Source organism: Ambystoma mexicanum, chromosome 5q, assembly GCF_040938575.1.
Source record: "Ambystoma mexicanum isolate Mex_15411 chromosome 5q, UKY_AmexF1_1, whole genome shotgun sequence".
Classification (NCBI taxonomy): domain Eukaryota; kingdom Metazoa; phylum Chordata; class Amphibia; order Caudata; family Ambystomatidae; genus Ambystoma; species Ambystoma mexicanum.
Genome location: NC_090933.1, coordinates 536421932 through 536494020, shown reverse-complemented (window position 1 = coordinate 536494020; position 72089 = coordinate 536421932). Strand labels below are relative to the sequence as shown.

The 72089-nt window shown below is 47.7% G+C and overlaps 1 protein-coding gene across 1 annotated transcript; it reads left to right on the top strand.

Moving 5' to 3' along the window:
- Positions 1–31543: 31543 nt before the first annotated feature.
- On the top strand, positions 31544–39278 carry SNAI2 (snail family transcriptional repressor 2). Its single transcript, XM_069621030.1, has 3 exons — positions 31544–31895; positions 32407–32940; positions 35802–39278. The coding sequence occupies exons 1-3, from the start codon at positions 31811–31813 to the stop codon at positions 36017–36019; spliced, it is 837 nt and encodes a 278-aa protein (XP_069477131.1). The 5' UTR covers positions 31544–31810; the 3' UTR covers positions 36020–39278.
- Positions 39279–72089: the final 32811 nt, after the last annotated feature.

Genomic DNA, 72089 nt, shown 5'->3' with positions numbered 1-72089 from the left:
GACCCCCGAGGCAGGCGTGGGTGGGCAACTGGGTCCTGGGGCTGGGCTGTGGAGCGATGGTATCCCAGTCGGGAGTCTTCTGTTCCAGCAGGGGTGGACACAGCAACTGGACCCCTGCAGATGGCTGATGTGCAGGCACCAAATGGCAGGGCACGGTGGCAGCAGGCAGGCAGGCAGACAGCAGCAGATGGTTCCTGGGAGGCTGCTCGGGGCTCTGGGGGGCAGTAATTCGGCCTTTTGGGCAGGAGCATGGTCTTCCGTGTGCTTACGCGTGGCCAGCTTGATACGGAGTGATTTGGCACGTGAAAATTCTGCACGTCAGCGTGTAATTCGAGGAAAGGCCCTTAGCGCGTAAGCGCGTCAGCACGCATACGCGATTCCATTGGACCAAAGGCCCTTAGCGCGTAAGTGCATCTGTGACGTATCGCGCACGGGCGTTGCCCTGGCAGGGCTTGGAGATCCCACGTGGATTTCCATTGCTCTGTACGTGCTTTTCGTGGGGTGCGGTGCGTGTGTTTTGCAGGCGTTGGGGTTCACACGCTATTACTTCACAGCGGGTGGGTGTTGGCTACACGATCTTCTACATGCAAGGAAGACGGTGAGTGGTACCCTGCTCCCCCAGGCCCGATCGCGTGTAAAACCACCTGCGAGCCCCTGAAATACACGTACCCCGCTCCCCCAGGCACGATCGCGTGTGAAAACACCTGCGCACCCCTGAAATACACATACCCCGCTCCCCCAGGCCCGATTGCGTGTAAAACCACCCACGAGCCCCTGAAATACACGTACCCGCTCCCCCAGGCCAATCGTGGGTAAAACTTCTTGCGCACACCTGAAATACACATACCCAGGACAATCGCGTGTAAAACTTCTCGCGCACCACTGAAATACACGTACCCAGGACAATCGCGTGTGAAACTTCTCACGCACCCCTGAAATACACGTACCCAGGACAATCACGTGTAAACTTCTCGCGCACCCCTGAAATACACGTACCCAGGACAATCGCGTGTGAGACTTCTCGCACACCCCTGAAATACACGTACCCAGGCCAATCGCGTGTAAACTTCTCGTGCACCCCTGAAATACACGTACCCAGGACAATTGCGTGTAAAACTTTTCGCGCACCCCTGAAATACATGTACCCAGGACAATCGTGTGTAAAACTTCTTGCGCACACCTGAAATACATGTACCCAGGCCAATCGCGTGTGAAACTTCTTGCGCACCCCTGAAATACACGTACCACGCTCCCCCAGGCCCGATCGCGTGTTATACTTCCCGCAAGCCCCTGAAATACACGCACCCCGCTCCCCCAGGCCCGATCGCGTGTAAAACTTCCCGGGCACCCACGAAATACATGCACACGCTATTATTCACACAGCGTATGTCCGTGTTTGTCGCGTACCCCTTTGCACGTCATTTGTCCTAGAGGGCCACAGTATGGGACTTTCATCAAAGCTGTGTATATGTGCTTTTTGTTAGTGCACATTTTGGCGTACATTTTTTTCATGCGCAGGGACGCTACCGCCTGCTTTCGTGTGGCGGACGTGTATGGGCCTGTGCGCGTCTTTGCTCGTGCGCTGGTTTGCCCTATTCGATTCCATGAATACGTGTTGTAGGCGAGCGTGTGGGCGTTCCGCGCACTTGCCTCCTGTACTTCCCCCGTGACGCCCATATTTTCACGAGTTGTTCCCCATTCCGCGTGTCACGCCCCGTGTTCCGCCTACTTTTGTTATGTGCGCCGCGCTATGTGCGATTTCGCTGTGGCTGTGGCGCACGCCGTTAGATGACCTGTGTGCCGCACACTTTTTCAGCGCACATCCAATATTTTTCTCGCGCACGGACTTCCATGAATCGAAGTGCGCTGGTTTCCCTGCGATTTTCGCACTTGCACTGCGATTTTCGCTCTTTCACTGCGAATCACACGTTTTCGCACGCTTTCGCATTAATTCCATGAATCGGCCTGAAAGTGTTTTGTTTGTTTGTTCTTTTCCTTGTAAATCTAACCACCTTTGACTTGGCGGGATTAAAAACAAAATGACCCAAATGCTTCAATCAATTTCTGTAAACCCCTAGGAGTCTGATTGAATAGTACAAAAAAATGTGCGTAAGAGATCCACTATAATCATTGATGATTTAGCTTAGGAGATGTGAAAGCACGTTCTTCCAATGCATCACCCACATCTGAAGTATACAAATTAAAAAGGCAGGTTGCTAAAATACATCCTTGTCTGACTCCGGGAAAGGTTGGGATGGAGCTTGATACATCTCCCTTCATATTTAATCTAACCCTTATGTTCGATTTATCATGTAAAGCAATTAAAGGTTTTAAAAGCCCCCCAGGAATATTCCAACTAGCAAGCTTCCGCCATAAACTATTTCAATTCACTGTGTTGAAGGCCGCCATTAAGTCAATGCTTGCCACATATATGGCACTACTTTTACCTGTTAGGGCTTTCTAAGTTTTGAACATATTTTAAGAGGGGTACATTCAGATTAGTGCTAAGATTCTTCCGGAAGCTAGTATGCCATTTTCGGATAAGACCCACTTATAATGACCATGCCTCCAGATGTTTTAATAGCAAGGTTGCAAGTACCTTGCTAACGGCATCAAGAATAGAAATTGGCCTGTAATTTAGGGGGTTGTTCCGGTAACCTCTCTTAAAAATTGGGATCACATAGGCTGTTTGCTAACACACTGAGCTTTAATAATTTGCTGAAAATACATTGTTACACTATGTCGCAGGGTTGTCCTTAAATAAGATATTAGCCAACCTATCAGGCCCAGGGGGGGAGATTTACTAACAGCCTTTAAAATATTAAACACTGCTTCAAGTACAATTGGGAGATTCCAAGCATCTCCTGTACTGTCCCACATTATCGGATATGAATCCTCCAATACAGATTTATGACCGAATGTTGCTTCATTGAAGATGACACACTATTGTTCTCCATTTGGATTAAGTTGAAGGTCCACTTGGTTTCTCCCTATGTTATTTATAAAACGCCATAAAAATGTGGTGTCGGTTTTATACAAAGCGTCTATCAATAACTCAGCATCATTTTGTCATGACTGTTGTTTATACAATCTAGTCCAATTTCGATAAGTATGTTTTACCCGCTTGATTTCCTTCAGCAAAGTCGGAGGATCATCATGATATATATGTTTCATTACCTTGGAATTATTTCCCTTATGATATATGAGAACTTCTATCCACGCATTTCCATCTTGATTGCATGGAGGCCCTATTCAGTGTCATTGGCCAGCTGAATCATCTCCCACCGCACAATTTGCAGCCACTTGGCATTTGCGGCGGACTGCACTTCTGGTAACAGTAATGAGGCAAAAAAAGGTTTCTTCTTTGCTTTAGAGTTGATATTGATCTGGTATTTCTTTAAGAAATTTCAAAGTTTCTTGTGATAGATAGTTTGACTTTTTCCTTCTCTGCAATGTATCTTTTATCTCCTTTTCTGGCAGGAATACAGAATATGGGCTTCTGCCGTGGCACTGTGGTGGGGAGGCTGAACACTAGTGCAGATTTTGGGGCTGACGAGGCACCTGGTCCCTCTATCAAATGTTCTTCAGGGACCACCAAGAGTGCTGAGTGTAGCTAGGCCAGCAAGCAAGTGCCCCTCCATGATGGCGGGAGGTGCTGGCCACATACCCAGCAGTTGTCCATCATGGCTGCTGTCCCTATCTTGAGATCTGGGATGTATAATGTTTTGTTGCACCTACTGTTGGTCCCCACAAAGATGCTTCTTTCATTGTAAAAACACAGTTTGTATTCTTTCTGCTTTTGTACCTTCACTGGTATTTCCACTGTTGTGATCCAAATAAGTTTTTCTACTTACTCATTTCAGTACCCGCTGCATTCAGTGTTCACTTTTTCAATCACTGTCTCCAAATTTTACCAGTCCACCTGCTATACAGCTTATTCTATTTTCTTGCCATCTGCTTGCCATTAGCCTCACTCCTTCCAATTTTAGATAGGGTCTTTGCATGCACTGTATACTTTGGGATATTGGGCACATTGCTGTTGAACAGGGTTCATTACTTCGAGTTGCACGCTTTGTGCCTGGAAAGTGCTTTGCAGCATGCACAAGGTCGGATGGAGTAAACATTGAGCCTCCAAAATTGGAATTTCCCATGGCAGTAATATCTTGGGGGCCCCTAACGCATGTGAGAGCTAACATAGCAACTTCCATTTACTTTTGTTTTCCCCACTGAGCTCATGTCTGCATACCAGCTATTACTTAACTCTCGATGGTGCACATCCTCTTTTGTATCAAACCCAAGTTCTTGGTACTGGTCATGGTTCAGACCTCTAGAATGTGAAACACTAGAAAAGAAAGAATAATTTTCTATTGTGTTAGAAAACACATTAGCAAATAAGGATAACATGAGTAAATTTGCGAAATTCCCCATAGGTTTCTGGGTGGCACATGAATCATTAGCAGATGCATTAGGTTGTATATCATGGACCGTGGCCGCATTATTATTCGCTTCAACCATATTTGCAACATACTCTTGTGTTTAAGAATATAAAGAGCCATTGGTAAAAGATCCATTAGTAATAGTTGCATTTCTTATCCTCCCTTTTTATATGAACACCCCTGTAAAACTACACCCTAAATAAGTAGCAAATATACCAGCTACCCAATACATTACAGATATGTACGCGGGGGAAAACACAATTATAAGAGAACCTTTCTGAAAACGAGAACGTTGCTTTTATAGATGGAGTTGTTGAACCGATGTACATCCATTGCAAGGTAAATAGATGAGAGAGAGACAATAGAAAGGGAAACAATGAAGAGAGAGAGAGAGAGAGAGAGAGAGAGAGAAAGCTCTCTCTGTGCAAACAATGCATAGCAGCATTTTTATTTATCCCAGAGGTAGCCTTGTTGTCGAACTTTGAACAAATAAAGTCAAAAACACATTAGGAAGACAACAACAATTGCTATGCAGCTACCCGTGTTTCTTTAGAATTTTTACTAGTAGAAGTGTTTTTACTGGAAGGCACTTAACATGTACTGTTTAGTACTTTATTGATTTTTGGCAGGGGGTGTGGCCTGGGGTGCCTAGGGAATATCATATAAATGAACCCAGTACTGTAATTCACGTACCTTTACCGCAAGAGGAGTAGCATAGAGGACCTCAAAGGGGCCGTCATAACTAGGATCACTCCACCGGCGGACAAAGTTCTTTACAAAGATATGGTTGCCAGGGAAAAGCTGCAGAGGAGGTGACGTGGGTGGAGTATCAATGAGGTGCTGGCCGTCTCTTCAGTCCTTGACGGTGCGATCTGTTGAGAGATAAATTATATGGCTTTGGTTAGGGCATGCAAGTAGCTATGAAATTGGTCCCCTAAAACAGATGCAGCCCTGGGAGCATCAGATGCTCTCTTGATTGGGCTTAGGGACGTGTGCATAGGTTGCCCCGTTAGCACCTTGTGGGGTGATAAGTGATGATCCTTACAGGGCTGCGTTTGCATGCTAAATGGAGCGAGAGGTAAGCAGTGAACCCAATTTTTATTTAAGGTGGTGACAACTTGCTCTTCCGAAGGCCATTTATCCTCTCCACAATCCTGTTGGCTTGGGTGTGGTACATTGTACACATCCGATGTTTAATGCCCAATAATGCGAGGATCTCTTTGAAGGGCTCATTGAAAAGGTACGTGCAGTCATCTGACTTTAACACTTTGCACATGCCTCATCGAGGAAAGACCTCTCTGGCCAAAGGTTTGGCTGCAAATTCTGCATCAAGGTGTGCACAAGGACCAGCCTCTACCCACCGTGAGAAAGGACACACAACTGTTAGGTAGTGGGATCCGTTACACCTTTCGCCCGTGTGCAGGATGTCAATATGTAACTTACTGAATGGCCCAGCAGAGCGGGGCAGTTTACTTCGGATTGTTCTTAGGGTATGCCCAGTACTGTGAGTCCGACCCATAATACAGTTATCATTTTAGTTACTGCCTCCTGCAGATTCAGGAAAAAGCAGTTCTTCTGTACATTTACAACAATATGTTGTTTGGACACATGGAATGAATGATGCAACTGGTCAACTGGTGGCATAACTGCTTTGCCCGATGTTTATTGTTCCCACAATAAATCTGTAGGGGACTGCATGCATCCCCTTTTCAACCACAAGTATTTCTCCTCCTGTGGGGCTTGTCCCTACAATTAAATTAGTTGTGCAATCGGTAAGGAATTGTAGGAGGCTGGCAGTTGTTCCCTCTTCTACGCTACCACTGTGTATTCAGAAACACTTAGCACCAGTAAATATGCTGCTTGCTTGGCCGCAGCTTCCGTAGCAGTGTTACCGAGTGAGACCTTGTCTGTATCGTTAGTATGGGCAGTGCATTTCACCACTTCTGTCAAGGATGGTTGGGATAGTGCATCAATTAGTTTATCTAACAGTGTTGCTTGTTGTAGCAGACACCAGTAAGCCCTCCTAAATCCCCTCCTCTTCTACTGTGTGTGGCCTGTGTGCACCATGGTGGGGACATAAGCCAAATCAAAATAGATGGTGACACAGCACTCTTGAGAAGCTAGAAGCGTTTCAATGATCGCTATAAATTCAGATGTTTGGGCTGAATAGTGCATGGGTAATCTCTTTTGCACCAATACCTCGCAGACCCCACCCACTAGGCGAACTACCCCTCCCCCCCCCAGTATGCCTCAAATCTGTGCCCTGGTAGATAGTTGCTGACCCGTCAATTCAAAGCACCTCACCCTCTCGAATGAGCTATCTTTTGCCTTCGGGAGGTCATCCTCCTCCCACCTCAATAGTTACACAATCATGTGCTGCAAGGTCTTCCTCAGTACACTGTTCTGTCAAAATGGTGGTGGGATTTACAGTTTTCACCTCATGATATGAATGTTCAGGCTGGACAGAACTCATATGCAGACGCCCGCTACGTGGTCAATGTTGATTTGGAATGCTCCAAAATGCCGAACACTGCGTGCTCCACGTACAGTGTTACAGAGCACCCCATGAAAATTGGGGAGCTTTTCTCAATCGCAAATGCAGCTGCAGCAAGTACTTGTTTGCATGGGAACTGGCCATGCATCACAGAATCTAGCACTCCGCTGTAGTCGGCCAACGGCTCGTGGCCCATCATGCTATTTTGTGTCAGTACTGCAGTCATCGGTTGGCCATTTGTATGGGAAAAGAGATATCATTCATGTGTGTAATCAGGGGTAGCTAGCACTGGGGCAGTGGAGATCACTTCTTTTAGAGCAATACAGTTGGTAAGCATGTCCTCCATCCATGCAATCTTATGGTGATTTGTTTTTAGCTTCAATAAGGCCCTGTAAAAGGGCCCTGGTGTATGCTGCATAGTCTAGAATCCATGCCCTACAGTAATTGCACAACCCTAGACATTTCTGCATCTTTTTGACAGTTTTGGGCTGGGGAGTGTTGCACACTAGAGCAGCACGATCAGGTATAATTTTCTTCCTGTGAATAGACTAACCTAAATAGAGCACTTCTTAGAGGCGTTACTGCAGCTTCGCCTTATCTACCTTATACCCCTTGTACACCAGCAGTTGCAGGATGGTGAAAGAGTACTTTCAGCACTGCTGATTACTGTCATTACACACCAGCAAATTGTCAACGTACTGAATAGTACTACTGGGCACTTGAATGTTTCCTAGGTCTGCATGCAATATTCGGTTGAATATACTGGGTTATTCACAGTACCCTTGGGACAATCTGGTGTGATTGAAATGCATTCCTGTATGTGTGAATGCGGTTAGGTATGGCGATTCATGGTAAAAAGTCTTAAGATCTACTGCAGCGAAGTGGGTCACATCCTTGGGGATACTGCGTCGTATTGTTGCAGGATTTGGGCCTACAGGAAATTCTGCCTGGACAATGTAATTTAGAGGGCGAAGTTTCTGTATCATACTCCAACTCCCCCGCTTTAGTTTTTTTAATCGGACAGATAGCTGTGTTACATGGGGAGGTGGATTGCACTATTATTCCCTGATTGGGAAGTGCCACAATGGTGTCCTGCATGCCCTCTTCTGCCTTTTGGACAATGGGTACTGTTTAGCCCAGGGTAACAATGCGACTGGCTTAAGTGTTATTCAGACCAGCACCACCCCCTGTAAGAGCCCTTCATCATGAGCATTAGTTGCCCATAATCCGTCTGGGACCTGCTCCAAGTCACTGTCAGTCAAGGGGGGTTGGGGTGACAAGGGCTATCATAGAACACGTTTTGATATTGCACGATAATGTCACAAGGCATGCAAATTGCTAAGACAATCTCCCCATCGTCAACTCAATCTTCAAACAATTCTGCATCTGTCACTTCTTTGAGAGGCACTGTTGGGTCAATGCACATCACAGTACGGCAGACACACCCATCAGGGTCTGTGCCCACCACAACAGTCCTTTTGGCCAACACAACCAGACCCTGTAAATCTAGGGAAAGTATTTTACCTGCCACAAGTTGTGAGGTTACCACGGTTCAGAAGATGAAATCTGATATTACCCGCCAACACGCCTTGCCAATGTGGGGCACTGCATCAAGCAATACTGTAATCCCATACACAAATATGTCCAGGTCCACAGGGATGCCACAAACCACCATCTCCCCTCCTCTGGCCTGCATCATGACCATGGCACTTAATACACACATGCCTGGGGTGGCACATACCACCCCATGGTCTGAAGTAAATGGTCATGTTCAGTTTGCTCAACAATTCCCATCCCAACAAATTTACCACAGGGGACTCGGAATACAGTAAGGGTGCACGCACCACTTGTCCTACTATTTTGATAGCTACCTCTTCTGTGTAGGGAACTGTTGCGACAGCCCCAGAGAATCCCTGCATGTCAGGAATTTCACCTGATAATGGAAATTCTCCATCACTGATGCATGATTTTCTGGCATCTGTGTCGACCATAAAGATGAATTGCTTATTACCTATTTCAGGGCCCAACAACGGTTCCTCGTCAGGGTGGGTAGCTTTCTGTAGGCTGTCCTGATCAGGATAAGTAATAGTACCTGGGAACGTGAAGGGGTTTCCTCCCATGACACTTACCCCTCGGTAAGGTGCTACCGTTCCATTCGGCACTGCATTGCGTGTAGACATTTGGTCTACGTACAAGATGTTCTGCTGGGCCACTTGCAGTTGCACATTAAGCGGCGCTTGGGTCTGTAGGTTTGGGGGGTTTGGTGCAGCTGGGTGTAGGCATGATGTATTTCATAAGGTATGGAGATGAACTTGGGTGGCTGTGGTAGTGCTGGGACAGGTTCATTGTATGCATTATGCCCTGCTGCCCAGCCTGCTTTGACATTCTCGTGAAAAATGTCCCCACTTCCCGCAGCTCCAACACGGAGATGGTGCCATATCACCTGTGGATCTCATTCCACCAAACCCCCCTCTACCCCACCTGTTCCCTTGAAACCCTCCTCTTCCACGCTGCTAATATCCTTGGTGTCACTCAGGATACTGATGCAGGTGTCGGCCACCCCACTGCCCCTGTCCTCCACATGGCCAAAATCCTGCGATCCTACATTTGCATGAGCTGCAGCCTGCTCTGCTGAATTTGTCTCAGTGTTTGCCACCCCTGACCCTTCTGCTGCTATTTTAGCTAACTTCTTCTGCACTGGTTTTTCTTCCTCTACCTGCAGCCTTTGAGATGTTTATTTTTCTTGTCCTTTAATCCATTTGCAATTGTGTATTATTATAGTCTGAATCTTGGCCCACCCATTTGCCTCTATGTCCATTATCTTGTCAAGCACGTTCTGAACTCCCTTGGGCAATCCCCTCAATAACAAAATAGAAAAGAGGAACTGATCGGTCCCACTGGTCACCCATCTCTGCTCGCTACATCTCCTGCACCTTTAAAATGTACTGAGCGGCATCTTCATTGTTCCCCATGGTGTACTGCATTATGGACTGCAAGTCTGGTGTGTCGGGGTACGCCCGTCACAGTGCATCCCACACTTGTGCCCTAATATTGTTGAAAGGCGCCCCATTGTGTGCTTCATCTAACTTCACCCTTGGGTACCCAGACTTACCCAAATGTCAGCTGCCTGATCTCCCACAATTGTGACAAGTAAACGTTGCATGTTGCCCACCACCAAGGGAATTCCTTCTGTCGGCTTTTCAAGAGCATAGGTCCACTTCCCGGCACCAGCAGTAGAGAGTGGGAGCATTTTAATCAAATGATTCTTATCCATTTGCACCCTTGGCATGTAATGCGCCCTCCCAGGTACCTTGTGCAATAATGGCAGTTGGGTGCCCATGCCTCGCTTCGTTTTTCATCCATCACTTCCCTTTTTCCTTGCCACTGCTACCCGCCCATATCTGTTCCTCAATCGCGGTCCCCACAAGCTCTCTACCCTGGATGATATGCCTGGCGCTTCCTCGGCATCCCCCTTGTCATATTCAAATTAATCCACAGTACCCCATTCTCCATCACGCAGTTCTCTGTTCACATCCCTGTCTAACCTCACCATCCCATAGCCTACGCTTTTTGCTCTGCAGTAGTCACCCTTCCCTTTCTCCACATGCACATATTTTATTGTGGTGCTATCCAGTCCACTAGCCCAGACCACACCCCTGATCTCTCTCCCCTTCCTTCACTACCCTCAGAAGGGCCAGCTCAGCTTGCGTTGCCTCTAAGGTCTCCTCTAACTCCTTCTGTGATGTACTCTCCCGTGGTGGAATGCTGTTCGCGTCGGTCGATATTGGGGTGGGGCGGTGGCAGTTGTTGGCACATATGTTGGGTTATTGTGTCCTGTGGCTGGGCGGGCGGCAAGTGGATAAAGCCCCTTTATGGGCATGGGCTGCGACGCCTCCGCTGGTGCTGGCGCAGTCGCATTCCATATACTCGAGGTGGTGCTATCTTCACACCGGGGTGTACACCCAAAAGTATCCTCTATGTCCTCTACCATTTTCCACAAGTCTAAAATCTCGTTTTGTTTCTGTAGGTGTTTACCTTTATACTTAGCATTTAGAAACATGTTCATATATTTTAATATCTCTCTGCTCTGGCCAAGGACGGGGCATCCTCCCTTGGGTCTCCAGCACCCACTGGTTGTAGTACTTCTCTATCTTGTCCTTGTACAATAGCAATGCACTATACATATATTCCAGTGAAGTACTTAACCTCATATTAACAGTGGCATATTCAAAAGAAGCTTCTAGTTGTATGTCACACACAGTGTTGTTATAACCGTCACTACCATGCCTCCTTTCCCACCTCCCTGGTACCCCTATTCATGCCCCAGTCCCCCCTGCCCTTTTGCACTCCCTCCCACACTTCTCAAACCTCAAACTATTTTCACAGGCCCTCCCTCAAACTCACAATAATAGCTCAATACACAAACAATAAACTAAAATAAGCCAAAACAACAACCACTACTCTGCCCCTTTCCCCCACCCGGAATATATTGGGCACAAGAATCCGAGCTCTCCAATTATATGGAGCTCCTAATTTATTATTCCTTAATCACAATAAAAATGGTGCCATCAATTCTCCTTACTCAGAAAAGATCCCATATTAATCGTTATCTCATTAATAAGAATATAAAAATACAAAAACCGCTATGTGGCCTTTCAGGCTCTCCTGTCATCCACACACACACTTTGCTTCCCCCTCACTTTCACCCCCTTTGTTGTCGCTCGCAAGAGGTGTACTAACATTTGTGTGTCCACCCGAGTTCCTCCGTTACGGGGTTCCAACAATGCCCTGCAACCTCCTAGGAGCCATGCCCCGCTTCAAATAGCAGACAGGAATTCAGTGAAAACGTCTCCTGTACACCACTGCGGGTTGCACGCTTGGGCCCCTCCAGAGATGCAACCTGGAAGCCTCAGTCTACGCGGGGGTCGCATCGGGGTCACCAAAAATGTAGAGAAACCCCTCAATGCTCACACCAGAAAAATGACAACCCACTGGGGGAAATGGGCCAGCACATCTCTTGCAAGAAGAACAACATTTTATTTCCACAAAAGTAGAAATGCGCCAGCAAAGTACTCTGCTGCCACAAACGTTCTGGCAAAATCAGCATGAGCAACACTTTATGAAGGCACACAGCATCATCAGTGACTTAAATTACATAATGTACAAATCCAGATTGCTGGTTGGTGTGACCCTACATAGGCTACTTGCTCCATATGCCATTGGTCCCAGCCCCTTCTGTTGTGGGATGTTTTTACCCATGCATCCAAGCCCTACCTCAAAAACTGTGCAGTACTGGCATTGAAAACATCATGATGGCCAGAGCTTCCCAGAAAATGCTCAGGGAAGTGCATGAAGAATAGGCTGCCACTCATTTTTGCCGATGTTATGGGCACAGAAGGGCACTGCCTAAAACCACCATTGGACTACCCATACAGTAGTCTGAAACCATTTGGAATGGCAATGCTGATTGCCAAAAGCAACCTAGAATTGTGGGGAATTCATTTTCTTAAATCCCAAAAAGGGGTGCAGTACCAGTACTCACCACTATCAGAAAGCCGGCGTTTTAAAACCACCAGATTTTGTTTAAAACTGAATAAATGAACCCAAGGCAAGCCAAAGAAAGACTTACTGAGAGGTGGATACAATCTAAAGTTATATTCTGAAGTGACTTGAAGGTTTATAACAAGACTGGCCGAGCTGTGGATTTCAGCAGTTTAAGTAAATTTGGACTGAAAGACACTAAAAATCTAAATGTTTAAAAGAAATGAGTGACCTACTTTTGAGTGTCACATAGGTTGCAATTGTTTAAATGTCATAGTTTTAAACTTAGAATCAGCATTCTAGCTGCATATGTAAACATTGTCTTGACTTAAACTGGGGAACAAAAGTGACATTAGCTGGGGCCTGGCTTAGGGAACTGAATTCTGCCCACCAGCTACCCCCGACAGGAGTTGAGACTTGCACAACAGCTGTGTTCCCAGGCCTATCTGCCTTTTGCTGCTCCCACCAAAAGGGATAAAACACTTCCCTGATTGAATTACCTGGGCTCTGCAGGAAATTGAACAAAGCCCTGTCCTGACTCAGGCAAATGTTTTATTATGGGGGCCGTAAAAAATGGCTTCCTCCTGGAAGTAAAGGGGAGGAGCACTGCCTGTGAGAGCAAGCTGGCTTGGCAGAACTGGAAAAACCAGAAATTCAACCTTGTGCTGGGGGGAAACCACACCCCTGTAGCCAAAATATGGTTTTAGAAAAAGATGAATAACTCATAGAGCGGACTTGTGAAAATTATTTAAATGATACCATAATTCTTGTGATTTTTCTGCCCACATTTTAAGAGGTTTTTAGAACCGGTGGCATGATCTGGGGGCAAACTAGCAGTTAAGAGGGTATTACTTAAAATGTATGCATGTTAAAAATCTGACACTTCATCAATTAATGTCCATACTCCTTGCGCACATGTGTGTAAATTTGGGTTAATGTCCGATATTGCGAAACCAGTTAAAAAGTGCAAATGTCGCCATTTCTGAATGCAAGCTCCCAGGAAGAGCAGATTTGGACAGGGTATACCTCCTGTGATGCATGATGGGTGCATGTAATTTCAAACCACTGTGTAGCTATGAAATATGTCTTTTGGGTCAAAATATAGATTGTGTGTAATTTGACAGGGGTGGGTTCTCTGTATCATAAACAGACCTCATCATGATGACACTTCATTTCATTCCCCCAATCAAGGGGAAGAGGATGAAGTGGCCAATGACAAGTGGAGAGGGGTAGAGCCTAGTGATGCTGCACACACACCCATTTTCAAAACACATAAAACCGGACAGTCAGGACAGATAGGGACTTTCAATTCCATTTGCTGCAACGCGCTCTGCCGGACCATACAACATCCAGAGATCCAGACTTCAAATCCATCAATCTCCAGAATCCAGAAGCAGTGCTGTACCCAGAGAGAGAGCAGAGCTGACCCAGACCACTGTTAGCAGAACCAGAGAGCGGACCCAGATCACTGTGAAGTGCAGAGACCAGACCAGAGTCCAGTCTAAAACCTGACCAGATCCGTGGCGAGGCCCATTCTAATTCAAGAATATAGTGTGAGTACCTAGCAAGACTGTGCAGAACCAATCTCTTAGTTAAAATAATCTAATGCAAGCTATTTTAACTGGAGTAAAGCTGTCACCTGTCATTTGTAAAGCTGTCACCTGTCATTTTCTAGTTGCAAGCTGCACTTGTCACTTTGAATTTTAACATTCCAAATCCGAAAAACTACCTTTATTTAATCGCTCATATCTCCGTGACCGTTTGTCTTAGAGTATCCTACCCCCGATACTTTTGCCGCAATCACGAAAAACGCACTCGCGAATTTGCCGCGATTTGCAAATTTCTCAACGTGTGAAAACAGCAGTTTTCTTGCTTTCAGTTGCCAAAAATTCGTTTAACCTGCTAGTTACTCCTAGATCCTTGCTAAAGTGAGTCTGGACTAATATTAACTTGATACCACTCACCCTGAACCTCTAGAGGGAATTAAAAGCATTTTAGCATATTTTTCACTTCATTGCCAGCACATATAAAAGCATTTTGGGCCTGTGTTTCCAACTTCTGTAGTCTAAGCTTGCTGGGGTGAACTGAATTACAGTTGATTGCATTTCTGAGAACTGTGTGCTTTCCTTCCATTTCCTTGCATTGCATAAAGGGGGGAGGGGATTGCCAGAGAAAAGTGATTACATTGTTTTGTTGAACGCATATTGAGTATTTTCTGTACTGCATTTTCATTCCACCTTGCATCCATTTGAAACCATAAAGTATTGTTGCTATCTTATCCATCCTATAACCACTCATCATTGATTATGAAGAAGTGTGCTAGTGCCAGACTATCCATTATTGATTACTGCTCAGATTAGGTGTGATATTCAATTATTAAATTATTATAAAGTGTGATATATATATCTATTGTTTAAATTATCAAATAAACCTTTTAACTTGCAAAACAGAACTACTTCTTGGCTCAGTGGGGTCAGGGTTATTCAAAGTGAGGGGTGTTATATAGGGGTAGTCATCCAGAACGCATGAACTGGACATAAAGATATATCAATAAGGGTTTCCATTCAGTATCCCAGACTAGGCATTGACTTAGCTGTAGTGTTGAATTGAATCCTCTTACAAATTGGGGGCTCGAGCGGGACGTTTGGGTTAGATCTACCATTTGTGCAGATTAAATACAGCGTGCCAGCTGACCAGATACACATATCCGGTCGGATCACCACGCTGTGTTACGCTGTAAAGCACTCCTCAAAGGAACGCTCTAAGGAAAAGGTCTGTTTCGCAAAAATAAAATACAAACTTCTGTGAGTCAGGAAGGAACTCAAATTAGTAGACATGAAAATAGCCAGAGAGCACTTCTTACATAAGTTATTTGTGAGAGGTGAGTGGACTCACCAGGACCGCATGGTCTGGTTGCAGGCCATCACGCAACAGGTCACGGAAACAGGGTCAGATATATGGAGAGATCAGGGTCCCTTACATGTGGCCCTGAGTGAACTATACATGGCTCCTAAAGCTAAGGATGAACAAGACAAGATGGTTAGGATAGCGGCATACCTGTACCTATATATGGGCGACATGCAGGATAAATGTACTGAAAGCCAAGATCTGGCGAATAAGCGACAGATGGCGTTAGAGAAGGTCCAATCTGACCTGGTCTCTTCTGAGCAGAGGCTGCAGGGGAGCCAGGAGTCAGAAAATGAGAGTAGACAGCACATCATTAAAATAAAGAGGGATATGGACATCCTGCAACAGGAAAAGGCTGACCAGGATACCAGATTTCTGGCCTTGCAGAAGGAGTACCAAGAAGGTTTGGACTCCCTACTGCAGAGCCAGAAAAAGCTGGAGCAACAGTTAGACTTCAATAGGGCATGTGCTGAGCAGGTAGTCACCCTGCAAAGCCACCTAGATAGGGAGAAGGCAGAGAGCAATAAACTGATGTTGAAAGACCTGGATACCCAGGCAGAGTTTGACCAGGAGCGCCAGAAAGCTGGTGCCTTCCAAAGGCAAAGGGACGACCTGGCGGCACAGATGCAGGCTCTTAGTCAGGAAAGGGATACCTTAGGCCAGGAAGTCTGCCACTTAAGGAGAAAAATGGAAGAAAACCACCTGGCCCTCCAGGGACTGGGTGACCTCCAAAAAGAACACCATAACTTGTTAGAGCACACCAGGAAGGTGGAGGATGCTCTGGCAAGAAAGGAGCAGGCCAATAGCGACACAGCTCAGGAGGTAACCCTCCTGCAGCAAAGTCTGGCCCAGTGCTCCAGGACCAATCAGGAAACGCAGAGAGAGAATGAGGCTCTCTGCCAGCACAATGATAGGCTCCAACAACAGGTAGCGATGCAAGGGAGACTGATAGAGTCTAGTAAGGCCTTAACTGAGGAACTGAAGGCACAGGCTCTTGCATTGCAACAGGGAGCAGGGGCGGATAGAGATGAGGCTTGCTGGGAAAGAGAAACTCCTGAGCATAACCCCAGGAGCCCTAGTACCAGAGGCCTTTATTTCTCTCAGTCCCTGGACTCTGCCACCCCCATGTCCCCTGGCGCACATGAGCACAGGGCCACAGGGATGGCAGATTACTATCCAGCCAGAAGCATGGGGCTCATAGGCCAGTACCTCCCAGGAATGGATGGGCGGGCATCCGGGTATGGGCACCCAAGCACAGTGCAATTTAGTGGGGAACCCCAGGAGAGTAGGCCCATTAAGGGCATCCTGAAAACCTCTGCCCAGTTAGGTCAGTGGGGGGGGGGGGTACCCATCAAATCCTGGCAGCAAGGAGGGATCTGAAGACTCCTCTGAGCGGTACAGGACACAGGAGACCAGGTCCCCACATTCTGCCAGCCATTCCCAGGCTCGCAGAATCCGGGAAAACCTGGAAGATCAGACAGGAACCTCTGGGAGCAGTGCCTCTGAGTCAGAGGACGAATGGACAAGGGTTACCCGAACCAAAAAGGCCAATAAGGCAAAAAGGGCCTTGATTAAGGACCCATTGAAACAGATTAAGGCAATCAGGAGTGTCATCACGCCTTATCATAAGAACGCCAAGTACTCTGTTTGGGAACACTTGGAGCTCTATGAGCAAATGATGGAGACTTTTCATTTGAAGGACAGCCAAAGCTGTATCCAATATGTAAAGTGGACATTCTCCCCAGAGTACTCCAGTTTCTTTGCAGGGCTGGAGGACCAAAATCATTCCAGGTGGTCCACCGATAGGGCGGCCATATTAAAACATTTTTCTGTTCACAGAAATCCCCAAGAGGCTCGCAAGGCAGCCTACAATTTGCAGTGTGGGGAGGATCAGGCCCCACAAGAGTTTGTGCAAGAACTGAAACGTGCCTTTGCGCAGACCACCAGAAGGGTGCGCACGGATAGCAGAGAATTTATTAATACGTTTTTCCATGCCTTGCCCAAATACATAATGACCCAGCTCGTGAGGGATTTTCACGAGAAAAGATCTTTAGACTGGGTCATTGAACAGGCGACCCGGATCTATGAGGTGCAGAAGCCAACAGAAAATAAAAATAATGCGCCCAAAAACCCCAAAGCCAACAACACCCCTGCTGCTGCCAAGGTGGCAGAGGTAAAGGTCACCCCTGTTTTAGAGTTGGAGATGGGGGGGCCTAAAAACCTACCTGCACCTAATAATGCTAGGCCCAGAAGGTCCTCGGGCCAGTCACAGACAGGGAGCCAGGGAGGCAGCCCCACAAATGGGGTCCCTCGCTCTACTGATTATGTAAGCCCCCGTTACAAGGGAAACAGACCCATCCTGGGTTATGTGTGGACTCCTCCAGCCCAAGGGGGGGGATCCAGCCAAGCACCTAACCCAGGGAACTTCCCTCCTAACTTCCCATTGGAGGGCAGAAATTCTCCAAACCCTGGGCAGACCTTCTTCCCCAGGTATCCACCCAACTTCCAGCCCCAAAATCCTCCACCCTTCTTTCCCCAATTCCCTGAGCCCAGACAACCGAATCCAGGAGAGGGGAGGCCAAGGGTGGAGGGGTATCCAAATCTTCCCAACCAGGGGTACTACCAAAGAAGGGATAGCTACCCTTCCCGGGATCAGCCCAGGGGAGAAAACAGGGCCCCGTATCAGCCTGAGCGGGTTTCCCAGTTAGAGCGCCAGGTTCAAAACATGGCGCGGGATCTGGGTCACATACTGAGGGCTCAGCAGAACCCTCAGATCGGCATGCCGGCGCAGAACGCACCCAACTCTGGACCTGGTGCTCCAGAACAATGACGGGGGCAGCACCCCGATAACTCACCGGTTCCCAGGGAGGAGGCACAAAGGGAAGGGGGGTGTAAAGCCTTGGAGGAAGCTTCCTTCCTCACTTGTAAACAGCCCCTGGAAACCCAGGAACCGGAAACAAAATCTCTTGCCCCTGAAAGTCTGCCTCCTAAGGAGCAGAGGGGGGGTAGGAGAAACAAAAGACCCAAACAGACTCAGTTTGAGGAGGAGGTACAGATCTTCCAATTTGAGGGAGAGGGATCCTCAGAGGATCCTGGGAAAAGGATCTTCTCCTTCAGAGAGGGGGGGAACTCCTCCCAAAGAAAAATAGGTCCCTAGGGATGCAAATCCAGACTGGTGAGATGTGGAGACTGAGCTACCGCCGCCCACCATCTCATCCCAGAACCAACCGCAAGAAAATCCCCTGGTTCAAACCCATCCTGATGACTGCCTCCAAAAAGGGGGGGGCAGCCCAGAACCGGAGCCAGGGGAACCCACAATGGCTCTGATCTCCAGTTGCCAATTTTTCTTTCAGATTCCCAAGGCTCTCCACAGAATTCTGCCCGAATGTCTTCGCTAGCGATGTCCAAAACCAGAAAGTTAGCCCACCAGTTGTCCAAAAATGTGCATTATCTGTGCCCCCTTGAGGAGAAGGAGGGAAGATATTATGCCCCGGTACAAGTACAGGGGCAGGGTACGATTTCAGCGCTGGTGGACACGGGATCTCAAGCTACCCTTCTGTCCAGAAGGGCCTTTGATGAACTGAATGCAGGAAGGGGAGGGAATTACCAAATTCCTCTCACCCCTCTTCCTGGACAACTGCAGAACTTTGACGGGAAGGAAATTCCCGTTGAGGGGACTGCAGACTTGGACATTAAGATCGGGCGACAGAAGGTGAAACACCCGGTCATAGTAGTGACTCCAGAGGGCACCCCTTGTTTACTGGGGAATGACCTCCTGAGAAGGTTGTCACCCCTAATAGATTGTGTAAACAAGGTCCTCGGGACCCAGACTAGCCGACCAATAAAATTAAAACAGAGTGTCAACCATGTTAGTTTAAACGGCACCTGCCACATGGTTGAACAAAAACCTGACCAAGTAGAATTTCACTTCCAGAATAGCCAAATTCCAGACGTGACAGTAATAGCAGTAGGACAACAGACTGGTGATCGGGGGTCCTCTCTATTTCTGAAAATCAACCTTCCTTCCAGTTTAAAGTGGTACTCCACGCTGGAAGGAAACACTCTGAGATTCTATACTAATCCACAATCAGAAACTCCCACTCCTATAGTTCAGAAAGATGTGAAATCAGCTCAGAGCCTGGCTGATATTCAGCAAATTGGAGAGCAGTTGTTCATCCCTGTTCAGTTAAATAATGGGAAGGACTCTGTTCTCGCTCGAGTGTGTGTGAGCAACGGTAAGAGCTTCATCAGCGAAGCCATGTTCCGCCAACTCCCAAAAGATCCAGCCATTCCCACATTCAAACTGATAGACAAATGGGAAATGGACCTGGAAGCGCCTAATTCCAAACATCTACTGCCAAGCAGGTGTATGCTCAAAATCTCCATTGGCAACAAGAGCATAGTCCATAATTGTTGGGTCGTGCGAGACGTCACTGGCGCCTTTTACTTAGGCAGTGACATTCTCAATCGCTTTGCCATTAGTTTGGACCTAATAAACTTCAAAGCTTGGTCCCGATTAGCGGATAATCCCATGGGCTTTGATGATCCAGAAAAAGCATTTAGGTCAGCTCAATTGCTACCTTATGCAGTTGAAATTCAGATCAAAGAGGAAGTCACCATCCCAGAAAGGACCCGACAATTCTCCCTGGAAGTGAAAGCTAAAAGAGGACAATATTTGCAAAACCCTGATGCTTACATACATCTAAATGCTTCTCTCCAACAGCAAGGGTTGGGGGTAAACCCAACTCCATTAGTCAACATAGAACATGACACCATTCCAATAGAGGTGGATAACAGCGACTTAAAGAGTATTACTCTAGCCGCAGGCACCATTATTGAAATGGCGGTTGATGACCGACATTTTTCCATAGATTTAGGTAATGAACTGTTAGGGCCAATCCCCAAGGACTGCTTTGACAATGACAGTGATGACAATACAACACCAGACAGGATTTTTACCCGGCATGGGGGGAACTTCCTCGTGTACACTTCTTGCCCTTATGGTAAGGAAGATGTGACTTGTGACTTCAGGAGGGATGAGATGATTTTCGAGGTCCATGAGGGCTGCCTTTCCCACCTGAAGCCTCCAGTCCAAATCAGCACTCTGACCAGGGACTTCTCCACCCAGCTGGAGGAGGCCGCTGAAATAGCCAAACCAGAAGTCTTTCCAGGCTTCAGGCAGATGGTGGAAGAGAGAGTCAACCTAGCTGATGCCTGTGTGACTCTGGAACAAAAGCAAAAGTTGAAACAAGTTTTCTTGGATTTCCAAGATCTCTTTGCGGTAGACTCATATGACTGTGGCCGCACTGACATCCACACAACAACAATCCCCACAGACCCTGGCATGACTCCTGTGTTTGTGAAGCAATATCGCTTGCCTCTCGCATCAATGGAGTCCCTTACTGAAATAATTAAGAACTTTGAGTCCCGGGGAATAATCCGTCCAGTCCACAGCACCTTCAATAATCCGGTGCTGGGAATATTGAAGCCAAACGGCCAGTGGAGACTCTGCGCCGACCTCAGGGAGCTCAACAAACGGGTCCATACTTCCCGATGGCCTCTGCCCTACATTGACCAAGGGCTGGCCCAGATCCAGGGGTCACAGGTATTCACTGCAATAGACCTGACCAATGGATACTGGACCGTGCCTGTCAGCAGGGAGGACCAATACTAACTGGCTTTTACCTTTGGGGGCCAGCAGTACACATGGACCCGGACTCCCTTCGGATACCTCAACTCCGGCAATGAATTCAACATTTTCCTACATAAGGCCATGCCCGACCTGGGTGCGAGGGGTAACCTGGCTTATGTAGATGATGTCCTCATCAAAAGTTCATCTGTGGAGGAACACATAGCGGAGATCCATTATGTTCTGACGCAGTTGAGGGCCGCCGGAGCAAAACTTTCCTTTCAGAAAGCACAGTGGTGTAGAACCCGTGTTAATTTCTTGGGGCATGAGATTACTCCTCAGGGTCTCTGTCCCCAGGAAAAGAAAGTGGAAGCACTTCAGAAACTGAAAGACCCCACAACTCTGCGGGAACTAAGGAGCCTCCTTGGACTGACTAATTACAGCAGAAAGTTCATTGCGGGCTACGCAGAAATCACCAGACCCTTGATTCATCTCCTGAAGGGGGGGTCAAGTGGGAATGGGGTCCAGAACAAGCCGAGGCGGTAAAACAACTCAAGAGAAGCCTCTCACAAGCGCCTTGCCTAGCTTACCCTGTCAGAAACAAGGAGTTCTTCCTGGAGACGGGGTTCTCTAATACGTGCTTGACGGCGGTATTATACCAAAAGCATGACAAGGTCAATAAAGTAATCTCCTATGAGAGCAAAACTTTATCCTCTGTGGAGGAAAAATTCAACGATTGTGAGAAGGCACTCCTGGCAACGGTGTGGGCATTGAAGAATTAGCGCCCGTTTATCCAGGGGGAACACATCATAGTGGAGACTCCACACCAGCCTCTGCAATATCTCCAAAGTGATAGAATCCGGGCCGGAAATGTGAGTAATTCCCGAATTACTTCCTGGATTCTGTCAATGCAAGGCTTCCCTGTGGAGGTCAGATATGGCCAAAACAAGAAGAGCCCCCTCGCGCAAGGTCTGGCTGACTTGCATGATTGTGCCAGAGAAAACTGACTCCAGGACGAAAGTCTAAAAATAAAGGACAACACGAGGGCATACCTTAATTCCCCACACAAAGTCTTTGAAGAGGACAAGTGTGAGGGAATGCCCACTGTCTATGTGGATGGATGCTCTTACCATGTTGACAACGACGGGGAGAAAGAACTGGTGGCCGGCGTAGGGAATGCATGGGTGAATGAGTCCCCAGAACCCTCCGCTGGATACAAAATTGGTCCCCAAAGTAGTCAGGTGGCAGAATTGATGGCTGTGCATCAGGCCATCCTCACTGCTGTCCAGCATCAACTCCACGAACTGGTCATAATCACAGATTCGGATTATGTACGGAACGGGTTCGTGGAGCACCTGGTTAATTGGAAAACCAGAGGCATGTTATGTGCTAACAACAAACCCTTGAAACATGGGAAGTTGATCTAAAACATTGATGATCTGGTCACCTCGAATGAGATGACCATTTATTGGAAAAAGATCAAGGGTCATTCCAAAGTAGAGGGACCAGACAAAACTGGAAATGACTTAGCTGATCAGCTGGCCAAAACCGGGGCCATCCAAGGGGATCTAATTGAGATTGAGTCCCTGTTGGGGGAAATCCAGGTCACTGCTATCACTAGGTCCCAGACAAATGCTCACAACGACCTTTCAATTGCACAATGGATTAAGGAGACCCCTGATGCTGATTTAATTACAGCTCAGAAAGGGGATCCAATAATTGGTAAGTTTTACCAACACCTTGAGGACCCTGAGAACTTTCCCCTAACGGATACGGATTATACTGGGAAAGAGGACCTAAGAGTGTTGATGAAATGTCCAAAAATGTTCCGAATCCAAGACGGTTTGCTGGTAAGGAAATCCAAAGCTGTCCATGATCAGTGGGTGGTTCCTACCTCATTCCGAAGCCTGATGTTAAGTCACGCCCATGATGCGGCCACCGCCGGTCATAGGGGGTTTCACACAACATTGGAAATCTTAAGAGAGGTTGCATACTGGCCACACATGGGGCAGGACCTCGACCAATACTTGAAGGGGTGTCTTGTGTGTGCACAATTTCAGCCATCATCCCTCACGCACCGTGCGCCTCTCCAAAAGAGGGGGATGACCCTGCCATGATCAGATTTACAAATCGACTTCGTAGGCCCCGTGATTCGCTCGGCTAGGGGGAATAAGTACATGTTGACTGTGACATGCTTGTTTACCAAGTGGGTGGAATGTCTCCCAGCCCCAAACTGCAAGGCAGAAACTGCAGCTGCCCTGATGATTAACCACATCTTTTCCCGTTTCGGTCTACCTCAAAGGATTGAGTCAGACAGAGGTAGCCACTTCACCAGTGAAGTAATGACAAAGATGTGGGAGATACTGGGGGTCAAAAGGAAGTTGCATATTGCTTACAGGCCAGCTTCTTCTGGGGCAGTAGAGAGATATAACCGAACCATTGTGAGCATATTAAAGAAGTTTGTGGCAGATTCTGGGCCAAGTTGGGACATCTGATTACCTCTGGTCCTAATGGCCATCAGATCTACCCCTTCATCTGCAACCAAAATGTCACCATTTGAGTTGATGACTGGACGCAAGATGGTGCTTCCTCAGCATTTGCTCTACAGGACCCAAGAGCAGACACTGATAAATGCCTCCACAACTCATGAGTATGTGGAGAATTTAAGGAAACACCTTCAACATGCTTTTGCTTATGCTCAGCGGAATCTAGAAAGATCAGCTGATAGCATGAAGACTCACTATGACCTGAAAACTTCCAGGAAGGAATATCAGGTGGGGGACCGGGTATATCTATACAATTTCCAAAGGAACCAGGCCAAACAGCGAAAATTTTTGCCTACATGGAAAGGACCCTTTGAGATTATAGACAAAATCTCCCCTGTGGCCTACAAGATCCGCATCCCCAAAGGCGGTTTGGCAGAGGGGGAAGACAAGTGGGTCCACATTAACCAGTTGAAGTGTTGCCATCCCAGGCACACTCTGCAACAACTGGAGGAATCCTCTGGAATCCTAGAGGGTGCTGTCTCAGATCAATTCAGTTCTAACTTAAAATATCCTACTTATCGCCTATCAAATTCTGAGTTTCTCAATGTGGGTGTTTTCATTTTTGAATGCAAAAAGAAATGTGCATGTTCATATGTTTTGACTATAAAATTCATATGCCACCCCACTATATCAATGGTGGGGGAAAAATGTCTATGAATAGGTATTGCCGCTCTTCCTTTGTCGTCCTAGGAGAAAGAAAACCTCGAGACTGGCCAAGGAGGACGATCCGGAGACCGGGAGCAGAGACGCAAGGGGCCCGGTGTACCGCCCAATACTCCCATCAGGACCGGCGAGGAGAACCGATCGATCAGTACCGGATGGAGGAAAAGATGCTGAACTGTGCAATCTATTGGAAGAAGATGAGGAAACATCCCAGGTCTTGCGAGTTCCATCATTGAAACAGAATGGCCATCGCAAGAGGGGGACTTGTGGGATGTTTTTACCCATGCATCCAAGCCCTACCTCAAAAACTGTGCAGTACTGGCATTGAAAACATCATGATGGCCAGAGCTTCCCAGAAAATGCCCAGGGAAGTGCATGAAGAATAGGCTGCCACTCATTTTTGCCGATGTTATGGGCACAGAAGGGCACTGCCTAAAACCACCATTGGACTACCCACACAGTAGTCTGAAACCATTGGGAATGGCAATGCTGGTTGCCAAAAGCAACCTAGAATTGTGGGGAATTCATTTTCTTAAATCCCAAAAAGGGGTGCAGTACCAGTACTCACCACTATCAGAAAGCCGGCGTTTTAAAACCATCAGATTTTGTTTAAAACTGAATAAATGAACCCAAGGCAAGCCAAAGAAAGACTTACTGAGAGGTGGATACAATCTAAAGTTATATTCTGAAGAGACTTGAAGGTTTATAACAAGACTGGCTGAGCTGTGGATTTCAGCAGTTTAAGTAAATTTGGACTGAAAGACACTAAAAATCTAAATGTTTAAAAGAAATGAGTGACCTACTTTTGAGTGTCACATAGGTTGCAATTGTTTAAATGTCATAGTTTTAAACTTAGAATCAGCATTCTAGCTGCATATGTAAACATTGTCTTGACTTAAACTGGGGAACAAAAGTGACATTAGCTGGGGCCTGGCTTAAGGAACTGAATTCTGCCCACCAGCTACCCCCGACAGGAGTTGAGACTTGCACAACAGCTGTGTTCCCAGGCCTATCTGCCTTTTGCTGCTCCCACCAAAAGGGATATGACACTTCCCTGATTGAATTACCTGGGCTCTGCAGGAAATTGAACAAAGCCCTGTCCTGACTCACGCAAATGTTTTATTATGGGGGCCGTAAAAAGTGGCTTCCTCCTGGAAGTAAAGGGGAGGAGCACTGCCTGTGAGAGCAAGCTGGCTTGGCAGAACTGGAAAAACCAGAAATTCAACCTTGTGCTGGGGGGAAACCACACCCCTGTAGCCAGAATATGGTTTTAGAAAAAGATGAATAACTCATAGAGCGGACTTGTGAAAATTATTTAAATGATACCATAATTCTTGTGATTTTTCTGCCCACATTTTAAGAGGTTTTTAGAACCGGTGGCATGATCTGGGGGCAAAATAGCAGTTATGAGGGTATTACTTAAAATGTATGCATGTTAAAAATCTGACACTTCATCAATTAATGTCCATACTCCTTGCGCACATGTGTGTAAATTTGGGTTAATGTCCGATATTGCGAAACCAGTTAAAAAGTGCAAATGTCGCCATTTCTGAATGCAAGCTCCCAGGAAGAGCAGATTTGGACAGGGTATACCTCCTGTGATGCATGATGGGTGCATGTAATTTCAAACCACTGTGTAGCTATGAAATATGTCTTTTGGGTCAAAATATAGATTGTGTGTAATTTGACAGGGGTGGGTTCTCTGTATCATAAACAGACCTCATCATGATGACACTTCATTTCATTCCCCCAATCAAGGGGAAGAGGATGAAGTGGCCAATGACAAGTGGAGAGGGGTAGAGCCTAGTGATGCTGCACACACACCCATTTTCAAAACACATAAAAGCGGACAGTCAGGACAGATAGGGACTTTCAATTCCATTTGCTGCAATGCGCTCTGCCGGACCATACAACATCCAGAGATCCAGACTTCAAATCCATCAATCTCCAGAATCCAGAAGCAGTGCTGTACCCAGAGAGAGAGCAGAGCTGACCCAGACCACTGTTAGCAGAACCAGAGAGCTGACCCAGATCACTGCGAAGTGCAGAGACCAGACCAGAGTCCAGTATAAAACCTGACCAGATCCGTGGCGAGGCCCATTCTAATTCAAGAATATAGTGTGAGTACCTAGCAAGACTGTGCAGAACCAATCTCTTAGTTAAAATAATCTAATGCAAGCTATTTTAACTGGAGTAAAGCTGTCACCTGTCATTTGTAAAGCTGTCACCTGTCATTTTCTAGTTGCAAGCTGCACTTGTCACTTTGAATTTTAACATTCCAAATCCGAAAAACTACCTTTATTTAATCGCTCATATCTCCGTGACCGTTTGTCTTAGAGACTTGCAGTAACTTTCCTCTGAAAGCTGTGAATCGTGGCTTTTCTACGAACCCAGAACCGCATTCCTACCCCCGATACTTTTGCCGCAATCACGAAAAACGCACTCGCGAATTTGCCGCGATTTGCAAATTTCTCAACGTGTGAAAACAGCAGTTTTCTTGCTTTCAGTTGCCAAAAATTCGTTTAACCTGCTAGTTACTCCTAGATCCTTGCTAAAGTGAGTCTGGACTAATATTAACTTGATACCACTCACCCTGAACCTCTAGAGGGAATTAAAAGCATTTTAGCATATTTTTCACTTCATTGCCAGCACATATAAAAGCAATTTGGGCCTGTGTTTCCAACTTCTGTAGTCTAAGCTTGCTGGGGTGAACTGAATTACAGTTGATTGCATTTCTGAGAACTGTGTGCTTTCCTTCCATTTCCTTGCATTGCATAAAGGGGGGAGGAGATTGCCAGAGAAAAGTGATTACATTGTTTTGTTGAACGCATATTGAGTATTTTCTGTACTGCATTTTCATTCCACCTTGCATCCATTTGAAACCATAAAGTATTGTTGCTATCTTATCCATCCTATAACCACTCATCATTGATTATAAAGAAGTGTGCTAGTGCCAGACTATCCATTATTGATTACTGCTCAGATTAGGTGTGATATTCAATTATTAAATTATTATAAAGTGTGATATATATATCTATTGTTTAAATTATCAAATAAACCTTTTAACTTGCAAAACAGAACTACTTCTTGGCTCAGTGGGGTCAGGGTTATTCAAAGAGAGGGGTGTTATATATGGGTAGTCATCCAGAACGCATGAACTGGACATAAAGATATATCAATAAGGGTTTCCATTCAGTATCCCAGACTAGGCATTGGCTTAGCTGTAGTGTTGAATTGAATCCTCTTACACTGTCCGCATTTTTCCACGTGGGCTCCTTCTTGTGTGTCATCAGACATGAAGCTACACTTAATTGGTTATTAAGCAAAGAAAGAATGCAGGCTCCATCTCTAACCTGATGTGTACTTGGTACTGCAGACAAGGGCAAAGCGGATACTTTGAGGCCATTGCATTGCACACAATAACGCAATTCCAGACACGTTGGTGCCCATCCAAAGCTCCCCACCCTCGGTTTAGCCATGTTGTTTTACACCTTCCGGCACCTTGCTGCAAAAATCATGTGACCTATGGTGAAGGCAACTGGTCCCTGCTTTCTGGTCTTACCTGGTTGATTGGGGGTAAAACAGTTTTATGGTTGATGGTCTGGGACTGATGGTACCTTGGAATGCTGTCAGTCTTGGGATGGAGGCTTTTGTGTGCTATTACTTAGAGCTGGGACAGGGAAGGTCGGGTGCTTGTGCGCTCCTTCTTGTGGGATCGCTTTGAGAGAGAGCTCTCAAACGCCTTGTGGTCTTGCAGGGTGCATTCATTCTGGGATACAAAATGTTGGCAACATGAAACAATAAAGGGTCTATGAATCTCTGCAGCTCTGGCCTTTCTCACCCTATTCCCGCATGCATGCATTTACTTCTATGTGTGTGGCTCGGGCCTGTGGCCCTGGTTTAAGCGCGAAGTTAGGACTCAATTCCAATATTGCTTATAATACCGTTCGGTACACCATGTTCGCTAGAACAAAAACACCCCCCAGCCTCCCTGAACTATGACCCTTGCTACCACCTCCCCCTATGTCCCCTCTCCAGGTCCCTAATGTGAAATTCCAAGCATGCGCCTCATCCGAAAGCACTGGGGGGCCTAGGACGATCGTCCCCCCCTGCCCAACAATATTTTTAGACTTAGGGCTGGAAGGCTCAGGGGCAATGCAGGACAACGCAGGCATGTTCGAATCCTGATCCCGCGCTTAGAGAGTGGTCTCCGGTATTAAGCACCATATAAAAGATGACTTAATTGGGTATGCTCTCTGGAATTTGTTTATTCTTTGAAGAACTACTTCATATGGATTGCCGGTAACTCCATTGATCCGACACGTATATTCAATCCTATGGAATTACATGTCAATGTGGCAGACATTCTAGTACCATGCTATGGACCCGATTTACAAAGTGTTTTTCAATGGGACTTCGGTTTTCTAACTAAGTGATGCTATAAAAAACAGATTTTCATGTAGGTATAAAGCGTGACTAAGCATTGCTTGGAACAAACATACAGGGCTCAAGTCAAAGGTACAGAGGGTGGACTCAGTCCCCCCTCCCAAGCTAAAATGCAAACCATTGCATGTTCTCATTGAATTTATGAATTAAAGCCAACCTCGGGGAATCGAACCACAGTTGTCAGGTTTGCAGGCCAGACACTTCACCACTGCACTACATAACCTAATAAAAATTACCAAAAAACTAAAAGGGCCTGATTCATGGAATATTTTGCATGGTGCTACAAACACCCCGATTCATGGAACAGTGCAAAAAGACAAATTACACTGTTCCATGAATCAGGGTGTTGGCAGTGCATAGTCACTGCACCAGTGCACCATGCAAAGTATTCCATGAATCAGGCCCAAAATGTCCCGTTTCGGTTCTGCAAGTTCCAGGGAAAATATTTGTATTGGTTCGTGGAGTTAAATACATGCACAACTTTTATCGTTTTCAAAAACACTATTAGAAGAAAGTATCTTCTTTTGGTTTTGTATGCGTGTTGATTTTATAAAAGGCAAATGTCATTCGTCCTGCGCAATTTGGGTGGTTATGCAAAGTCAATTTAATGAAATGTGCATATTTCACCTTGATGTGCTCATTTCTGGCGACGTCACATCCCAGTGCGTTTGTTGAGGCGCACCCACACTTTAAAGTTTAGGACTTGACCCCTGCAAACATAGGAGCAATGACTGCATTGTGAAGAGCCTGGAGAGTCTACACTCTGGAGTACACACGACTGATAATCGAGCACCGTCTTGGCGTCTTCAACTCGCTTACATTTCTGTTCTTTTTTTGTGCTCTTGCTTGAATATGAACGTTTCTGAAAGGGAGGATTTAAGGGTCGGGGTGTCGTTTCATGCAGTTGTCCCTCTCTCCGAATGCATAGGCTATCTGAAAAGGACTTATCTCCCCGACATCTCTCCAGCCGATGCACAATACCCGAGGACGGTGCTCTTTTTTTCTCCTTTGCACTTGTTGTGGCATTCCCCAGATTAAGGAGTTATGCAGTCTGACAATGCACTTTGCTCAGGCAAGTTCCAACAGAGCGGCTGGGATTTTTCTTGTACGCATTCATTCCAGCACCTGTCGCGCGCAAGGCTGGGGTGGTCCGAGCGCAACGTGCCTGGGCTGCGTCTGCTGGTTGCCAACCCGCCTTGCAACACCGCATGAAGACGGCGCTCGTAGCCTTTGCTTTAGTTGGCAGCCGAGCGTGGCCTTTTCTGGGAAGGGGAACACGGGTTCGGAGGGCAGATGGGGGGCTGAGAAGACGGCTATGCTGCCTTTACATTATTTTTGTTAAGTGCATCAAACCAGGCATTTAACATTTTCATACACGCGCACACGTCGCGGTACAGGAATATTTTGGGGATTTTTGCAAAAGAGAAAGGGAAATGACATGCGTCTGCGATGGCAGATTTTAAGCAAAAAGCAACAAGTACACATAGGATTAAATTCACAAATCCTTCCCCGGAATTGCACGCAGTGCTTTATCAGTTCATCATTCCGTTGATCCACTCAAATTGGACTTTCCTGTTATCGCTGGAGGCGCCGCTTCCCCCCTTGTTCCCTGCCAGAGACACGGGTGTTTATGTTTCAAACCCTTTGCATGTTCCGTTAGAACCACTATCACCCAGACAGGTCGTATTTTGTGTTATTTGCCCACCCATTGACTGTTCGTGGCCGTGCTTATCCCTATGCCAGTCCCACCCAGGGCCTGCCCTTCCCCCGCCCATAACACCTCCTCCTCCTAAGATCTTTGTGAGCTCGTTTTATTCAAGCATTACCATCAAACTGTGCACTGAACGCCTGTCAGTGTTTTTGCAGAGCAGTCTTCTGGGGGTTAATGACTTCGAGCTGTAAAGGCGTGTCTGATGTAATAAAGCGACTCGGTTTATAAGTTCAACACGCGCCCTTCACTGAAGTCCTACAAGCACTGGCAAAGCCAAAAGTTTTGGCTTGTGTGTATTAGTCATTTGCCAGGCTGTTTGTTATTAGACGCCCAGGTGCTCGCACCATTTTTCACCTACCATCTCCCACTATGGCAGTGCCTGGCATTGCATTTCCCATGCATACACAAAAGCCAACACGGTTGGCATTGCCAATGCTTGTTTTGTATTCTGCGGCAAGCATGTGACGTCATGCCATCCCATCCATAGCATTGGTGTCACTTTAGTTCTCTATAAGTGAAAAGTGGCAGGAACACCATCCCTTTTGCACCCCAGTTACCTACCTCGTGTTGCTCTGCTGTAGATCTGGGGCCACTTTGTGGCTGAACTAATGGGCACCGATCTGTGGTGTCTTTGTGAACATGCAGCGTTGGCATAGTCCGTTTAATTAGACTCCATGGGCATCTCTGGCGACGTGTAGCGCCCCTACTATTTCGGGAATCACAAAAGGGGTTCCGACAGTCGGTCGTTCAAGCTATAACATTTGCTCTATTCAGAGGCAGCCCCCCTTTGCAGGGGGGCAGACACCCTGGACATGTCAAGGCAACCTGCTAATCTGCACTGTCTCCACATGTTCACCTCCTCTCCCTAAACATGAGCACACATCCAGAGTTCGTTCACACATGCATTTGGAAGAAAAACCAACACGCAGGGAATGACATGTAAACTACCTTGTACACTACGCAGCGGATTTCTTTTGTAAATAACTAAATAACGTGCTGCTTATTGCGGCAGCCCGGGGAGCATGCCTACATCCCCGCTGCAGCGGGACAGAACGCTCTTACACACAGCCCCCGCGTACACCCTCTTCACACCACAGCTGTCCAGTGGGAGGAGGGCTTGAAATCCGAGCGCACGGCCTAACTTGGGCAAGGGATTGGAGGTTCCCCTCGGAAAATCTCCAGAAAACTCCCGGCAGAGCAGTCTCCTGGCTGAGCAGCGGCGCAGCAGCTGAGCGAAGTGATTGGAGCAGGCTCCCCGGCGGCCCTCCCCCTTCTGCACCTGACAGGGGGGTATTTACAGCTCTGCGAGGAAGGCGCAGCACTGGGGGCGCGGGCGCTGCACACAGGGCCATGCTGTAGGGAGAGCGTGGAGTCGGCCGGGACCGTTATATTCACACACTGGGAGCCTGGGCAGCAGCAGCAACAGCACAGGCCGCGATGCCGCGTTCCTTCCTGGTCAAGAAGCACTTCAACTCCTCCAAGAAGCCCAACTACAGCGAGCTGGACAGGGACAGGCACACAGGTACAGTGCGGGCCGGGGAAGAATCCGTGACATGACAATGCCATGTACCCTCTGAGCCGCGTTATTGCTAGGGACGGGACCTTTTTCGATCAGTCTGTCCCCTGCCTGCAAGTCCAAATAAAGACAGATCCCCAGCCACCGCCATCAACCTTCCCGGTGCAGTCAGAATAACGTGTTCACTGTTTGTTTCAGCAGCGCCATAGAACTTGAAAAGTTGCATACCCGCAAATAAAGACATACTAGCAGATCTGGCTGTGTCGTTTCATTGGCCCCAGTTTTCATAGCTTGTATGTTGCATAACACTGGGGGCGAAGCCACTGTGCAGCCTGTATCACACTCCAATAGCCACAGAATGGATAACAGTTAGAGTTCTTATATTGTTGTATCATTCTCATGGCGCTTGCACACAGACTGTTGTCACTTTAGTTTTGCTATCCCGTGATTTGCCATTTTATTTCTTGCACTTGTGTTTTGAATGTGTACCAATGTCTTCCTTCCCCCTCTCTTTCAGTGATTTTTGGACCTTACTTGTACGACAGCTATCCGGTGCTGCCACACACGGACATCCTCAGCTCGGTGGCTTACAGTCCCATAACCGTGTGGACTGCTACGGGGCTGCTGCCCTTGCCTGGAGAACTGTCCCCCCTCTCTGAATATCCCCCGTCGCTAGGGCGGTCCAGCCCTCCCCCACAGTCGGACACGTCCTCTAAGGACCACAGCGGCTCGGAGAGCCCCATTAGCGATGAAGAGGAGAGGCTGCAGTCGAAGCTATCGGGACCTCATGCCACCGAGGCAGAGAAATTCCTCTGCACTTTCTGCAACAAAACTTACTCCACGTTCTCTGGGCTGGCCAAGCACAAGCAGCTGCACTGCGATGCACAGTCTAGGAAATCATTTAGCTGCAAATACTGTGAAAAGGAGTATGTCAGCCTGGGGGCTCTGAAGATGCACATCAGGACTCACACACTGCCGTGTGTTTGCAAAATCTGCGGCAAGGCTTTCTCCAGGCCCTGGCTACTGCAAGGACACATCCGGACGCACACTGGTAAGCAGAGCCGGCCACCGCCACATGGTCAGTGTGCTGATCAAACACGATTTGTTGGCCTGCTGGGCGGGTGGAGGGCTATTCCTATGCGCTCTGTTGCTGTTAGCAAATGTTGGTTTTAATTGATTGGCTGCTCTTTCTCGTATTACCCAGAGCAAATCTTGGGAGGCTGTGATGCCCGTTAAAAGGGTGCGGGGGTTTTCTGTCATGTTGTAAAATTCCGTACAGCCAGGCGGATTTGACGAGCTGTAAATAACACCGTCCACCACAATGAGAAAACGTACGCGGTTGTAGAGAGTGCATGTCTGTTCTGGAAGGCAGTAATTGCTGATTACAGCCCATACGTACTCAAGCGCTCTCTGCGGCGGCACCATTCTTGAAATGGGTCTGCTTTATATTTAAAAACACGATTTCTGTGTATTGCTGCTGCCCCATGGCTCAACCAGTAGTTGTTTTACCCAAAGATGTCTGGAACTTTTGGGTGGCGCCAAGTCTTAAGGAGCTGAAGCTGCTGGTCGACAGTGTCAGACGCTGCATTCTCCTGGGTGAGTGAGCCATGCGAGTTTTACAGAATCACTGCATCATGGACCGAGTCCCCCCAGGCCCTTCCACAATCTATTTACATGTGTACATATAATGTTTGATACTGCTGTAGGCACAGGCACATGCGATTAATGGAGACATGTGACAACGTTGGTCAAATAGGGATGCCATGATAATAATCCTGGCACCTTGGTCAAAATATTGCACATTCCAAAAAGTTCCAAGCTGCCTACAGGGAAAATGTCACTATTAATTACTTGCATTTGCATAGCATTTACAGAGGGAAATGCTGCATATATGTCGGTGTAACATGGTTTGAAGTACAAACGATTCCATGTGTTGACCATTGACCTTAAAAGAAGCAAGGCACAGTAAGCTGAAATGGGTGCCCTCGGGTGCCTTGCAGGGCTGGGTAGCATCAACGCCCTGGAAGCATCAACGCCCCCACCTCACACGCTTGCCTCATTTTTTTTATAGTTGCAAAATCTCAAACATCAACGTTGATGTCAGGCCGCCAGTTCATCTTGACCCCAGCCCCTGATGGCCTTTTCGGACGGCCCTTGCAGGAAAAAGGGCATCCCATGACAAAAGTGAGGGTGTGACTCTTGCAGTGAAGGCTACTTTGAGGCTATGGGTTTTATGCTATGTAGGACATATTCCATCAGGAGAAAAGCGACCGATACTTGTTGGGACTTGTGATGTCCTCCCTCCATGTGATGTACCCCACACGCTTCTGTGTTTGAACTTTGAGCCAGCCCCACATTGTTGCTTTCCTCATCTCGGCTAGTTTCATGTCCAAGCATCTGTTAACGTGAAATAAGCATCATCACATGTCTCGGCGATACCACAACGGGACACAACCCTGTGACATTTTGTGTGTTGAAAAATAAACAGCACTTCCACATTTCGTCAACAACTTCGTATAAAGAGAGAACTGTCAACATGGCTTCTAGTGCGGGGCTCACCGCACACTGTCCACAAATTGACCCTGCCCCAGTGATCGAAGTGTAAGAAAAGAAGTAGTGGAACTATGTTCCGTGCTAGCCTGCCCTGCTCCTCACAAACTGCCCAGCTCCCACACACAATCCATCCCCCCAAACACATTTGCCTGCTGTTTAAGGGAATGTTCAGTGCACTGAAATCAGGTTTCAACGTCTTCCTACACTGTTATTTAAAAACAAAACCGTTCTGGAACGGTTTCTTTTTAAAATAAAAGTATAGGAGTTGTAAAACTTAATTAAAAAAAGTAGAGGAGCACTGCTCCCGACCGCTCCCGCTCACTTCGACCACTGCCTTGCCCCATCCCACTGCTTTGTCGGTTCTGCTTAATCAGTGAAAAGATGGACAATACTGTGCTTCCCCAGTAGATGTCACTAACACCCACGTTTAGAATCATCAGTTCGACATTTGGGGCCTGGTTCATGGAAGTGTTTTAGAATGGGGCAGTCCCATAGGAAAACGTTCCATGAATCAGGACCTGGGAGTTTGTTTTGTAATATGCTGAAAGGAAAATAAATACTGTACAGAAGTATATTTAATACACCGTTTAACATTAATTTTATTCACGTAAATTCATGGACAAGACTTAAACCATAGTTATCAGGCCACTACTTTCGTTAAATAGGCCACATCTCTTTTAAAGTTTTCCGAGCTACTTGGTATTTTAGGCCCCTTCCCAGTTACTTTGTTGCAACCATATAATTCTTATGTCACCTCAAACACTATCAACATATTTACACATTCGCCTGTTTTATATCCCAAATGTCCTCTTCCATCAAACTTGTGTGGGTGATTATATTGTGACTTCTTGATTGCTGTGTTAATATTTCATCATTTCCACAGAGTAGTGTTGTTGCTTCACCGGTCCCTAGCTAGATCGCAACCTAGCAGAAACGTCTGCGAAGAGGCATTCTTTCTGGTTTTAGAACCTGGAACGGTATTGATTGCACCACGATGGCCTCCTTCCCACCTCAGGTGGTGCTCTTCTCTCAAAACACACCCATGCATCTGGGTGGCTTGAGGAAAAGGATGGACAGGATTTTAATGCAGCGCCGAAAACCTTACCAATAATACAGTAGTCCGCCATACAAGGTGAACGTGACATTGTCCTGCCAAGATAACATTTGGGAATGGTACGAATATTAGTTTTCACACCCACAATGCAGGAGCACTGATAAGCTACTCTCATCTACTGGTTCTTTATATAGGACTCGCGTGGCACAGTTATGGGCACAAGTGCATGTTTTGGGGTAGTAGCTGTTATCCCTGCTGACTACACTTTGCACCTTACCAACAGCAATGTTTTCTTATTTCTGCAGGAGAGAAGCCGTTCTCGTGCCCGCATTGTAACCGGGCCTTCGCAGACAGGTCCAACCTGAGAGCACACCTTCAAACCCACTCGGACGTGAAGAAATACCAGTGCAAGAGCTGCTCCAAGACATTCTCTCGCATGTCCCTGCTGCACAAGCACGAGGAGTCGGGCTGCTGCCTGGCACACGGGGAGGCCAGACTGTCCGCCCGAGTGTACCCAGACTGAGGAAGGGGACGCTCTGCCCCCCTGCGGGCAGAATGATCACTGAAAGCGGGAGCGGGACGGCTCCACACATCCGGCCCGGTTCCCAGAAACCGGAAGTACCTAGCCGGAAGCAGGGCGGAAAGCGGACAAGGCGTGGCTCCAGAACACAGAGCGCAGGCCACGCGCTTCCCGCTGCCAGCGCTGAGCAGGAGTGAAGATGCCGCACTTCTGTGCGCTTTCTTCTTAAGACTCGAGACCGATCCAAACTGCACATGTAATTACATTTACATGATCCAAAGAACCCGTCATGAATCACATTCTTGCCAAGAACAAATTCATCCAAAGAAACTGAATGTTTGTACGCGTGTAAGAGAAAATAATTGGGCGCATCTTATGATTGCACCAATGTCAAGGGCACCTAATTTTTGTTCTAAAAATGTCATTTTTGTGTTTCTTTTTCCCTCCTGCTTGAAAACATTTATCCCAAAGCATGCAAATGAAAAGGCTGATACCAAAAATGCATAGATGCCAACGTTTTACAATGGGCCCGAGGGTCACTTGTGCTTTGGCCACAGTCCCATGCCCCGCCCCCCAAAAAATTGCATAACCACACCCACCATCCTAATAAGAGTGCAATGTACTATGCACTCACGACATTTGTGGGCAAATTGCATTAGATCCAGGAAAAAGCACAGTTCACTTTGATGTATTGTTTGTGATAGTTTTTAATAGTATAGAAACATGCATTTGTCTCAATAGAGCTGACCACTCCATTGTTGAAAGTTTTGCTATTAATATGACAGGCAAGCATTTCATCTTATTTGCATGACTCATTGGCAATGTGTACTGTGTTGTACTTTTGAGTTTACCTTTTAATCAGCGATAGGAAGCAGTGGTATTGCGCTGGGGTGCTGTAGTTTGTGATTTTGGCCAAAACTGTTCTGAGCTCTTATTTTCACTATCAGTGACTTTCTTGACATATTCAAACACCATTAATTAATCTATGTAGTAATGGAGCAAATACAATTGTCTGAATTACAGATAACCAAATTGTAAACAGTTGTACGTCTGGGTACCCAGTACAAGCTTTTTTTAAAAAAATATGTAAACAATTCTGGCAGATACATTACTTAAAGAGAACCTTATTTGTCCAAGATTCACACACTAAGTGTAGATGCAGGCGTTTGGGCCCAGTCAGCACTTATGGCCCTTGATTGACCACTTATACTCTTTTATTGTTTAAAACATGTAACATGCCAATCTGACAAACATAAACATCCTTATAGAAATACATTAAGCACAAACAGAATTATGGTAGCTGTGTATTCCCAATTCACTTTGGAAGTATACAAGTAACGGAATGCTAAGCAATGTAAGATTATTCATTCCCCTCTTGGTTCTGAAACCCAATTTGAAGTCTTAAAGGAGCCTAACCTACAGCTTTTAATTATGCACAATGTAAAGGAAATATGAAGAACCTCCCTTTTGTCAGTGACATCATGGAGATAATTTAGACAGCTTGAAATGTGACAATGGGTCAATGAGGGAGGATGCAGATTTTCATAGTCAACTGCTAGAGCTGTATTGACGGCTTGAAATGCAAAAGCCCTCAACAGCTGTTATCACCCAAGGGTCGTTCTAAATTACAGGATATGCTTCCCTTTCAAATGTGCAGAGAAGTTCTGTGTTTTTTTAAGGCCCTAATGCCAGGTTTGGGAAAGTGCCATTAGAGACACAGCAGCCTCCTTGTCGCGGCTTTGGAGATGAGTGTGGAGAGGGAAGTGGTGGCCTGTGCTCAAGTCTGAAAAGCTGAGTTCCTCACAGAAGGTCAAAGCCTTGTGACTGTTTACAGCAGCAGACCCCAGTAAAGCTATTGTAACAGATGGAAAGGCCCGCTTTGCATTTTAAAAGAACCACTCCTTTGCCTTGTTTGCACTGCTTGCCGTTTTTTGACATCTTTGCAGCCTTGAGTGTTTGGTGTTTTATTTCAGGCGAAACCCACAAGTCACAGGTCAATGGGCGGCTCTAAAAATGTCACATGAAAAGGTAAATTAGAAAGCAATAGCATACAACACACAGCCATCTATTGAGGGATGAAACCCTAGAATCGGTGTTAAAACAGGACACCTGCTATATGAACTTGTTGACAATGTAAAACCTCCTTTTTAGCTTTCACGTGTCGTGTCAAAACCTCAGAATGATCTGCAGTGCACATTCCAAGTGATTAGTTATGAACTGTTTCTACTGGATCTAGCTACAGCATATTCTTTTTAGGACAGTGGGAATGCATGTGTCCAAAAGGAAAAATAATATAAACAAAATAATACTGGTCATATACAAATATCAAATGCATCCAACCAGAGTCCATTGGGCGCAAATAAATGCACTAAAAGGTAGCACGAGTTTTTTATTAAAAAAGTACATCTGTATTTAGATTTCTTATACACATTCATTTGGCTGTTAGTGCCTTTTCAAAGCATCACAGATGATATTCCAAAACACACATGCCAGGAGCTAGATCTAATAGAAAGCACTTGTGAATTGTATGTTCTACCAGGCTTGCAAGCTCTACAGAGAGATTCAGTGGGAGGCTTGGAACCTGAAAATCATTCTTATCCAAAATGGCATTCCTTGCAACTGCTCATTGCACCCAAAAGGCCCACTCTCTGGTGCTATTGAAGAAAATACACTTCTGCTTTGATCTATATGTATGTGTTCATTTACTGGTTGGTTTAAATACAATGGCATTCGTGGCCTTATGAAATTCTTTGTCATGAACTGAGCTGCTAAATGTGGATGACAGAAAAAGTAGGAAAAACAACTATCACAAACAAGGCATGCCGTGTGCCTTATAAATGCAACTTAAAACATTCCATGTGTGCACTTGACCAAAATACCTTACATTTCCCAAGGATGGCTTTCGTTTTACTCAAGATTGTGTAGTGCATTTATGCGGGGAAAAGTGCCAGAGAGATTTATTGGAGTATGACAGTGTATATTTTAATATTTTTAAATGCACAATGAATATGCAATGTTGTACGCATTCTCCACACTGCCGTGCACCGTCATGTGCCTTATAAGTCTTTAATAATTTCGTATGAATTGTGAATAAAATGTAAATATGTCTATTTTTATATGACTGAATGTATGGCTGTGGGCGGGAGGACATTTCCTGTGTACCACAGTCCCTTGAGAACATGAAGAAAGAGTGAAGACAATATTTACACAATGTTTTCTATCCACTTTTTTATTTTTAATTAAATAAACATATTTGATGTAACCCGCGTTGACGTATTGTTTAAGGGTTTTAAAAGGCATAGATGTGAAGTCTATATGAGTCAATGGGATGCTTACCTCGCGCCTGATCCTTTTCCCCATACCACAGTTCAAATGGCTTGGACTCTATGGGCCTGATTCATGGAATATTTGCCCAGTTCAAAGTTAATTTGCACTGCTAAAAAGGTGACTTTGCACTGCCGACACAAACCATGATTCATGGAACCTGGCTACTGTCTGTTGGCTACACATTGGCAGGAGATTGCAGTGTGAGACTTTCTACCCCCCCCCCCAAAGAAACTTCTAAAGCATAATGTGTCCCTCTTATGTGAAGACGTTTAATTGCTAACATTCCTTTCACACTCTCTAATCATCCAATCACTTTTCAGCTACACAATCTACCCCAGAGTTTGGACTGGGGATGCACCAAACAATCCATTTGATAAATACAATATGTACAGATTACAGGGATTGCTTCACTGGAGTAGTCCCTGACTGAGAGGTGTTAAACATTAGCAATTTCCCAGGGACCATGGCCAAACTATGGAATTCCATGCTGCCGGCACTAAGAGTGACCCCTTACTCTGGTCCTTCCGTAAAAGTCTCAAAACCTGACTTTTCACCTTAGATCTCTAAAAACCTGTCTGACTTGTACCTATCTAATCTGGTATCCACTGCAACATATATAAGTCCTGTAACCTATATTTAGCTATGTTTCCCAATGTTATCTCGATAAGCAACTGAATATCGATGTAAGGAGCAACGTTTGTAATACATCACTAGTTCAAACAAAACGTAATCTCTGTATGCAATTGAATACCTGTGTAAATTATGAGCACAGTTTGCAATCCATCACTTTGGCAAACAAGTACTGTAACCATCTTCTTAAGAAATAAGCGCCTAAATGCCTTAGGGTTTGGTGCGTACACAAATGACCAAATAAATGAGCTCTTCTAAAAATTGCGAACCGAAATCACATTGGTGGGTGAGGGGTACACATGGGCAGCTTTATATGAGACCACACAAGGGCTGTCGGCAACTGAAAGTCCTCAGGTTTCTGTTACCCTAAGCAGGCTTCAAAGTACATCCGAGCACCAGCAGGGGGCAGAATGCCTCCTGAGTTAGTTCATTCCTCTGTCACCAATGACTGCCTGGTGCTCCTGTGCATGGCAAATCTCTGCATGCCCATAGGCAGGATGGCAGGGGTCTCAAGGGAAGTTCTAGGCGCGTGTGAGGCCTATATGTTCCCTGCAGTGATAATGGAAAGGGGAGCATGGGGAAGAGAGCACTTGTGATTGGGCCTGGCATAAAAACATTAATATCTGTAATGTAATGTTCTTACAAGGCTTATTTTGTGAAATGGGCATTGATGTAATTCTATTGCTGTCCTTTAAAAATCGTGATAATCCCATGTGCAAGAGTGATTTCTGGAGCCACCATGTGTCATGTGAAACACAGCTTGATTAACCTTAGCCTATATATATCCCATCAGTATCGCTTTTGGTAACTTCATTGTTGAAGCAGGCTGGCCTTTTGACATGTAAGAGCTTGATGAATTCTAAAACACAGCACGTGGGTGGGGATTATTATTCACACATCCTGGGTGTGCTGGTTAATAAGAATTCCTCCACCCAGGAAATGCCACTGTTGAGTCCTCAGGTGTAATATTCTTTGCAGACTTTGGAAACCAGAATAGAGAGCAAGGTGGACAAACAACATGTGGTTGTGTTCAGTGGTGGGAGAATGCCATGCAGAGATTTCCATGTAATCTTTTAAAGCAAATTCAGGCGACATAAAGACATTTCATTTTGTGTTTCCAAATGAAATACATTGAAGAGGGAGGACACCACTATCACCATGCCAACCATTTAATTAAATCACCTGTCACCAAAACCATCCGATATGTAATGTAGACGGATATTTATGCTGTCCACTATCCCCACCGTAGTGGTCCACTTGTGCTCTGGCAGACCTGACTAAAAAACATACCGGTCAAATGTGTAAGCATCGATAAATCCTGAAAAATTATGTCTGAGCTGCAAGCCATACATGGCATCAACAATTTACATGGACACAAAGTACAACAAGCACAATTGCAAATATCTGCACACGTGTCCTAGATTGTGCATGATGCGCACAAACATGTCCCTATTGATGGGTGTAGAAAAGAAGTGCAGTATTGACCCACAAGTTACTCAGAATGGCGACATGACCACAATACACCCCATCCACAATAAAACTATTTGCAAACTGTCAAACAGTCAAACAGTGCGACCCACAAGAATTTCCACATCCACACATGCGTCAACTCAATTAGCCATTCCATAATGAACAAGATAAATGAACATCTTTCCTGTCCCCTTGGCATGTCACATTTCATCCCATGAAATATCCATCATTCCCTGACGGAAGGATCTGCAGACAATGAACACAATAAAACATAGTGCAGATAACACATCCATGCATCCAAAAATTCAAGACCCATGGGCCCCCCTCAGTGACATACAACACATGCAAACAACTCACAAGACAACCATCAACATGTGTCTCAGCACACATGCAGCAACACATGCATACTGCATGCAAATCAAACACACAAAACACACACACTAACAAACAACAACATCCCCCACACTGCCTGCCCCCCTCAATGAAATGCAGCAAATGTGCATCTCACATATCCCCATTCACTCGACAATGGCACATAGAGAACACACACATCGTCAACATGCAGCATGAAAATGAGAAGACATCACATATGCAGATAATTGAGCCCACAAAAAGCAGGGACACCCCTGGAAATCTACCAATGACATGACATACCATCACCTCTGTAGTATTGGGACAGTGCACTGAACACAGTCATGGGAGCACATTTATTTATTAAGTTATGTATTGGTCACATGTTAGGCACGTATACAATTAGCCAAACTTTTTCAAAGTGCACACAGGGCAACAGGATGGGGACATAGGAAGGAAGACAATGCATTACAACAGAGATAAATACTTGAATTAATATTACAAAAAAAACATGAGAATAACTGGGAGGGCAGATGAACCTACAAGCCTTGTGAGTGTTCAGAATGTGCAAGTGTAGACAGTAGGGGGGTAAGGGAAAAGGTGCTGAGGTGCTCATGGAGAAGTGCTTGGGGTGAGGTGCTAAGAAAATAAAAGATAAACGTAAGGGCAACCTCCCGTTGTGATGCTGAGCGTGAGCAAGTGCAGTATATAGACAACAGCTTGGATGAGAGATGTGGGGGTTCAGGGCCCAGGGTATACATAAGGGCCGTGCATATCAGTCACGCTACTGTATGATTAGCAGGGAAGAGAGGAGGAGAAGGAAAAGGAGAAAAGAAGGTCCTGAGGCTTAATGGGAACTTAAGAAGGTCCTGCTCAGGATGCAGAGGGAAATTGAGGCTATTACACAGAAGTCAGCCCGCCGAGGAAACCTATTAACCACCAGTTATCTGTATAGCAAACTGCTTCACACACAGGGAGTTGGTTTCAGAGGAACGCAGGAGTCTAGAAGGGGAGTATTTGATCAGGAAGCGTTGAAGATAGAGTGATCCCCGGCTCCAGATAGCCTTGTGGATGATCCAGAGGGATGACAATTTAATCCATGCTGAGACCGTGAGCCAGTGAAGGCTTTGTAGGGCAGGAGAGATGTGGTCCCTTGACCTGAGGCCAAGGATACATCTTTCTGCCCTATTCTGGGTAAGCTGGAGGGGTTGTAGGGTGGATGAATGACGATTAAGGAGGAGGCTGTTGCAATAGTGTAGCCTGGAGAAAACCAGAGCATGAGTAACATTGAGTCTCTGGGGGAAGGTGTGGAAGGGTACAGTTACTTTGAGAAGGAAGAGCTGAAAGTGGGACTTCTTGACAATGTCCAGAACATGAGGGATGAAGGGAAGGGTGGAGCTGAAGATGACTCCAAGATTCCTGGCTTTGGAGGAGGGGGCAAAGGGGGATCCTATGGAGGAAGGCCAGATTGAAGGGAAGAAGTAGGCTGCAGGGGATACAATAGGGAGACGCTCGGTTTTGCTGGCGTAGAAACCAAGGTCATTTTCAGTGCTTCAGACCAGGATGGCAGGGAGGCAGTCAGGGATAAAGGAAGGTGCAAGTGTGCCAGTAGGAATTTGAAGAAGAGTTGGGTGTCATCAGCATAGCACTGGACTTTGGGGGAGATTGAGGCAATGACGCATTCCAGCAGGGAAATGTATATGTTAAAGAGGCAGGGAAAAAGAATAGAGCCCAGGGGGACACCACAGGTGGAGGAGGAAGTAGGGGTGGAGAAAGGGCCCAGAATTGTTTTGGTGGAATGGCTGGTTAGGAATGAGCTAAGCCAGTCCACTGCCTGCTGCGAGATACCCAGTGTGTCATGGAGCCCTTTAATGAGAATGGAATGGTTTACTGTATCAAATGCAGATGAGAGATCAATGAGGATGAGGACAGCAAGGGATTAGGAATGGAGGGATGCAAGCAGTTCTTCATGGGTGTTCAGGAGAGCAGTGTCCCTGGCTCAGGAAGCTTGGAATCCATACTGGTGTACATGTAGGCCGCCAAGATGTTAGGTATGGGCGTGGAGTTGGGGGAGGGCCAACTTCTCTATCAGTTTCCCCAGGAAGTGGGTGATTGAAATGGAGTGGTAGTTGGCTGGGCAGGAAGGGTCTAAAGATGGTATTGTAAGGATGGGGCGCACAAGAGAATGCTTGAGGGAGGATGGAAAAGAACCAGTAGCAAAGGAATGCTTACCGAGATCAGCAAGAGCAAGGCCGAGAGAGGAGATGTTGCCCTTGATGGTTCTGGATGAGCATGGGCCAACCTGTTTGGAAGAGACCTTCAAGGAGTTGACAACTCTGGTGACTTCTTCAAGAGAGACAGGAGCAAAGGAGGAGAAGGAGGAAGGAGGAGGGTGAGCGGTAGGGGGTCAGCGTTGGGAGGGATGTGTTGGAAGAGCACAAGACAAGGATGTTTAGTATGTCCAGCCTTTTTGATAAGAAGTGAGAGGCAGGTGCATTACAAAGGGACTGTGAAGAAGTAGGGGCAGAATATAGGGTTGGCAAGTTCCCTGCACATTTTGTAGACTGCAGCCATGATGCAAACCACAAGAATGCAAGTACACAAATACTCACCTCTTGCATTCCCGGCAGGATCATGCTTGATGCATCAATTGACAGAGGCCAATGTCAAAATGGAAAGCTGGCCACTGAGGCAACTGCCATGGAAGACATAAGCAGACAACACAAAGCAATGTGATACAGCAAGCAAGGATAAATGAATGCTAAATGTAGGATTCAAACAAAAAGTGCATGGTAAATGCAGACTTCATTGTCACAGCATACAATTTGTCAAATACGGCATTCAAATGAGTACAGCAGTACCATGCACCCAGCTGAGGTCAACTTGAAGGTGCAAACACCATGGTGCAGCATGCATGGTACATGTATGTGAAAGCACCAACACCACTAAACGTAATGTACTGGTAGACAACATAGCATCCCAAAAATGTGCATCAATATTCACGTTTGTGGCTTGTAACTGGTGCCTCACACCATAATGGTTCCCTAAGCAAGAGAGCACAAATGTGCCATTGATCCATAACCCCACAAACTCTTCAAGGCGTGTGAAGTGTTACTCATTACACATGCTCAAAGTGTTATGAGACACACACCAGCACAACCATCAACACCTGTCCCAGGCCGCAAACAGCCAGCCATGCAACCCACTCCCAAACACCCATGAAAGGCCCACACAGTTTGAACTCCCACTATTTTGAATATGAAACCAGTGGCCCCACCAGTCCACCGAAACAACACCATGCCCAGACCTATCACCAGAACCACACCATGTGAAACATTCACCCATGAAGAAGTACTGCTGCCCCACAAGACGACTCACTCCCAAGATATGACACATATTGCAAGAATCCCATGTAAAAAAAAAAAAAAACACACAAGCGTCTGCTAATACCCTTCACTTACCTACACAGGGTAACCACTTGCCTTGCATATGATGCACACGATCGGGAGACACTTCCTCTAATTGCAATCACATGCATAGTAACAACAGAAACAACATGCACATCCGTGATAACACATGATTTGATACAGAAAATATGCAGAAAGCACTCACCTCAGAAGCGCCACAGAGTACAAGAGGGTGACAGGATATAGAAACTGATCTGCCCATGAGTGCAGCATACCACAACATAGAGAGGAAGAGAGAGTGACACTGAGAGGGAAGACCAAGGAAATGTCACATCAACGAGTACACTGCCTGGATTGTAGATGGCCAATGACATGCACTACACCACAGCAGGTGCAGCCATAGATGAATTGACCAAGGTAGGTAACACAGTGACATGAGTACCACTTACATAACCATACCAGCATGGTAGCATGCAAAGCACATATAAGTTACTTTACACATGCAGCAAACATGGTGACCAATCATGCAAGACAGTGCTCATGTTTACCCGCTGACTGCGTTGGCATGGTGTGAATTCCGCATCACCTTCAGCCAGAACTGTGTCTCCAAATTAGGTACAAGAGGGACAGTGCCTGGAGGACGGCATGGGGAGCATGGACGTCAAAGGGTGCAGGCTGGTTCCCCTTGGACAGCAGTCACGGCCAGATCACAGATTACTGAAACAACATGGGAGAAGACATTAAAACAGGCATAGTGAAGTACCATTTTCATAGCACACATGTGCCAGGAAACACAGAACCCATAGTTATCTGCACATGTCATTCTGTGCACCACCATGCAAACATGTAAGTTGACCTCACTATGCATGTCTGCATGTCCACCACTGCAAATGTCATGGCCTTGAGATGTTAACAGTACACCTCAAGGGAAAAATAAGAAAAATAAAACCTGGAAAGGGCAACTCAAAAATACAATGCGCACATCCGGGTGTGGGGTGAACTAAAGTATCCCAAAAAAAGAAAAAGGAAAAATCAGAAATGTCCATCATGAACTGGGAGTGTGGGGGTGTAGCAGGGAACACCCAGGAGGGTGTAGAGGCAGGGTGCAGCTTCCACATGGGTGGAAGGTAAAACAAGTTTTTAAAAAATTCCCCTCCATTGGCTCACGGACCGCACGGCTATGGTGGACCGGGAGGCATGTCTCTGCTGGCACTAGCATCCTGCTTTGAATCAGAAGGTGGAAGTGGTGCTGGAGGCTCACCACGCAGTGCCCTGGCCTGGTCCTCAGTGGCAGCGACCATGCATAACACTGATGAATGCATCAGCTGACTGAGAGCTTGGAGTTTACCATGTATAAACTCACGGTTTGCATATAGTTCCTCTGAGATGGTCTGCCTCAACGATAGCATCTCCTGTTGGAACAGTCTTCTGGTGGGTGCCAATTCCTCACAGATTGCAGCTCTGTGGCCCTACATCTCATGCCCCAGGGCTTCCCTGTGTGCCTGCCCCTCTGCAAGCAGAGATGCCTGCAGAAACCTCAGATCTTCCCGTCAGCCCTTGATGTTGGCCTCCTTGCGCAAGCTTTGGGAGTGGCTTGTGGACCGCATGACCTGCATCTGTTGCTCCACGTGTATTGCTGGTGGGATCATGGAACTGGCCACCCTATCCATGCCCTTACCCAAACTCTCATAGGCAGCACCCTGTCAGTGTGCGGAACACAACATCTGCTGCTCCCACTCTGTCTGCCAAGTCTGCACACATCCCCCACATGCAGGGGCCCACACCTGCCTGTTCCAAGGGAGCATGACCCTTGCTGTGATGCCACTATCTCTGGCTGCAGGACTGTAACCCTCCCTTGGACATCTGCCCCATGACCAGAAACCAATACATGGGAGCATAGCCTTGCATCCGCAATCCCCACAGATGACCCTGACACCACTGACTGGCCTTGTGAAGGCACATGACCCCCTGCAGACTCACGAGCCCCAACTGATCTAACAATTGGTGCACTCACCTCTGCCAGCATTGAGGACTGCACATCTGGTTCAGCATGAGAGTTACTGGAGTCCAAAGAGTCAGAATTGTATGCAGCAAGGCTCAGGATGGTCCGTAGCACCACTGGATTCTAACGGCCTGCCATGCCACGTCCTCCACTGGTGGTATGGAGCACCACATACTCTTCTTCCTCCTCTTCCTCCTTATCCTCTGCATCTGGTGCCTCCTCTCCTGCACATGAACAGAAAAAGACATGAGGAGGCTACAATGTCTACAGTAAACACGTGTATCACATTGTTGTCATGCAACAAAATGCAGGGCATGTCACCCTAAGAGAAACAGCATTCACACACTATGTACAAAAAGCTATCTCATCATGGCATATGCAGACTGGCAACAACATTTCCTGCTCAGGGCCATGCTGCCATTGGACACATTGCCAACAAACAGACTTGTTAGCAAGCACACTATGGAACACGGCACAGCTAACTGTTGACTAATACCAATGAAATGGGCATGGTCACGTAGCTCTGTGATGTGCAATTACATGACATGTCAATAGGCAGACACACATATTCGCATACAAGTCTGCGTCCATCACATGCCACAGCAGCATTGACCTTTCACACGGACTGTACTCAATGGGAACATGGCGTAAGTGTGGGAAAAAGGAAACAGTCCCTTTTGATGTATGACTGTAAGAGTACCACCTAGCCAATGTGTGTGAAGTGGAGAGAGTAAGTAAATGGGTTGGCGATAGGAACAATGTACAGGGACCCACAAGAAGAACAGGGTCATGGACGCATGGAGTGTGAGTTGACTGCGGGAGGGTAACAGGGACCAGGCCTCACAATGATTTGACTCAGGGGTCATTGCCATAGCAGCAGCAGGGTTGTTCACAGTCTAGACATATGCAGACTCACTCAGGGTCACATAGTGCATGAGGATCTGGAGTTCTTTATCATGGAATTTCGTCTTCCTCAATGTGCCAGTGTCCTGTGCCGTGCCATGGGGTTGAGCCTGTTTCTGTTGTGCAGGCTTTGCCTTCTTGCCATGTGGTGTTGGTGTTGACCCTGTGTGGCTGGGACCACTCTGGACTCCAGATGCCAGACCACTAGTGGCCTGGGGCATGGCATTACCCCCTGGGGCTGGGACAGCTGCTTCTTCTGCATGTCCCTTACCCTTTGGTGCTGGGACAGCTGCTTCAACTGCACGTCCCTTACTCTTCAGGGCTGGGACTGCTGCTTCAGCTGCATTTCCCTTACACTTCAGGGCTGGGACAGCTGCTTCAGCTGCATGTCCCTTACCTTTTGGGGCTGGGACAGCTGCTTCAGCTGCATGTCCCTTACCCTTCGGGGCTGGGAAAGCTGCTTCAGCTGCACATCCCTGGACCTTTGGGGTTGAAACCGCTGCTTCTGCAGGAGGTCCCTGGTCCCTTTGAGCTGGGACAGCTGCTTCCGCAGGAGGTCCCTGACCCCAGCCACCTCTGCCCCCTTTCCCTCCTGGGGACTTTCCACTCATGTTCCAGATGTAAGTGAAAAATGGAAGGAACACCAAGCAATTGTCATGAGCAATTAGAGTGAGGGGGCTGTGTACGTGATGGAAGATGTACTTCTGTGGTCCAGCAAGGCTCAAAAGTAACCCAGGTGTCAGAAATATGGGATGCGTAATGCACAGGCACCCAAATAAATTGAAAAAATGCATACGCAAGACCAAGATAGCTTCCGTAAAAAAAAAAAAGCGGCGTGCAATACGCAGTGGCACCCAGCAACACATAAAATGCATATGCAAACCCCAGATAGCTACAGTAAAGGTAAGAATAGAGGTACGCGATACACAGGGGCACCCAGAGTTGGAAAAATGTGTACGCGACTCAGCGTTTAGCCTAGAAAAATACAAAAATAGATGCGCGTATGCATGGAGGCAAATCCCCCACCAAAATAAGAAGTTCCCTGAAGTGAACGGATTGCATGGCACCCCACCATTCTCAGTACTCCACTCGTCCGTCACTCAGGGCATGCTGGAAGGCATGTTGGTTGTCATCGTGGATGTTCTATGTAGCATGGAAGCACCTACATACTTGTGTGAATAGAGAATCTATACCCTGCAGGGCATGAAGAGTAACTCGTTTTTCAGACACAAGCACAGTCACTGACATCAAGGATGCAACTATCAAGAGGGCTCATTGTAGTATCAGGTTGTAGATGTTGGGAGGGTATGCTAGTGGGGATGAGTACTGACACACAGCCATGTTAAACCGATATAGAACACATGGGTTGTATCCACTCTTTCGTACACTGGACATGAGTCAGTACACTACGACATGGTTCACCCAGGGCAGTCATTCAAATTCAACAAGAGGGGCACCACAATCATACATCTTGGTGATGCTTCACTACATGTACTCAGGATACACAATCTTGGTCACACACTGGACGTTCCCTCATAATTTGGCAGGCCTCCCACGCCTTGCACCTGCTCCAGTAGAATTAATTGGCTCATAGCCTCTTCATGGTGGGCCAGCTGCTCCTTGATGATGACCCCCTCCAGTTGCCAGAGCAGAGGTGAGGTTGGCACCCAGCCTCTACTTGGTGCAATGGATGAGGTCATTCCAGCACTTCACTACCTGAACAGCAGTGCGCTTCTCAACCCCTAAGGCATTGATGTCATCCATGACATGCTGCCAATGCACTGTATGATGAGCAGGTGTTTGTGTGCTCCCCGGTTGCTAACACATGTCATGGTGGTGCATGGTCACATAGTGCATGAGGATCTGGAGTTCTTCATCATGGAAGTTCGTCTTCCTCAATGTGCCAGTGTCCTGTGCCGTGCCATGGGGTTGAGCATGTTTCTGTTGTGCAGGCTTTGCCTTCTTGCCATGTGGTGTTGGTGTTGACCCTGTGTGGCTGGGACCACTCTGGACTCCAGATGCCAGACCACTAGTGGCCTGGGGCATGGCATTACCCCCTGGGGCTGGGACAGCTGCTTCTTCTGCATGTCCCTTACCCTTTGGTGCTGGGACAGCTGCTTCAACTGCACGTCCCTTACTCTTCAGGGCTGGGACCGCTGCTTCAGCTGCATGTCCCTTACACTTCAGGGCTGGGACAGCTGCTTCAGCTGCATGTCCCTTACCCTTTGGGGCTGGGAAAGCTGCTTCAGCTGCACATCCCTGGACCTTTGGGGTTGAAACCGCTGCTTCTGCAGGAGGTCCCTGGTCCCTTTGAGCTGGGACAGCTGCTTCCGCAGGAGGTCCCTGAGCCCGGCCACCTCTGCCCCCTTTCCCTCCTGGGGACTTTCCACTCATGTTCCAGATGTAAGTGAAAAATGGAAGGAACACCAAGCAATTGTCATGAGCAATTAGAGTGAGGGGGCTGTGTACGTGATGGAAGATGTACTTCTGTGGTCCAGCAAGGCTCAAAAGTAAACCAGGTGTCAAAAATATGGGATGCGTAATGCACAGGCACCCCAATAAATTGAAAAAATGCATACGCAAGACCAAGATAGCTTCCGTAAAAAGAAAAAAGCGGCGTGCAATACGCAGTGGCACCCAGCAACACATAAAATGCATATGCAAACCCCAGATAGCTACAGTAAAGGTAAGAATAGAGGTACGCGATACACAGGGGCACCCAGAGTTGGAAAAATGTGTACGCGACTCAGCATTTAGCCTAGAAAAATACAAAAATAGATGCGCGTATGCATGAAGTGAACGGATTGCATGGCACCCCACCATTCTCAGTACTCCACTCGTCCGTCTCCTCCCCTTTGCATGCACTGTCGGAGTTGCTTCTACATGTACTTCTGTATCTGAAAATATGGCCTGCTGAACGCGAGCGCACAGCACGTGTCACGTAAGTTACACACTGAGGGCCTTTCCTCTGATTTCATGAGTCCATGCACATTTTTTACACGCAAAGTCCTATCACTCTGTTTCCGGCTGCCATCCGATTAATACACGGAAGACCCATGCTCCTACCTCCATGCCTTTTTACCACCTCCTACTGCCCTGTGCTGCCTCCTATTTATTCATATGCTTCTGCCTGTGCAGTGTGTGTCCTGCTACCCATCTGCACTGTGTTTGGAGTGGCTGCTGTCCAGCCATTACAAGTGCTCCTGTCTTTGGCCCTGTGACCACCTCAGCTGCCTCATCGGACTCCCACCGTGCCATATCACCAACACTGCTCCACAGCCCAGCTCCAGGACCACCTTGCCCACCCACACCTGCCTCGGGGGGTGCCATGTCTTCACCATCATATTCAGACCAGACAGGCAACTCCATGGCAGCGAGGCAGAGGTCTCTCAACTTCACCACCAGGGAAGTTGACATCCTGGTAGAGAAGGTCCTGGCACATTATGATGCCCTCTTCAACCCTGAAATGCAATGCAGCAAGGAAGGACGTCAGCAGATCTGGGATGGGATAACGGCTGCCGTCACCATGGAGGGGGTTAATGTGCATGTTAATGTGCTTTTTTGGTGTGGCACAATGACATGTGCATTTGCAAATGATGCATGTGTGTGGAGAATATGCAATTGATTGGTTGTGACAGTGGCAAGTAGTGTGATGTGAATGTCTGCAGAGATGGCCTGGCATGTGTCTGCATGGATGCGGATTGCATGTCCATGTGTGTGGGTGTGGCGGTTGATGGTTGTTCCCTTTACCAGTCATGCTCATGTGTATGTTGGTGTTGACACCCACAAATTGGTGCAGTACACTGATGTTTCTGTTCTGTGTCTCCTTTTACACAGTTGCATCTGATGAAGAGGGCAAAACCAGTGCTGGGGAGCATGACAGCAGGGATGTCTCCACCAGGCAGAGGCTCAGGGCCCAGCCACACCCCCATGAAAGCACATCTTCAGGGAGCGATGTCGCTGTGGCAGTGCCAGTGACATCGGGCATGGCTGCTGGGGGTAATTTCCAGAAGGTGAATGTGGGAGTGGACTCCTCAACAGCAGTGGGGACAGGTGACGCCACACAGGGGCCATCCATGGCGGAAGATGCCCTTGAGTCATCCAGGTTGCCAGAGGGGGAGGAGGAAAAGGTGGCCAACTGCAGTCCTGCCCCAGGGGCATAAGGCTGTGCAGGCCACTGTGGAGGTACTTGTGCAGAATCTAGTCCCTGGGTCATCGGATGCTGCAGTATGCGCCTGCCAGGATGCCTCGACCCAGACCCACCACTGGGTGTCGGCTGATGTGTCCACCCAGGCTGACACCCCCTTACCATCTTGTGTTGCCATCCGGGTCTATGTGGTACCCCTGCAGGAGGGTGTGGCAAGGCGGACACCCGTCATTCGTGATGATGTGCAGGCTACACATAGGGCCTCATTACGACCCAGGCGGTAAGGGGTTTACGGCAGCGTAAACAGCGCCGACCCTTACCGCCTGAGTACGAGGTCCCTTAGCGCCATGGAGCTTTTAACACCTGCTTAAAATCCATGGCGCTAAGGGACCATGGAGTTAATTACGCCACCGTAATTTACGGTGGCGTAATTAACGCCTTCCCCACTCCCATTATGCCCTATGGGGCAAAAATGGGAATGGGGAAGGGTAAATGGGGATTGGGGACTTACCGCCCCGCCAAGGTCGGAATGGGGCGGTAAGTCCGCCAACCACCATGGCGTAAACGTAGTTTACGCCATGGTGGTAAAGTCACGGCCCAGGCGGTAACTTACCGCCTGGGTCGTAATGAGGCCCATAGTCTGCATTCACATCATCACAGTGAGGTATGTCGACCTCAACGGCTGGCTTACAACATGCCTGTTCTGTGTTGTGCTCTATGGGTTGTTCACTGCTGCAACCCCCACCTCGTCTTCCTCCTCTGTATGCCAGTCATCCTACAAGCTGCCTTCTAGCCTAGATACCACCACAGCCCCCTGTACACCAGTCCCACCCACATTGCCCAGTCTGCTGGAGCCAACATCCCTGCCTGAGTTGGGAGTCCAAGGCAAATCATCTGAGGTGGTCACAGCGCCTACCCAGGCACCGACAGGTTCACCGGCAATGGAGGGACAGCAGGCACCCAGAAGCAGTGCATGGGCCGTAACACCCCTGGGTTGCATCATCAGCTCAGATGGCGTACACACTTAGCAGGCACCGGGAACTGTGGTAGGCGGTCGCAACAAGGAGTAGGCGTCATTATTCAGGGCAGAACATCCAAAGGGGGCAGGTGCGTGATTTGAGGCGGGAGGCACAAGTGAACCTAAGGGAAAGGATGTCTTCCGTGTTCTGAGAATATGGGCAGCAGATCGGACAGGAGAGGCTGGGCCAGCTATCAATCAGGTCATCAGGTAGGGCCGACCCCGTGACATGAGAAGTTGTGCATGACCAAATGGACTGGCCAAAGGAACAGATGGATATGTGGCCATGAGACAATGCCAGCAATGACACCACCCTCCAGGGTTAGGCCTTCAGTCACCAACACTTAGCTGGGGTCTGCCAGTAGCAGAACACTGTCTATGGGTTGAGCTCCATCAAAAAGCCTGTGACCTCTGAGCGGTGCTGGGATGATGGCACTTCACACCACATGCCTGTGTCACCAGTTGTATGAACAAATGGCACAGTAGACTGTGACTTCCCACATCACTCGACATTACTGAGGGACTCCTCGACATGTATTGAGAATCCACACAAGTAAAATCCCCTACTGTTTCCTTCTGCCACCTCGGATCTTAACTCATGTCAGGTTGACTAATGCCCATGTGGCCCTCTCAGGATGAGTCTCACACCCATTAACCCACATCCACACACATGTTTTACTCTCAGATGATGAGTGTGGAGGTCTTCACTTGCAAATGTACAACCCATCGAGGTGTCCTGCATGCATATCTCTCACCTGGACACAACATTGTAATCTGGCATCCTTACTATCCGAGCACTTATTCCCACCAGCTCACATTGCATGTGCACGAGTGCCCCAAGTCACCAAGAACCAACAGTGCGCATAACAACGCATGTCCAATCAACAGATGTCTGCCATCACACATGTCCAGCATTGTCAGGAAGCTGTATGTGGATCACTGCGTCAGACATGCCTCATACAGAAGGGAGTACCTGCAATCATGCATGCCCATTCACAACACACATACACTTTAGAGCAGTTGCGTCGTTGCCTGTAGGGCACAACCTCTCGAGGACCCGTTGCCTGCACGGTGCACCTCCACAGGGGCACCTACCTTGAGGTCTCCTACCTCCTTGGTATGGCTCCTGGTCTTTGAGGTCCTCCCAGAGCTTACATACAGTCATCTCGGAACAGACTGCCACCACCTTGGCATTGATGGCAGCCATGATGTGCGCCCAGATCTGGTGATGTCCTTTGTGTTCCAGCTGCATTGCTGCATTGAAGAGGGCATCAAAATTACCCAGGACCTGATCCTCCAGGATGTGAAATTTGGTGGTGCTGAAGTTGGCAGCCCTCTGCCTCGCTACAATGGGGGTGCCGCTTGGTGGTGAGGAGAATGGAGAAGACATGGCAACCCGTGAGGCAGGCATGGGTGGGCTAACTGGGTCCTGGAAAGGGCTCTGGTGGTGTAATTGAGAAGTGGGAGTCACAACCCAGCAGATGAGGAGGTCACAGGGCCTTACAGTCCAACTACAGGACCACAGCTAATGGGGGGACAGCAGGCACTCCAAGGCAGTGCTGGTGGGCAGCAGGCACTAACTCTCAACCAGGTAGCATCAGATGGCGAGGTGGGAGTACATATATCACGGCAAGAGGTTGCAAATGTAATGGCACAGAAGCAGGAGAAAGGTTATGTTGTGTGTCACATTGGATGCAGCATATATCAGAGTACCCCCTTAGCACCTGGCACACAGCAATGATGGGAATATTTAACAGGTGCAATGCGCAATAGCAGTTGTGCACAAGAAGGGGAGACAGAGGATTAGCTATCACAGACACGTATTTGGGGGTACTTTGCAAGCTGTTGCCTTCACATAACGTATACCACATATTTTGTTTTTGGGGTGCCTCTACACATTGCAGATTGTATTCTTTTTTGGGATGTACCTCTACGCATTGCGTACTGTATTTTTCTTTTTGGGGGGTGCCTCTAGATATCATGTGCTGATTTTGGGGGTTTGAGGAGCCCATACAGTATCAGGTACGCATTTGTCTGCTTTTGGATGGCTTTCTGCATATGAGATGCCTTGGAGCCTTGCAGGACCACTCATCTACGTAGACCATCACATAGCCTGTTTATTTTTAGTGTGATATATTTACAGGGGGTGGCTCACTTTGCCTGTACCATGAGTGGGAAGGCTCCAAAAAGGAAAGGGAGAGGACATGGACGTGGACAGGGATATGGTGAGGACACATGTGCCCCAGGAGGAGGATGTGTTGAGCCTCAGCCCACAGGTGACACAGAACCTGGCAAGGACATTGCCATAGGCATAGAGGTGGCCCAGAACCACCAAGGGCCAATAGGGGAAAGATGGGACACCCTGCAGAACAGGAAGAGGCACCACCTCATGATCAGGCACAGTTGAAGGAGAAGGTGCCACAGATGAAGAAGCACTTCACTGATGAGGAGCTTGAAATCCTCACTGTGTATGCGCAGGAACGCCATGGTGAACTCTACCACTCGGCTGGCAACAACTGTACTCCCACACAGCGGATGAGGATGTGGCAGGAGGTCAGGGACCGCATTAATGTTCATCGCCTGACTGAGAACATCTTCTCACCAACTGGACGGGAAGCAGATCAGCGGTTGACGGAAAGCCTGACAAGGACACTGCATGCAGAGATGCGGTCCTCAAGGCTCTCCCACAAACTGGGTGTCAAGTCCAACATCAAAAGCCAGCAGGCTAATCTGGCATCCCTGCAGGATTCCCTGAATCGAGATTGATGGCACAGAGGAAAAGTGTGCAGTTGGAGATGCTAGCATCTCTGGGCTCCCATAACCATGAGATGGAGAGCTTTAGGGTGTCACTGCATGATGAGCCTCTGGCTACAAGGATCCACCTTCATCAGGAGTTGGACACCTTGGGGCAGATGCTCTCCCAGCAGGCTGATGCATTGTGAGTGAGTGCACATGCAGACTCTTTGGCCACTCAGGAGGAAGTTCATTGTGATCTTTCCTCTATTGGGTTACACATGCATGCATATGTGTCACAAGTGGCCCTAGCCAATGAAGACCAGGCTTTGGCACTGTGTGAACAGGATGCTCTGCCACCACCCCCACCACACATGAGGAACCGCCACAGGATGTCAGTCCCATTCCACCTATGTAACGTCAACCACCGATGTCCTGATGTCCATGAGCCCATGGATGGGTTACGATTTCGATGTTTTTCAGTGGACTATTTTCAGTTCACTTATGTGGACACAATGCTCCTTCCCTCCATACTACCCACTCCCCTAGGGTGGACATATTGTCATGCCCCCTGTCCAAGCTGGACACTCTTTCATGTTTCTTTTTTCACCTGGAGGGATGTGCCATTGACCTCTCAAGGCATTCCTTAGTGGCAGACTGGGCATGCAGCCATCCACAGTACAGTCAACTGCCATGGATTACTTGACTGCAACAGCGTCACAAATACGAGTACATATATCACTCTGCATTGATGTGCACATGTGCAGTCTGCATGAATGGCTCTGTATACTAGTATGATACAATGTCTTAAGTAATTACAGGTATCTTGCCTCATCTAGTACCTGCACTCCCTGACAGATCCACCCAGTGCCCATATCCTTTGCTGGCCACTGGCCCTCCATTACCCAATGCGGAGGCACAGTGTTAGGTGAAAATCGTGGGAGAATCACAGCACAACAGCTCTTCCAGCAGGTAAGGTTGGACACTGTCAATCATGTTCATGGCTGTTGATTTTTGCACCCTAATATTGGCATGTAGTGGCACACATAGGGTTTGCATGTATCATGTGATTTTGTGATGATGACTGTCACTGAATATGTGCTTTAGGCCACATGCCTGTGTGTGTGCATGTCCACTTGATCATCCATGTATGTTCTATGTATTTCTTGCACTTCCACAAAGGACAGCAGACTCAGAAGTTTGTACTGCACGTTTCCTTCTTGAGTCATCAGCAGCCTTTGACAGTATCAACAACAATATCCTCATCGACAGACTCTATTCTCTAGGTGTCATAAACTCTGCATTTAGATTGTTCAACTCTTATCTCGCTGACTGTTCATTAATCTTATTCCTACCACCCTTCTCCTCCCACACTCCCTGTTCCCATCGTGGTCACTGCAGGTGGACTCCCTATCCAACATAATCTTTAACCTGTGCCTGAGCCCCCTCAAAGCCCTTATCTACTCACATTGCCTGTCCTGCTACATCTGCACTCATTACACACATAACACCCACACTCTTTCGAAGATCCCCTAGACCTTGGTTTGCTATGCAGTAATACAGCACTCTTCCACCAGCCCACCCCTGGCTGTGCTCCCTAGACCACACTCACAAGCATCCAGCTAATTAAGAACCTGGGATGCACCATGGATTATTACAGAACACTCTATTACCACATGGATGCTGATTGTAGATCATGTCAGCTCACCTCCATATCCTTAGATGATCCTTCCCTTGCCAATCCTAGTCTCACAGAGTCATGGCAATGTTGGCAGTCATCCTCTCCAATCTACACTGCTATTATTCCATTTATATTTGTGCCTATAAGCTCAGAAAGCTACAACAGATCCAGAACAATGCAGCCTGCCTCATCCTTGCACTCAGCCCCAGGGAAAACTTGACTCCTGCAATCCGGGTATTGTCCAATGCACCATCTTCAGGGCCATTTGCATCACAAACTGTGCCCTCCATAAGATGATCCTTAACTACCTACAGCACTGTTTCACAGGATAACAACACCACAGAAACCTCACATCAGGGCTGTGCACTACTCCTTGTGATCCCTCCCCACAATTCAACTTGAATTTGAGGTGCTTCTTTCTCCCTCAAATGCTCCCACAGTCTCAAATCCCCTCCCACTCAGCATCCACCAAGTGGTGGGCCTCATTTCCTTCCATAAGGCACTGAAAACCAGGCTCTTTCCTTCCCCAAGCCAGGCAAAGGCCACACCCTATGCAATGTCCCTGCATACATTGGCATGTTGACCCTACCATCCCATGGAAGCATTGTACTGCATGTCATGGCTTTGCTGGTTTCAGGAGTCCAGGTTCTTTTGGCCAGCAAGGTACCTGGCCAAAAGTGTGCATTAGCTCACTTGATGCAGATGGCAGAGCAACCTGCCCGTATATTTGCATGCACTCCACAGGACTGATTTCGACACAGGGACCATCAAGATTTGTACTGCTTGGCACATGTGGACCACTGACAGTCTTTGCCTGTGTTCCACATATTAGTCACTTGTTGCTTACTGTTGGTTTTCTGTATGTTCTCTCATCTTGAATGTATTGCATGACTTTTCTTTTTAAAATTGTTGAAATCCTGGACTGTGAGTGACTGTACTGTATGTGACTGTATGTTGTCAGCACATGCATGTGACACACCATCCACTGCTTATGTTGTTTAGTTTTGGTCTTTCATGGAGGGGGAAGTAACAGCTGGGGAGTGATGAGCTGTCCATGAATTATTGTTTCCAAAAGGGGGGACAGGTGGGTGTGGTGGAGTCTGGAGTGGGGGTGCTACAGCCTTATATGTGTGGATTGAGGACCTGGGTCTTTTTCTGGGTTGCATGCTGTGGTGTGTTGACCATGTGCATTGGGGTATGTGAGGTTGAGGAGTCCCCTTTAGCAGGTGGCCTTTCCTTGACCAGACTGCACTTTACCCTCTCCCCCTATTGTCCTCCTTCACCTCCAACCTGTGCTACCTTTCCATCAGTGTGCCTCCTGGCCTCTCTGCCCCTGCTTCCTTCTTTTCCTCTCTTTCTGTCTCTGTCTTTCTCTCTCCCCTCCTTCTCTCAGCCCTCACCCACTCTAAGAGCACCCTTCTCTACCCTCATCTCTCCACCAGCAGAACTCCTCCTTGATCCCCATTCCCATTCTCTCTCTGCTCCACAGCTGCACATTCTTCACCCTGTCTCCTCTCTCTGCAGTCCCTCTTACCCTCTTTCATCCCTCCCATCAGCTCCCACACTTATACTTTGATTCACCAGCCCTTCCAGTACCCCACAAGTCCCCAGGCAACTGGACAGTGGGTGTGTCCGACTTGTATTACTGCCATCGATGCACCGCCTTGTGCCTGAATCCCAGGGCAGACTAGCCCCTCTGCCCTGAGTAAATGCTGTACTTTGGTGGAAATTTATTTACTTCACTGCCAGTGATTACTCTGTTCCTGAGTTCAAATGTTAGTGTATTCATTGGTGCCCTCCCCATTGTTGCCATAGGGGACACCCGGGCTGTGTCAAGGGTGAGCCCCCTCTGGTGCGCCCCATTACATGGGTGTCTTCCACCTAGAATAAGGGCAGAGGCTGACCATCTTGGAAGCTCACTGCTGGGCAGTTCCTAGTGGATGGGGCTGGGTGTTGTTTGCCCCAGTGCGGGCACTCTCTGCCATGCAGTTCAGCCTTCTCAACTGAGCACGTATCTGCAGCAGCTCAGAAGAAACATTCTGTGGGGTGCCAACCCACCATGTCACCACACTAGTGTTTGCACGTGGTCTGAACCCTCCCACTTTCATTTGTGCATGAGGCCAGTCCCTCCCCTTCCACCACCAGCCCCTGTGCAGGTTGGCCTTCTGGTACACGTGTGATTGACCTGTCCACCCCCTAAGTGTTGGGGCTTTGCATGGTCTCTTGCTTCTGTCCCACAGAAGTCTGTGAGTGTGTGCAGATTATCCGGAGGTGGGTGCAAGGAATCCCCATTGCCACGCTCAGGCATGAATAGCTACTGTGAGTATACAGCCAGTGGCATTTGATTGCCTCATTGAGTGAGCCATACACGGGTTTGAACTCATGGCTAGTACGGTGACAGTGCAAATGGTTCATTGAGTTAGTGATGTACCCTTTGATGGCTAGCCCAGTTATGTTGATTTACATGGTGGATTTACAACTAATGCATGCCAGCAGACGCTGAACTCCTGGGATGCATGTATTGATCAACCCTACTGCAATATGGCATAACATGGCCGTTTCAGTGACTGTGGCTACACTTGTTCAGTTTGCACCTCCCGTGACAGCAAACATACATAGTGATGTCTGGCAAGTCTGAACCCGTAGGCCCTTTAAGCGAGGTACCAATTTATTAGATGGGTGGGGATGCTGAATTCATTTATTATTACATTTATATTGCGTGCCTAACCCTCAGGCATCTGGGTACATAGACTTATGAATATGGTTACAGTTCATCATGTTTAAGAGATTGGTAACAGAATCTGACAGCTTAAGAATATGGTTACAGGTTGTGCATGTTAAGCAAGCTTAAGGATTTGGTTACAGGTTATGCAGATCAGAAATAACGTACACTTAAGTAATTGGTTACAGGTATGCAGGGCACATGCTTAAGTATATGGTTACAGGTTATGCATGTTAAGCAATGTTAAGGATTCAGTTACAGGTTATGCAGATCATGAATAACGCATGCTTAAGTAATTGGTTACAGGGCAGTGGCGGCTGCTTACATTGGGCGGGGGGGCGCCGCCCCCCCACCACAGAGAGAAGAAGAAGAGAAGAGAGTCTCTCTTTCTCTTCTTAAAGTTAACTTACACATTTAAAACCTGTGCAAAGTGGCAGATTAATTATTTATTTATTAATCTGCCGCTCTGCAGCCTTGCAGCCTGGGCTGCTGGACGGGCCCACCAGGCCTGCTACTGCGGCGGGGCGCGTCCCGATTTAGTAGCTTTTCGGCAATGTAGAGTGCGTGGAGCTTGTAGCTCCACGCACTCTACGTAACCATTCGCCCATTCAAGAAGCTGGCGGGGCGCTGGAGGGGTGGCCCTGCACTCTTGGCATTCTACGCAAACAGCGTAGAGTGTCCTCTCCTCCTTGTGGGCTATGGAGCACGCATAGCAACAACAGATTATGGATGGATTCTCATTGGCTGTTTGCCAGCCAATGACAATCCGTTTGGTGTGTGGTGGGTGGAGTCGGGTCATGGGCACACGGTGCCTCGCCTTCCGTTCTAGTTGTTTCTCTCCAAGCCCTGTTGCTGGTCGATGTGGACTTCTTCCAGCCAGGGACTAGGCCCATCCACAGACGAGACTGGTCACCGGACATGCTGTCTCTGCTCGCCTGCTGCCTGCCCTCCCCCTGACGGAGTCCAGTCCAGATTGATTCGCAAAGGTAAGTTAATTTAATAGTAACTGCGAGAATCCTGCCTGCCTGAATATGCGCTGCGGCCCGCACAATGCTGGTCGTGTACTTGTGTGGGCCGCAGAGTTGCAACTTGCAGTGTATGCTTAAACTTGTAAGCTTGTAGGTTCAGGCCTACAAGCTTATACAAGGGAGAAGCATACACTGCAAGTCTGCAATGGGGGTCCGGTGGTGGTGTATTATCTCGCCCACCCGCTTTGCTTGATTGAGCCACTTCGCCCCTAGTCTCTACTAGCCCTCCCACCTCGCAGCAGATAAGCCTCGCTGCCAGCCCCACTGCCCCCACTACTCTGCACCGGTCCTGTGGTCCCTGGCCCGCAGTCCTCTCCTCGTGGTGCCTGGAACTGGCTTGAGTGCTTGTTTACTGCGTTACCGTAACAAAGTAAACGAGTGCTCACCGGGCCAGTTCCAGGCCGTTACCCCCAAAATCTGCATAGTCGACAACGACGACTGACTCCCTGGCCCGCAGTCCTCTCCCGAGTCGTGGCACCTGGAACTGGCTTGGTGAGTGCTCGAATAGCGCCGATTCCACCAGGAAGCAGAACCTCAAAATATCAAATGCATCACTTTGCAAATAGTGCCAAGTGCATGAACGACCCGAGCACAGAACTGCAATCAATTCAATTGGTTCAAATGTATGAAATATTTCTACCTGTGAATGCAGCACATACTATTGGCTGGTCCTGTCATGTATCATTGATTTTGAGGGTTTATGGCCGAAAATTCTGGTACATAATATGATTTTTTTAAAACTTTCTTGCATGGCCGATTAATTCTCGTTGTGCCTTGGACTGCAGTGCTGCGCAATGTACTGTTAGCGCCTAAACATAAAATGCAGCATCTCCGCCAGTGAGCCAGCTGGGCTGGCAAATGTATTATTAATACATTAATGGACTCCTTTTCTGGGGTGGCACTGCACCCGTGGCTACTCAGGTATGCACTTTGCTTATGCTGGCCTGAGCTTCAGTCTCCTTGGGTACTTGTGTGCGCCTGTGCAGGGGTGGCAGTGGCACCGACCTGTGGCTGGTCATTTTATTGCTCAGGGACCATTGTATGCATTTTGCTTATGTTGGGCCCCCGGCGGTGCCCCACGGGTGTGCTTAACTATGGCAGTGGGCTCTGTGGTGCTGCTGGAGCACAATGGCAATGCTGGTCACTTGGCTTGAGGATAGTGATGCTGCTAGATTGCTGTGCAGTGTATTTCATGGGGCTGATGGCAGTTCTGGATGCTGGTTGGTGCTTGGTTGCAGTAGTGTGCACTTCTAGGGGTTGCTGGTAGTGCTATTTGCTGCTGCCATTTGATGGTAGTGCTAGACGCTGTTTTCAGTTTTAGTGCTGTGCTCTTTTTAGCTGCTGAATAATATTGCACTTCTTTTCACTGCACTGCATTACGAGCAGGCACTGTGCACCTAGTGTTACCCACCAGCAGCCCCCATTACCACAAGGCAATTTACACCATCGGGATTGCTTTGACAAGGTTATTCGGCACGCTGCACCTATGCCAGAATAATTGCATACATGCGTGACACACCTTCCCTCCTCCACCGGAGGCCTTCCTAGCTCGGCTCGGCTGGGAGAGCTTCTTGACTCTTTCCTTATTGCCACATAAGGCACATCATGACAAACATATATGTTTCCATCATTACTGGGTATATAATGAATTTCGTTATGCATACACCATAGTACCAGCTATTCTCAATACAAGCTGCTGTAAAATACACCGTCACACTTGCACACGTACCAGTAATGTACCACCATTAGTATGGAAAACCTAATGCTTTTTGTCATATTTCGGTGGGTTTTTTGGACAGTAAATTGGCATTTTTCAAAAAATTTTGCGGGGGGACAAACCCCCCTGCACCCCTTCTAGGTGTGGTGGGCTGGCGCGCTGCGCGCGCGAGCTCACATATTGCCCCGGGGAAATGTACGCCCCCCCAGGTTTCAAACTCACCAGCCGCCACTGTTACAGGGTATGCAAGGCACAATCTTAAGTATTTGGTTGCAGATATATAGGCACAGATGATGCTAGCTTTGGGCATATGCCAGCTTAGGAATATGGTTAGGGGCAAGTCATGCCAGGTTACTTACAGGTGAGGGTTGTGTAACTTAGTGTCCTGTGTAAAGAGCCATGTTTTCAGTTTTTTTGCGGAATGAGAGTAGGGCGGAATCCATCTTATAACTGAGGGCAAGGCATTCCAGTAGTTGGCTGCCATGACGGGGAAGCTTGAGCCGCCTGCTCTTTGTCTTTTGTACCTGGGTTTAGTCAGTTGTCCAAGGTAAGCAGCACGGGTGAATCTAGTGGACTGGTTTTTCGTTATCAGGCTAGAGAGATAACATGGGGCAGTGTTAGATAGGAATTTTTGTGTGAGCATGAGTACTTTGAATTCGATCCTTGTCCTTCACTGGTAGCCAGTGGATTGTTCTTCTGAAGGTAGAGATGTGTTCTGACTTGGGGATATTTAGGGCTGCTCTAATGGCATTGTTCTGCACGATTTGGAGTTTCCTAATGTTTTTGGTTGAGGAGCCTGCAAAGATGGCATTGCATCCTCGAAAGGATTAGAGCTCTTGCCAGGGTGACACAGTTCTCTTCTGTGATGTATGGTCTACAAGCCGTGATGAGTTTGGCTGTGTAGGAGGATGCTGAGGTGATGGTATTGACTTGCCGTGAAAGGGTGAGTGAGGAGTCGAGATAGACTCCTAGTGTCTTAACCGCTTTGGCGGTTGATATGATGTTTCCATCTATGTTGAAAGATTGGTACAGCAGTGAAAGATTTTTTAGTTTAGCTTGGCTACCCATGATTAGAATCTCGGTCTTGTTGTCATTCAGGCATTACTCATTCTGAGCCATCCAAGCTTGGACCTTTATTTATACTGGAATTAGTATTTGGGTGTCATCAGCATAGTTTGTGTATGTGACACCCAAATTGTCTAATTTATCAAAGAGGGGTTTAGTGAATACGTTATACATAGTAGGTGATATGCATGATCCCTGAGGCACCCGACAGGTGACTAGGGTATGTTAAGGATTCGAATCAGGCGTCACACACTGGACCAGGACACTTGGCTTTAGCCTGGGGTGTGGTGCTCAATAGGAGTGCTAATGCTTTTCCTTTAATTTCAATGAATTCAAATTGAGCCGGTACCCGACCCGTCTCACACCCCCTTTTACAAATACCCCGGCTCCCAATGGATCATGAACCAGGCTGGTTGGTGAAAATGCAATGTTTATTTATTTTTAAAAATTCACAAAAATCTCTAAATTTTAATATTGGGCAGCAATCACCAATGGGGGGATAATGACAATGGAAATGGAAGCAATGCACTAGGTAAACCTTCTACAAGGACATATCCAAACTAAATTTAATAGGAACACTTTTTGAATTAGGATAGATAGCACCCATGTTAGGGGTTCCCCCCTGCAATATTCCCTCAACCCACAAATAATTGAATTCTGAGTGGATAGAAAGAACGGATTTTAAACCCTTTGCAAAGGCTAAAATGACATTCGGACTTTGATAAATAATTAATTATATGTCTGTTTAAATAATGCTATGCATATTTTTTATCACAGTATCAGCAATGTTATATCACTAACAACTATAAGGTAAGGAGTCACAAAAGCATACAGTTCACAAAGCAGGTTGAAATTGAAAACACAGTGCAGCCGGATTTACACGTGGAAAAGTTGCATTTACACTTTTTTAGCTTTAAATGTCAAAATGTTTAAAAAAAAAGAAATGGGTGAAAAACACTGAATTGGAATGCGGTTTCTGGGCAGGGGGATAGATGTATATCAAAGGGACAACATGGAGTTGAAAGGAGGTCTCTAGCTACAGAACGGGATGAGATTTGCAAGATAGAAGAAGGTTCGCTTTTGGTAAAATAAAGCAACGGAAGAGAGAAAATCAGCTTAGAAACAGGACAGGTTTCACTTAAACTTGATTATTAAGACTATTAAAGAGTGTCACAGTAAGATCCAAGGTTGATTCGCAATGTCAACCTTATCACCCCAGCATTCAACTTTATGTGGAAATTAGTTTGATTACTCAAAATATGACTAAGGGCTTATGATCTACACACAACAGAATTAATAGAGAGATGGCGCTAGCACTTAGAAAGTCAAGGACAGGGTGCACAGAGAATTCTAACAGTTTTAACAAGTTACCAGGGTATGGGTAGGATTGCTTAGAGAGTGGAATAAAGACAAAAGGGTCAAGAGGGGGAGACTTTGTGTTTCCCTGGGATGGGGAAATACTCACAGTCCACACTTGAGTTTTGGGATTTTGGAACAGTCAGGGTTCTGGTCACAAAAGATTCTGGTCACCGGATAGCAGACTTTCCTGGCAAAAGACAGCTGGGCAAAGGTCTGGTCATCGGATAACAAGGACAACAAGGACAGCTGGATGGCAGGGTTGCAGCAGGCATGCAGTTAGGGGGCAAAACGCCAGGCTAGTCTCAGGATGCTTCCCAAAAGAATACCACAGCTTTTCCTTTTGGTTAATGGGATTTTTATAGTGGGATTCTCTTGATTGAGACTTTGCTGGGGATCAGATCAGCAATGCTTTGGCCTTGTTGTGGGATCTGGAATAAGCTATGCTTTGGCTTTGCAGTGGGATCTGGAATCTGGCAGGATGAATGTGGAAGATCAGGAATGCAGGCACAGGAAATTCCGCAAAGAGTCTGTCTGCTATCCTTTTTATAGAGCATGGTGACATGTTCAGATGATGTGGGGGGCAGGCTTAGCTAAGCACACCTCTAAACAACTGGATTGGTCAGGGGTAATGGTTGACGCCTTGATCTCAGCTGGTTGGGTTTCAAGGGCATGATGTCAGATTTATGATGTGAGTTTTACAATGTCTAGACCCTCCCACAGTTACTTTTGCTAAAATCCAGTTTTGACATAAATGGCACATTTGTACAGTGGTAGCATTTTAACAAATTACATAAGCAGGTTTTTATTTTATGCAGCACATGCTATTCCAACTCTGCAGTCTGTAAGACACTGTTTCGCCCTTCTAATCAATTTTGGTCATTTTTAGTGTGAAATATTCAGCCTAAAATTCTATAACTGTTGCGCTACCCTGATATCCCCGGGGGCGTCTCGAAGGCTCTGAGATCTGGAATCCTGGATGCGTAGTTGTCCTGTGCTGAACAATGAATCTGCAATTACAGAAGGGAGGATTTGTGATAACTGTCTCTAATGGGTGAATCTCCCACCTCCCTCTGACCGATTCCCTTCCCACTGGGTTCTTTTCTCACCTTATGTAATTGTAGGGTGAGCTATCCGTCCTTCGTTTCTTGTGCAGGGGCGCTTGACGTTTGTTGGCGAGCTGCCCGAGTTGCTTCACTGGTGCAATTTGCCTTCCTTGGGCCCAGGCCTGCTGTGACCCCGAATCTGCTGGTCGGCAGGTAGGTTTGTTAATTGTAAGTCTTTGTTCTGTTTATGGTGGGAATTCGTTAATGTCTTTATCTCCTTCTTTTCAGGTGCTAAGGTCTTCATACTGGCGTGCCATATGGAGAGGCACGTTTCTAGGTAAGAGAATGCGTGAAGCGCAGTGCCTTTATTGTCTATTAAAGCTAACCTGTGTTTATTTCTTCTTCTCCTCACAGGCGCTGTGGTGCTGCGAGTGGATGAGAGCGCTATGAAAAACAGGCCGCCGGAATCCGTTAAGGTAAGTACAGTGCTGTGTGGGGGGCGTGGCTAGGACGGCCATGTGAGAGGTCGTACTTCGGAGGAGCTCCTGTGATCCTGTGATGATCCTTGATGTGAGTGTGTGCACGGGTGCCTGCCAGCGCTGGAAAATAGCACCTGTGCTTCTAAACGTGAGGAGCGCACTCGTCGTAATTCTGGTTCACGTGCGATGTATTGCTACAAAGTTATGCTTGTTTTGATCCTGCAAGCGCTGGAACGAAAACATGAAACAAAATGGCCGCTCTGACAAAGGAATCTCCGTAATATTTGGAAACGCTGCAGTGAGCCCTGCTGCAATCCTTGATTGCTGAACGCGCCCGGCCCTGAGACGCGGACGTGGGGAGGCCGGGTTGCGCCGCCCGTGCATCAGTCCTGGGAGCCCAGGCGCTGAATAGAGAAATGACTGAGCGCTGCGCTGGGCATATGGAGCTGGCTGCCACAAAATATCAGCGATCCCCTGCACAGGAGAGAGGGGGAGAGTAGCAGCGGTAGCACACACGGCTGCTGGGGAGTAGTTTTTGGACACGCGACTGATCGAAGGGGCTGCCACCAAGCCAACATAGGCGCCCCACGCGATCTAAGGCATTAAAAGCCCAGTTGCCCGTGGACAGTGTGGTGGCTAGTGCTGTGGGGTGCGCCAACACATAGGGGACAAGGCACGCTCCTGGGGTCTGCCCCCTAGGAGCGCTGGACGTGGAGGAGGCCATAGCATCAGAGGGCCCCAAGAAGTATCAGGACACATATGAGGCCTTGGGCGAGGCAGAGAGGTGCCGGGGTGCACCCGTGGCACTTGGGCTAGCGGCGGTGAAAGGTGAAGCCAGGAGAGGCTCAGTGTGTGTGCCCTTGCCTGTGCGCTTGAAACGGAATAAAGTGATGCTGTACTTAAAGAGGATGCGCGTAGACATAGCCCTGCTGCAGGAGAAGTTGGAGGTGGTTAGTAAGAAATGGAAGGGCACTGTTGTAGGTGCTGCGTATTCGGCGTATGCTAGAGGGGTCATCACCTGGGTGGTGCCGCATGTGCCGTTCCGGGTGCTTGGCTCTACGGTAGACCCGGAGGGTAGGATGGTGGTGGTAACGGGCCTCCTGGAAAATAGGGAAGTGCACATCGTAAATGTGTACGCCCCCAATAACGACACAGCAGCTTACTTTAGGACTCTTTACAGTAAACCTGGGCCCCTAGCAGGGGGCACGGTGGTGTGGGGGGGAACTTTAATTGTACCCTGAATCCCGGGATGGATAGGTCAATGGACAGGGCAGGAAAAACAGCGCCGGCGGCTAGAGCGCTGGGAGAATTACTGAAAGACCTAGGCCTAGAGGATGTGTGGAGGCGGTTGCACCCTGAGGATAGGCAATATTCACACTACGCAGTGCCACATGATTTGCACACTAGGCTAGATTATATATTTGTGACGGCCGAGATTGTGGGAGACATAGTGGGAGCGGAATATAAAGCCCGAGTATTGTCTGACCACTCGCCCTTGGTGGTGGAGTGGAGGCGCCAGCCCCCAAGACCGCGGATCCCAACATGGAGGCTCCGGACCGAGGCGCTGCAGGACGAGGGGTTCCGGGAGGGTCTGCGGGATGCCATCGAAGAATATTTTGATATAAACACGGGAAGTGTACGCTCTGTGGACACTCTGTGGGAAGCGTTCAAAGTTGTGGTAGCCATCTCCAAGGCTAAAAGGCTCCAGGGGGGTATCGAAAGGGAACTCCAAGCAGCGGAAAGGGAGCTGGAGGGTCTCACGCGTTGTGAAAACACCGCCCACGACAACAAAACTAAGATAAAAGAGCTACAGGTGTCCTGCAGTGCACTCTGGGATAGGCTGTGCAGACTCAATTACAGGAAATATACGGAGAGGATACATGCAGGAGGTGACAAGCCGGGCAGATTGCTGGCCTGGCTGTATAAGAGTGAGACCCCCCGCTCGGTGATCAGTGAGGTTAAGGATGAAGAAGGTTGCATGCACAAAACACCCAAGATGAGGTAAACAAGGAGTTCCTTCAGTTTTATAGACACTTGTACGAGGACACAGGGGAGGATATGGGTCAGGACATGCTGGACACATTGGAGGACATAGAGTTGCCCACCCTGGATGACCTGGAATGCCCAGAATTAGACGCACCGGTCACCGCAGATGAGCTGGAGGTGGTGATTCAGAGCCTGCCCACATGCAAGGCACCTGGTTCAGACGGGTTGCCTAGTGAGTTTTACAAAACATATAAGCAGGAGCTGCTCCAGCCACTGCTCGCCACTTTCAACGAGGCATATGAGCAGGGGGAACTCCCATTGTTCCTCCGCAAGGCCGTGATCATCCCACTCTTGAAACCAGGTAAGCTGGCTGTGGAATGCGGGTCTTATAGACCATTGTCCATGCTTAATCAGGACAGCAAAATACTTACTGCGGTGCTGGCCAATAGGTTGAAGAGGGTGATTGGGAAGCTGATACACCCAGACCAGATGGGATACGTTCCGGGCAGGAACATTACCGATAACCACAGGAGGCTGCACCATATCATTGACCAAACTGAGGGAGATACGGGCGAGCTGGCCATAGTGTCGTTAGACGCGGTCAAAGCCTTCGATTCGGTAAGATGGCCCTGTTTAAAAGCAGTCCTGAAGAGATATGGAATGGGACCTGGATACCTCGGGTGGGTCCAGTTGCTCTACAGCGCCCCGATGGCAAGAGTCAAAACAGGGTCCATAATCTCAGACACCTGGCAACTTAGTAGAGGGACCAGACAGGGGTGCCCCTGGTCGCCCATGCTATACATACTGGCATTAGAGCCGTTGGCAATATACCTACGTCATCAATATGGGGAGGTGGGCATAGGCACAGTTAGAGGTAGGCACCTGATATCACTATATGCGGATGACATGCTTCTTTACATGCGTTATCCGGAAGAAAATCTGAAGTATGTGTTGGAGGTAATGGAACGATACGCTGCCCTTTCTGGCATATCAGTGAATCCCAGAAAGTCTAGTCTGTTTCCTCTGGGCAGATACAGGAATGTCCCATCGCAGAGGTTGCCTATCCTACCAATTCCATGGCAGACAGAGACATTCAGGTATTTGGGAGTAAATATACACCACAAAATAGAGGCGGAACACAAAAATAATACGGAAAGAGAGATAGAGGGGATTAAGAACAGCATGGTGTTTTGGGCCAAATTGCCCCTGACCATGATGGGGAGAGTGGCCTTGCTCAAGATGGTGGTCTTACCCAGACTTTTGCACTTTTTTGTGAATGTCCCGTTTTTGATACCCAGAAGCCTATTCGTGAAACTTCATAGCGTGTGCAGGGGTTTTTTATGGGGTAACTCCAGGAACAGGGTGGCCCTATGGAAGCTTCAGAACCCGCATGACAAGGGGGGCAGAGGCCTGCCAAATTTTGAGCTCTATTACTTGGCGGGGCAGCTGCTGTATGTAACCAGGTGGCTTTCGGCGGAAGACTCGGCAGAGGCGCGGCTTCTGCGTGGAGATTCAGCCCCATACTTTCTGAAGGAAGTGGTGTGGTTGCGTAGGGATAAACTGGTGGGCAGGGGGCAGCTGCTAAGGCTGGGCTGGGAGATGTGGCAAAGGACTTGGAGGATGATGGGGGATCCAGAGCCATACTCCCAGCAGGCCCCGCTGGTGGCTTTGTGTGGGAGCGACTCTCAACTACTCGAATCGGTCCGGAAATATTGGGAACAGGTAGGCCTGGCCACCCTCGGAGACATATGACAGGATGGTGAGGCATTGGACTTCCAGAGGTTGCAGGAAGAGACGGGGGTGCACGGTGGCCAATATATAACTCACGCTAGGCTTGTGAAAAAGACTAGAGAAAGATGGCCCGAGACAGTGCTAGCGGAAGAGCATGATGCCTCCCTGGAAACCATGTATGATGTGTCAGAGGGAGGGCACGAAATCTCGAGGATATATGAGCTCCTGCGAGTGAGGGCGGGGAAGGAGTTGCTCCAACTAAGACAGGATTGGGAAGAGGAGGTGGGAGGACCCATGAAAGATGGGCAATGGGAAAGGGCTCAGAGGTACCATAAAAAGGTGTCCCGGAATGCGAGATTCCAACAACTTCAACTATATGTTACTCACAGGGCTTATCTGACTCCTGGGAAGGTTGCAAAGTTTGGGGGACTAGCCATGCAGCAATGCCCTAGGTGTGGGGAGGTGGATGCAGGGCTGCTACACATGTTTTGGGCTTGCCCGGAAGTGCGCAGGTTCTGGGAAGAGGTTAAAACAAAGCTGGCTGGTGGGGGAGTGGTGCTGGATGTGGAATCGGCTTGGTCATGCATGTTGGGGCTTTTTCCTAGACCCAGGCACTCCAAACACATAAGCAAGATGAAGGACTTGGCTTATGTTTTGGCCAAGCGCAGGATCGCAATGGGCTGGAAGGCGGCCCATAGGCCTAGGGTGGAGCTATGGTGGGCAGACCTCTTGAAATGGGTGGAAGCTAAATCTGTTGTCTGGTTTGAAGTGGTTACCAGGGGGGCGAGGAGGAAGTAGGGCCCCTGCTGGCCTGGCGGCAATTGGTGACCTCTATGGCTAATCCCCACCAGGGTAACAATGAAACCGAAGATTCGGGCGATGACCGCTTAAGTATTGTGCCACCCGATAATGCTCCAGTAGAAGACATGTGCGACTTGGCTCTAGTTAACTTTTTACATTCCCGCAAAGTCCTATTGCAAAGATAAAAGACTGAAAAGTTTCTTAATATAATAGTTGTTTAAACCAAATGGTCAGCATTGTCCTCCAAATATAGTCATGCCTTTCCAGGCTACCCCCCAAGCCCAGGGTTGTCCTGGAGTTATTCTTTGAAGCTTCTTGTAGAAGTCACAGGGAGGTGTGATTTCCTTTTTCACATTTTCGTTTCCCAGAATTTCTATTGTAATAGGCCTCTGCCCAGACGAAAGTCTGATAAGTTTGCAAACTTTCTTTGTCTTGGTCAGTCAAAGTTTTCCAACCTAGTAATTATCAGCCAA

Coding starts and splice junctions, on each gene's coding strand:
- SNAI2 (XM_069621030.1), top strand. CDS start 31,811: ATGCCGCGTTCCTTCCTGGTCAAGAAGCACTTCAACTCCTCCAAGAAG. Junction 31,896..32,406: donor GGACAGGGACAGGCACACAG/GTACAGTGCGGG, acceptor CCTCTCTTTCAG/TGATTTTTGGACCTTACTTG. Junction 32,941..35,801: donor ACACATCCGGACGCACACTG/GTAAGCAGAGCC, acceptor TTATTTCTGCAG/GAGAGAAGCCGTTCTCGTGC.